Source organism: Antechinus flavipes, chromosome 5 (genome assembly GCF_016432865.1).
Source record: "Antechinus flavipes isolate AdamAnt ecotype Samford, QLD, Australia chromosome 5, AdamAnt_v2, whole genome shotgun sequence".
In the NCBI taxonomy this organism is placed as follows: domain Eukaryota; kingdom Metazoa; phylum Chordata; class Mammalia; order Dasyuromorphia; family Dasyuridae; genus Antechinus; species Antechinus flavipes.
This window is the reverse complement of record NC_067402.1, coordinates 28,496,361-28,568,449: the sequence shown is the minus strand read 5'-3', so window position 1 is coordinate 28,568,449 and position 72,089 is coordinate 28,496,361. Positions and strand designations below refer to the sequence as shown.

Below are 72,089 nucleotides of genomic sequence, written 5' to 3'. Positions count from 1 at the left end.
TGTGACTCATGGACTCCTACGAGATAGAAAAGACCTTGGAGCCCAGATGGGTCAACTCTTCATTTAACAGATAAGAAATCTTATCTGTTAAAACTAAGAAAGTTAAAATCTGAGAAAGTTAACTTACTTACTTAAGTAACATAGGTAGTAAGTGTGGAGAGACAGGAGTTGAACCTGTCCTTCAACTTTAGACCCAATGCTCCTTTTCCTTGATGACATGGCTTTCCCCTTAGCCATGATATACATACTGTAGGCACTTAATCAATGCTTGCTGACCATGATGTATCCAGTGATCTGTAACCAGGGATGAATGAGTGGTTTGCAGTAGAGGGAGTTGGGAAGAGTACTTAACAGACCCATGGAAAGTTTTTTCAAACAGCTCTGTGTATGTTAAATAATATGTAAGTGCTTCAGCCAGACATGGTGGAAACAGACACCTCTTTGTTAAAGTTTGTGAGTCAATTGCTGACTTCTTCCATTCCTCTTCAAAGGAGGCAATTTTTAAAAATAATATTTTTTTTATTCAAAATTTTTTATTTTCAAAAACATAGGCAGAGATAGTTTTCAACATTCACCCTTGCAAAACCTTATGTTTCAATTTTTTTCCCTTCCTTTCCTCAATCCCCTCCCAAAGAGGGCAAGTAATCCAATATAGGTCAAACACGTGCAATTCTTCTATACACATTTCCACAATTATTATGCTGCGCAAGAAAAATCAGATCAAAAAGGGAAAAAATGAGAAAGAAAACAAAATGCAAATAAACAACAGAAAGAGGGAAAATACTATGTTGTGATCCACACTCAGCCCCCACGGTCCTCTCTCTGGGTGTAGATGGCTCTTTTCATGACAAGACCATTGGAACTGGTCTCGATCACCTCATTGTTGAAAAGAGCCGCGTCCATCAGAATCGATCATTGCTGTAGCTGTGTACAATGATCTCCTGGTTCTTATTCATTTCACTCAGCATCAGTCTGTAAGTCTCCCCAGGCCTCTCTGAAATCTTCCTGCTGATTACTTCTCACAGAACAATAATATTCATATCCCATGACTTATTCAGCCATTCTCCAATGATGGGCATCCATCGGTTTCCAGTTTCTGGCCACTACAAAAAGGGCCGCCACAAACATTTCTGCACATGTGGGTCTTTTTCTCTTTTTTATGATCTCAAAGGAGGCAAATATGATAGAGTGAAAGCCTCAGTGGGTCTAAGGTTAGGAAGCCTTATAATCCTGTATAATTACAGGATACTTTCTACCTGTGTGACCTTCCCTTATTGCCTAAATCCCCTCCTGTAGAAAGTGAGAGATTGGACTGGGTAATAGCTAGAGGCTCTTTCAGCTTCCCATCCTGTAGCTACAATTGATTGATGACAATATCTATATTTCCCAAATCTCCTCACTAGTCAATCAGGTAATAAACCTTTCCTAAGCACTTACTCTGTGGCAGGTACTACGCTGTGCACCAAGGGTACAAAGAAAGGCAACAGAACAAGAAATCCACAGTGTAATGGGCAAGAAAACCTGCAAACAAGATGCATAAGCAAGATATATACAGGCTAGATTAAAAGTAATTAACAGAAGAAAGGCAGCAGGTTGGGGGATCCCCCAATTTCCCGTAGAAAGTAGGATTTTAGCTGGGACTTGAAGGAAGCCAGACAAAGCCAGGAGGCAGGGATGAGGAGGAGAGGATTCCGGGGAGGGAGGACAAATGGTGAGAAGGCCGGAGTCAGGAGGAGATGAGGGCTCTTGTGTGAAGAACATGCAGGGAGCACAGAGCACATTGGGAGGAGGAGGAGAAGAACAGCAGAGGAAGACGAGGAAGGTGTAATAAGGCTGAAAAGGTGGGGGAACAATTCTAAAATTCCATGGCTCTCAGAAGGAGACAGAGGAGAGGGAGAGGGAGAGAATGAGGGAGAAGCAGAGAGTCAGTGAGAGAGACAGAGACAGAGAGAAGAAGAGAAGGAGAAGGAGGAGAAGAAGAAGATAGATATGATGTAAATATATGTGATGGATACATGGATAGTTAGATGATAGATGGATGGATAAATGATGGGTAAGTGATAGATAAATAGATAGATGATGGAAATATAGATGGATAGAGAGATGATAGATAAATGATAGAAAGACAATGGATCGACAGATGTTAATTGATGTATAGATGAATGATGAATAGAAGGATGGATAGCTGGTTAAATAGATGGGTAGATGGATGATAGATGGTTGGATAGGTACCACATTTATTGATGCACTTAGAATATACCAGACACTATGCTAAGCAATGAAGATAGACAGCCAAATGATCGTGTCAATCCCAGCTCTCGAGGGGCTTACGTTCTAATGGGGGGAGACAACGCCTAAAAGGGAGCTGGAAGGAGGAACGGGATATTTTCATAGCAGGAGTATGGCAGCAGCCAGGGAGTAGCTTGCTCTGTTTCTTGTCTCATCTCTGAGTCCGGGAACCTTCCCAAAGAGTGAAAGAGGAAAAAGAATACAGCTCAGACCCTGGTTATTCCTGATCTGGAAATCAAAAGTGTGTTTGGGAGTTGACCCAAAAGACTTGGACCCGGTTTAGGGAAATTCAGTCCGGCCTGGGATTACTGTTTAACAGAACAGGTCTTCTGGTCCTTCTGCTAATGGATCTGAGGATGGTGTCATAATCAGCCTTTGGAAATGGAAGACTTAGTTCCAGGCTTTGCTGTTTACAACATGGGTGGTATTAGCAAAGTGTCTTCCCTTCTCTGAACTTTCCTTGTCCTCGTTCGCAGAAGGAGGGTTGGAGGAGAAACGCCAAAGTTCCTCCCAGCTCTGTTTGTGGCCTGTGTCCATGAGATCCGTCATGTTCCGGATAACTCTGGGGAGAGACGAACGCCCCTGGTCTTTATCCACAGACGAGACCCCGAGGCTGAATTAGAGCCGGACGGACTCCCAAGGTCCACGAGAGGGGGCTCCCAATCCCATGTGTTTGCCCTGTGAGGCTCAACACTTGGGTGTCCTGCTTCGAGCCAGATGTTGCCGGATGACACAGATGGTCCATAATAAAAAAAAAAAAAAAAGGGAACTAACATAAAATGATCCCATCTATAAAACAGAGGCACTCTTTTTATAGCCCACACTGTGTCTTGGGAAGCGAAATTGGGAAGCGAAAAGCTTGAAAACGTCCTCATGACTTAGAACAGCAATCTCACCAAAGATCAGCCTCCAGGACGGGGAGAGAGAGGAGTAGGGAAAGGCAAGAAGGGAGGGAGCTGTTTAGTTTGGTTTCCCAATGCCAAAACACGCTGAAAATGTGAGATCTTTAACAGAGAAATAAATCATTGTGATTTCCGGGACTGGCTCCCAGCCTCCTGAGCTCAGCACATCATCCCGGCCCAAGGTCTGATACGCCTTCCCACCGAGGGCAGGCTCTACCACATCGCAGCAGGGGCTCTGGGCTGAAATCAGAGAATAGGGCCTCATGTCCATGTGACAAGCTTGGGTCTCATGCTGCTGTAATGCTCATCTGGAAAGCGAAGGGTTTGGACTCAGCCGGCTTTTCCAGCCCTAATTACACGACTCACACAATGTCTCAGCTACTAGTGGCTTGGGAAAGGAGCAATGATGGGGGGAAGTCTCTGCCCCGAACTGGAGTTCACTGAGAGAGGGATGAGGAAGGATGATCAAATCTGGAGCACCCCAAATGACTATTGATCTGAGAAATGCAAATTAAGACAACTCTGAGATGCCACTACACACCTGCCAGATTGGCTAAGATGACCGGAAAAAATAATGATGAATGTGGGAGGGGATGCGGGAAAACAGGGACACTGATGCATTGTTGGTGAAGTTGTGAATGAACCCAACCATTCTGGAGAGTGATTTGGAATTATGCTCAAAAAGTTATCAAACTGTGCATATCCTTTGATCCAGCAGTGTTACTTCTGGGCTTATATCCCAAAGAAATACTAAAGAAGGGAAAGGGACCTACATGTGCCAAAATGTTTGTGGCAGCCCTGTTTGTAGTGGCTAGAAGCTGGAAAATGAATGGATGCCCATCAATTGGAGAATGGCTGGGTAAATTGTGGTATATGAATGTTATGGAATATTATTGTTCTGTAAGAAATGACCAGCAGGATGAATACAGAGAGGACTGGCGAGACTTACATGAACTGATGCTGAGTGAAATGAGCAGAACCAGGAGATCATTATATACCTCAACAACGATACTGTTTGAGGATGTATTCTGATGGAAATGGATTTCTTCAATAAAGAAAGCCTTAATTGATCAAAGATGGACAGAAGCAGCTACACCCAAAAAAAGAACACTGGGAAACGAATGTGAACTATCTACATTTTTGTTTTTCTTCCAGGGTTATTTCTACCTTCTGAATCTAATTCTCCCTGTGCAACAAGAGAACTGTTTGGTTCTGCACACATATATTGTATCCAGGATATATTGTAACCTATTTAACATGTAAAGGACTGCTTGCCTCTGGGGGAGGGGGTGGAGGGAATGAGGGGAAAAATCAGAACAGAAGCGAGTGCAAGGGATAATGTTGTAAAAAATTACCCTGGCATGGGTTCTGTCAATAAACGTTATTATAAAATAAATAAAAATAAAAATAAAAATCTGGAGCACCCACCAGTCCTGGTGACTCCAGGACCTGAGTTCAAATTTGAACTCTTACTTGCTATGTGATCTCAGGCAAGTCACTCGACCCAAATTACCTTGCCAAAAAAAAAAAAAAAAAAAGGTTGAAAACATCTGGAAGGGTAACTTCAAGTGGGGAAAAAGCCAAAGCAGAGAAAATAAGGAGGCCGTTGCAATATTTAAGTGAGAAGTGATGAGGGCTTGAACAAAGATGGTGGCTGTGAGAGTAGAAAGAAGGGATTAGACAGGAGACATGCTGTGGAGGTAGAAAAGGCAAATTTTGGCAACTGACTATATATGGGAAAGGGAGAGTGAAGAGTTAAGGATAACACTAGGGTTCCAAAACCTTCTCTCTCTATCTATCTATCCATCTTCCTATCATCTATCTGTCTGTCTGTCTATCTATCTACTTATCTACCTATCTACCTGTCTGTCTGTCTGTCTCTGTCTATTCATCTATCTACCTATCTATCTATCTATCTATCTACCTACCTATTTATTTATCTATCTATATCTATATATTTATCTATCCATCTATCCATCCATCCATCTATTTGTCTATCTACCTACCTATCATCCATCCATCTATCTATCCATCCATCCATCCATCCATCCATTTATCTATCTACCTACCTATCTCTCTATTGTCTAATCTGTTTAATTTTGCATCCCTAGCAGCAAGCACAGTGCCTGGTTCATGGTAAGCTCTGAATGACTGTTGAACTGATTGATAGAAAATCCACCCAATGAGTCTATTCTCTCTCCCTCAAGACTAGGAGATGACTGATTGCTCTCAAGCCCTTTCTTCCCCTTTTTCACTCCTTCTGGTATATGTGTTAGTCTTTTATGATACCTGTTCCTTATTTCCCTTTTTAAATCACTCAGCTTTCATCATACTCAGAATTTATCACATAAATAGGTTAGAGGGAGGCTACCTTCTGTGATTTGTGGTCACCCTACTGTGCCCTGTCCAAGAACACATTGTTCCCCACAGTTTTGTGAGTGCGAGACTAACTCCCGTCACGAGAGAAGGACAGCAAGAATCTGTTTTTGTGAAGATGAAACATGGATTAGAAGCAGGATTTCCAAGTAATGTAAGACTAAGCCAGAAGTGGCACAGTGGATTGCATTGCAAGGGCTGCTGAGATTTAATTTATGAATTAACCGATGAGAAAATGTCAAAAACAGCCTTCAAGGGAGAAAGGAAAAGAAAGTTTGTTTTGATTTTGTTTTTTTTCCCTTGCTCTCTACTCATTTGCTACAAGAAGTCCATGGTATAAGATGAGAATGTTCAGCTCCTTGAGAAAAAGTACTATTTCATTTCTGTCTTTTTTAGTCTCCAAATCTAGCACAGTGCAGCCTTGGCACATACTTGGTGATTTAAGAAGTATTTGCTAATTTTATAGTTTTTAATCTTATCTGATCCTCACAACAGTCTTGGAAGGTAGATGCTAGAATTATTCCCATTTTATAGATGAGGAAGGTGAGGCAAACAGGATTTAAGTGGCTTGACCAGGTTTGATGTCTGTAGACTAGATACATTCCTTTCTGCATTTAATCCATGCAAAAATGTGATTTTTTTTTTTAAGCACATGAACTAAATTTATGAAATAATTAAAGATGAAGTAGCAAACGGGGGGGGGGGGGAGCATCTATCTGTTCATTAATCTTTTGAGTAGAAAATTCTCATCTTTCTCCTATACAAAGATTCAGGAATAGAATTAGAGGCAATGTGGTTAGATGGAAGTCTAGAGTCAGGAGACCTGAGTTCAAATTCTGGCTCAGATGCTTAGCACATTTATAACCTTGAAAAACAGTTACTTTAAACTCTGATGAAACTCCCCAATTCCCAGTCTCAAGAGTAGGAATTGATGGTATGAAATTTCTTACTTTATTCATTTGCCCTAAAAAGGAACTAGAATAATACACAGAGAATGGAAGCTGCTTGAAGGCAGGGATTGTTCCATGTTGGTCCTTTTTTTTTTTTTTTTAAATCCCCAGCATCCAGCAGAGTCCCTGGTGCTTGCTGACACTTAGAAATGTGTTCTAATTGACTGAATAGGAATTTCCCACCTCTCTTGTGTAAAAATGAGAGAGAGAAAGAGAGAGAGACAGAGACAGAGAGAAAGACAGAGAGAGAGACGGGGAGAAAAGAAAAGAGAGAGAGAAAAGGAGTGAGAGAGAAAGAATGAGAGAGAAGGAGAGAGAGAGAGAGAGAGAGAGAGAGAGAGAGAGAGAGACAGAGACAGAGACAGAGACAGAGACAGAAACAGAGAGACAAAGACAGAGAGAAACAGTAGGATCAGATGGAAAGAATACTTGAACTTAAAATCGGAACTCCTGGGGTCCAATCCTAACTCAACTGCTGAGTCCCTTAGTGATCCTGAGCAAAATCACCACGTCTCTGGTGCTGATGCCATCTAGGACTGGCCCTGTACTTCTGTCCACATGGACAGGGATCTATTTGAACTTCCGGGCTGGGGCTATATGGCCCTCCAGCCTCCAAAGACCAAAGGCCCCAGCTCTGGGCTGATTCTGGAAATACAGATTTTAAAATCCAGTAGCTGGTGACTCATGTCACCATGTCAGGGACCTCTCTAAAGGAATGATGAGCTAGAGTGGGCAATTTCCAACTTCATTTCTGCGCACTTGGAAGAATCATTGTGCAAATAAATAGGGACATTCCACAGCAGACATTTGATCATATTCTGCGAGATGTTATTTTCCTCAATTGAGCTGTCTATGGGAGATGGGGTGACAAGTGTTTCTATTTTCCCCTAACTTACCTTTTTAGTTTTCGTTGAATTTTACTGAAGAAATTGCCTTGGATATAAAAGCGAGAATTTCAGAAAATTACCAAGATTGGAATCCTGACAAATGTTTCCCAGCTTTAACAAAAGCAATCGCTGCCAGCACTGCTCTGACCCCCAAACAACATGAGGCCGGGATGCCCATTTTATTAAAAATCTTTTTATTCCCCGCAAACACGAGTACATCGGGAAGTCGCCTATGTACTGAAATTCTATAGCTCTGCCATTACGAATGACATCATGGTTGTCATAGTAACTAATGCACTTTCAAAGGAAATGGTAGAAAAGTAACTAAAAGCAAACAAATTAAGTATAATGTGGGGCTTAAGTAGGTAACCGCTGTACTGTCATCTCTGTCTGGTTTGTTTGGGATCATTGACTGATTCACTTACACTTCCAATCACTTATGAGTAATTCAGTCATCCTAGATGATAACAATAAAATGTTTTATCAAGTTAAGAAGATCTATGCGCAGAATATCACCTCCACCCTCACTCCCTTTTCTATTTTATCTTTTGCATCTCACTTTAATACATCAGGGAATCTGGTTGAAATGGCTCTTCCCAACAAAAGTGACGACCTCCACCTGTCCACGCTTCCCATTCCGTGGGCGACTTTCATCCACGGCCTTCCCTACATCCTCCACCGTGGGTACCTCCTAGCATGATGGGAGATCTCTCGGCATTATGTGGGTACCAATGGAGCTGGTGGCTCACAGATCCTTATTGAGATCTTTTTGCCACTTTTCTTGACCAGTTTTTCATTGGTAACGTAATACAGTTAGAAGTAGTGAAGAGAGGTCCAAGAAGAAATCAAAGCTATAAACAACTATATAAAATTTCCCCAAATCACATGTCATAAGAAAAATTTTCCTACCTTTCATATTGCCAAGGATGATTTAATTTTTTTCCTCCACATACATATTTTTCCAAATACATATAAAGATAATTTTCAACATTTATTTTTGCAAGATTTTATGTTCCAATTTTTTCTCCTTTCCTCCTTTACCTCAACCCTCTCCAAGACAGCAAGCAATCTGATATAGGTTAAACATGTACAATCCTTTTAAACATATTCCCATGTTTTTCATATTGTGCAAGAAAAATCAGATCAAAAGGGAAAAAAACCATGATTAAAGAAAAGCAAACAAAAGATGAAAATGTTATGCTTTGATTCACATTCAATCTCCATAGTGGCCTTTTCACCAGATGCCCCCCAAATACTCAGGCTTCCCTTTCTTACATAAGGGGTCAAATGAAAGGCATAGAAATTCAGAAGGGATTTGTTATTTTGCAATTTCTACCAGACCTTAGATGATGACTCCTCCAGTCTGACTGTAAAGGGCATTTTCCATCCCAAGTCTATTGGAATTGCCTTGAATCTCTACATTGCTGAAAAGAACCAAATTCACCACAGTTGATCATCGTACAATATTTGTATTACTATGTACAATATTTTCCAGGTTCTGCTCACTTTATTCAGCATCAATTCATATAAATCTTTCCCTGCTTTTCTGAAGTCAGTCTGCTCATTATTTCTTATAGAACAAAAATTTCCATTACATTCATACACTGTAACTTATTCGGCCATTTCCCAAATGAGGAGCACCCATTCAATTTCCAGTTAGTAAGGGTAATTTAAAAAAAAAAAGAGTGTGGTGCAGTGAATTCTGCAGGGTCTCTGAAATCCTTTCAGAGGGTCTACAAATTCAAAATTAGTTCTTTTTCTATTTATGATAAATATCTATTATGTAACCCATATAAACAAAAACTCTTTGGACATATTCTCAATAAATGTTAATACCATAAAGATACTGAGAAAAAGTTTGAGAACCACTGATTAGGGTAAGAGGGGAGGAAAGGGAGCTGTCCTGGACAAGTCAATGCCTGGAATGGAACTTTCTCCTTTTTATGTCTTCTTTCCTTTTATATGGAGCCTTATGAGAAGTAAAAAAAGGCCTAGGGACCTGCAGTTTTGTCAAAAGTAATGACAATGGTGTCCTGGAGTTGAGAGATGGCAAATATGAACAATGTACGTTTTCACTACTGCCAGGAGAAAAGGTCACGGAAAAGAAAATCAACTTTAGCTGAGTGATAAAACAATGTCCAGTACAGAGTTAAATGTAAAATGGTTAATTAGTATACCTGCCAAATTGTATTAGGCCTTGATGAGGCTGATCTAACAGCTTTCCCACTGATTGCAACAGTAATTATAAATAAGTTACTAAATTCTGTTCTAATCATTCTGCAATACACATCTTTTTGTGCTTAGCAATCTCTTTTCTGTGCAGGAATAAATGACATGTTCCATACCTGATTCATGTTTGTACTATGGGTACCTTTATTACTTCCTCCCTTTCTGGGAAATCCCTTAGACTTTGAGCTTTAATTATGATGATTATTATATAGTTATCAACTCTCCTCAGGATGCTTTGGCAAGGGAATGAGTGTGAGAATTGGTGAGCTTACTTTCCCTATTGAGATTTCAGGTTTCACCTAGCAGTGAACCAAAGAAAATCCCATTGGCTAGGAAAAAACCAGGAACCAGCGTAGTTTGCAAACTCGAGAACTCAGCTGAGACCTCTATGAAAAACGAAATACTCAATTTCCTGTGACTTTTTAGCTTTGTCTCTATTATAAGAACCAACATATCAGCAAAAATCCTACAGAAAAATTTTAAATGCACAATTATGCTTATGAAAAAAGGTTCAAAATCAATATTCCTTTTCTTTCTCCCTTCTATTGAAGTTATCACTCCTAGGTCCACCCAAAAAAAAATCGTTCAATCTATCCCATCTTACTTCCCACTGCCCTCTCCTTCCAAACTACTTTAAAAAGTTGTCAATGGTTGATTTTTCCTCTTTTTCCCAATCCTCACATTATGATTTTGACTCTCATAGCTTGAATTGAAATGATACCTGAGGCAGAAGTCACAGTACAAAGAAATGGATTTGGAGTCAGAGTTCTGGGTTTAAATTTCACTTCAGCTACTTCCTGTGTGACCTTGGGCAAGAATATTAGTCTCACTTTCTTCATCTGTAAAAGGAGGGGGTAGTACTAAATGATTTGGAAAGGGAGGAGGGTACCTCCCAGTTCTAAATCCTACGATAATAATAATTGCTAATGATAAGTAGCATTCACATAGGGCTCTGAGGGTTACATGGTTATACATGTGTTATCTCATCTGATCCTCACAACAACCCTAGGAAGTAAGTACTATTATTAATCCTATTTTACATTTGAGGAAGCTAAGGCAGACAGAGGTTAAGTGTCTTGGCCAAAGTCACACAGCTGGGAGTATCTAGGGCTAGATTGGAAGTCTCCCTGACTCCAGACCTAAAGCTCTATCCACTGCCCCCATTTAGTTTTCTCTAATGATCCAGTAGTTGCTTAAAGAGACTTAGTGAATTGAATTGAATTATCCTTGGAACCCGAGTTTAAGAGAGAGCAGTGAAAACCCAAATTTATTCTTTTTTCTTTAAATAGATTTCAAACATGAAGGTTAATTTCATTCTTTGCATTAAAGTCACAATTTGACAGGTCCAAATGCATTTTCAGTTAAATCACAAGTTTCTGCGTGTTTCCACAAGGATTCTTTTGAACTAAACCTACAATTTTACCTAACCTGGTGATAGACAACTCATTTGTAATTTGTAGTCTTTAGAGACTATGGGACTGTGAGGTCCAAAACAAATATTAAGTGTCAAAGGTAAGACTTGAACCCAGATCTTGCCCACTATAGTAGTTGCTGCTCTAAGAATTGAGCCGAGTGCGGAAAAGAAAAGTGCACAAAGTGTTGTTGTTTCCCTTTCATTCTAGAAGAGAACCCATGGCATCATGGGGTGATGGCTTGACTGTAATGTGACCTGGATTTAAGGGAGGCAGAACTGCACTCCAGGAGCAGGACTTGTGTTTTTAGGGATGCCTCCCATAAGCAACCATTCCAGTTTTTATTGCTTTCGTTCCCCAAAGCTAAAATTGGGGTGACCTTGCTCCTTTGGAAAAGGAGATTTGTGGATCAAAGGTAGGGAAAGAAGCATTTCTTCACCCTTTCCCCATAAGGCCAAAAAGATAATACGTTGTTGACTACTAAGGATGTCTCCTACCTGATTTGTGGGTGGATTAGCATCTCTTGCTCTCTGCATACAGCTTTTTCTGATAGAAATTGTTACCTCCCTAAAGAAAAGAAATAGTTACTGTTGGATTCAAACTCTCAGAAGACTCTGAGAAGCTTCTCTGCATGACACATTTATTTTTAAAAATATCAGCTGTCATTTGTAGAAAGACATTCACTTTATTTGTAGGAAAGGAAAAACTCAACCCCAGGGGAGAAAACTATACATCCAGTAGCTGTAGAATGGCTGAATAAATTATGGTGTATTGATGTAATGGAATATAATGATGCAATAAAATTGATAAATATGAAACACCCCCCCAAGATGTTGGAGTTCCCCGCACTAGAGCAGATTGGGTTTGGTAGAGAAGGACTAGAGAGGTGCCGGAGAGTTTTAAGGGACTTGTCGTGAGTCCTACAACAGTAAAGCGGCAAAGGTGAGATTGGAGCCTGACTCGGAGCTCGCAACCCTGGGATTCGGGAAGTTCTGGGTTGGATAGGCTTGCCTCAGTCACCTAATGTCTCTAAATCTGTTTCCTATCCAGTGAGGAGGGATTGAAGGCTCCTTCCAGCCCTAAGCCAGTGATGTCCCCGAATCATGACACCATAGAGAGAGGCTGCCAGAGGTTCTGAGGGCAGCCCTGGCAAAGAGCCAGGGAAATCCACCCCAACCCACTGGATTCCGAGTGCACCGATGCAGCCTTCCCAGAACTTTCTCCCCAGCTGGGCTTCCTTTCTCTTCCTTCCTCAGCAGAACCCGGCGAGTCCCTGCTCCTTCCTGGCTTTGCTGGCCATCTTGGCCATTTTCCCGAGTAATCGAGAACACAGTCCAGGATGAAATTCCATCCCAGCAGCCAGCAGCAGCCCAGTGTGCTGTAGAGAAAATGACACAACCGTATCCCCTGAGCAAACTTGCAAATTAGCACAATTTCCCCATCTCCGCTCTGCTCACACATCTGGCTCGAGACATGTGAACGATTTACTCCACGGGGACGCTCTGAGTTTTCCTCCTGTAAGATTTCTCATGGCCCCATCAAGCCCTCTGGCTCTGTGTCTTATGTCCTTTTCCTGCCCCTCTCCCAACTTCACTGACGTGAGGGGAGGGAAAAGAGAATTTGTCAAGATCCACACACCTGCCATCTTTCCTTCCTTCGACGCTGGGAAGAGAGGGCATAGGTGGAGGCTGCTGAGGAGCCTTAGGTCTGAAATTAGAGCTGGACCTTAGGGTTCCAGTCCAGTATCATATTTTTGGATCAGTACTCCTCTGACTCAGAGGGATTGAGTCATTGGTCTAAAGGTCTCCGAAGAACTAAATAGGAGAGATCTCTGCTTCCAAACCCACTGCCCTTTCCCTAACAGCAGGTAAGTGAGCCAGCCAGATGGCACCGTGGATAGAGCACTGGGCCTGGAGTCAGGGAGATTTGAGTTTAAATCTATCCTCAGAAACTTACTGGCTATTTGATTTTGATCTTTGCCTGCCTCGGTTTCCCAAACTGTAAACTAGGAGTCCCGTGGTGTACCTTCCTTGAAGGGTTCCTGTGAGAAACAAAGGAGATAATATCTATAAAATGTAAATGACACAATTATTATCCTTTTTTATACATGAAGAAACTGAGACTTGGGGAGATTAAGTGGCCACAAACTTGCATGGACTAAGGTGTAGCCCAGTGGATAGAGCCTTAGAATTTGGAGTTGGGAAGATCCAAGCTCAGATCCAGCCTTAGACATTTACCAGCTGGACAAGTTACTCGAAAGCTCCCTGCCTCAGTTTCCTCAACTGCAAAATGGGGACCTTAACAGGATTATTGTGAGGATTAAAGGAGATATTTGTAAATCAGTCAACTTTAAGAGAATGTGCACTACCATTATGATGATGCTGATGATCCAAACTTAGGTTTCTTCTGACTCCAAGAGCAGCCCTCTTTCCCCTGTACCCCAGAGTGATATGTTCAGCAGACTGTTGCTTTTGGAAGTTTTCATATCTAGAGTCCCTTTGGGGGAGGGGGCTAGAAAAAAGACGGAGCTAAATCCTCCAAGCTCACTTCTGGCTTCAAGTCCTGTGATCTTGTCTGTGGTCCAACTGAAATTGCAGACTTCCTTTGCATTTGGATGGTAACATTTCCCTCAGCCAAATTGCCAATTACTCTTGCTTCTTTAATCTCCCAGAGCTGCTTTTCCCTCTTACAAAGAGCTGGCAATCTTTGTTCCCCACCCCTCAGTTCCACCCTTCCCTCCCCAGCTCCTTTGCCTTGATTGGAAATCAGTCTCCCTAAGCCCCCTAGGTGTCCACCGTTTGCCAAGCCTGTGAATGTTCTGAGCTCCCAAAAAGGACAGTTAATTCTGCGACAAAATGGCTTCGGGCGTTTCGTTCCTGGTTGGTGACAAGTGTAACAGAACATCCTCGGCTTCCCAGACACACCAGCTGTCCCCGCCAGTCCCTGTCTCCAGCCTCACACACTCAGCGACGCCAAAAAGTCACTGCTTTGGACACGTCCACATAGCTGAAGGAAGGTGGCTCTGATTGCTGTGCTGGTTATTGATTTTAAAGACATAAATCGTGCCTTTGAGCAGACACAGACAAGAGGAAGGCTTCTGTAGTGAGAAAGAGCATCGCCAGGATGCTTAGCACTACTTTGCCAGCCCTGTGCCTCTTTGAAAAGTGAAAAATCTGGACCCCTTCCTTCCCGCACCAATTTGGGGGGGGTCCCTACAGATGGAAAGGTGATATTTCAGGACAGATGTTTATCACAGCACTGTACGGGGTAACTACCCCTAGAAAAAGGTAGAAACCCCTGTTGTCCATCTCCTAACTCACTTAGGAGCTGGGAATCAGGCCAGGGGTCATATGTCTATGAAATCCTTTCTCCCAAGATGGAAAGTTAGGGGTGGGAGTGGGGAGTGGACTCACTCTCCCATCCTAATGAAAAGATGCAGCTAAAGACTAGGATAAGAGTCTTGTTATCCTAGAGAGCAGAGCCAGCCTTGGCCAGGGTCTGTGGAAGCAGTTTTTTAAGTGGTGCTCATCTGAAAGACTCCAAAATCAATCAATCAATCTCTCTCTCTCTCTTCTCTCTCTCTCTCTTCTCTCTCTCTTTCTTTTCTCTCTCTCTTTCTTCTCTCTTTCTCCCTCTTTCTTTTCTCTCTCTCTTCTCTCTCTCTTCTCTCTCTCTCTCTCTTTTTCTCTCTGTCTCTCTATCTCTCTCTCCCTCCCCCACCTCTCTCTCTCTCTCTTCTCTCTCTCTCTCTCTCTCTCTCTCTCTCTCTCTCTCTCTCTCTCTCTCTCTCTCTCTCTCTCTCTCTCTCTCTCCTCCCTCCCTAGAAATGTACAATGGGACATCATCTCTTTAAAGATTTTTGTAATGGAATATTATTGTTCTATAAGAAACGACCAGCAGGATGATTTCAGACAGGTCTGGAAAGACTTACATGAACTGATGCTGAGTGAAATGAGCAGGACCAGGAGATCATTGTACACAGCAACAAAATTAAGTGATGATCAACATGATGGCTCTTTTCAACAGTGAGGTAATTCACTCCAGTTCCAATAGACTTGGGATGGAAAGAGCCATCTGCATCCAGAGAGAGAATTATGGCTTCTGCATATGGATCACAACATAGTGTTTTCCACCCACTTTGTTGTTGTGTGCTTGCTTTTTGTTTTGTTTCTCATATTTTTAACCTGATTTTTCTTGTGCAGCATGATAAATGTGGAAATCTGTTTAGAAGAAATGCACATGTTTAATCTATATTGGATTACTTGCTTTCTAGGGGAAGGGGTGAGGGGAAAAGAGGGAGAAAAATTTGGAATACAAGGTTTTGCAGCATTTGAATGCTGAAAATTATTTTTGCATGTATTTTGAAAATAAGTTATTATTACAAAATTTAAAAAAAAGATCTGGGATTTTTCAAGGAATCAAAGTTAATGTTGCTGGTCTCTAATTTGTTGATTATTCTCTCCTCCTCCTCTCCTTTCCCCCCAAAATCAGGACATTTCTTCTTTTCCAGTCTTGTGATTCCTCTCCTTTTTTGAGAATTTGAGCTCCAATCCTTCAAATATCAATCTGATCTGCCCCTCCTTTCAGGGCCTGGGCAATCATTTGGGACTTGAATTCATCAACTTGGTATTATCTTATCATGTATTGCCTCCCTTTATTCATTTTTGACTCTTCTGGCTCCAGAAGGAGGCGATCCCTGGGCAGAGACTATCGGAGTTAATGCATAACCCCACACTGAAATCAAGCCACCCTAAAGTAAACATGTAGAGTTTATAAAGGCATCTTATTGCTGGTTTTGGTTCCATGGTGCCCTAATCCCTCTCTGCCAAGAATACCTGTGAGCATCTGAGGAAAAATTAAGTCTCTTTAACAGTTCCAATGTTGAGATCCCTTTCAATTCCCGATCCTAACCACATCTTTCCTCTACCCAATGATCTTCATTTCTTCATTTCTGTTTAACAGAGACAAAGGAATGGCAGAGTAGAATAGAAGACTGGGTTTGAAATCAAAAAAGACCCGGGTTCAAATACTGCTTCTGATAGTTACTAGCTTTGTAACCTTGTGTGTCTCAGGAAACTCCTTCCATCTATTTAATGAGTTATTAGATAGTTCCCATCTATTTTTGGGGGAGGGAAAACCCAACTAGGATGGCAAATCTCCTACTGGCATTATATTCAACAATTCTGCTGCCAAGTAGCTGGTTAAAAGTACGATCCAGGGGTGGGTCTTACTAAGTAATAAGTATTGAACTGGTTCTCTGGGGGGAAATAAACGTATATGATTTCCAGTTTAAGCTGCATGACCAATTTCTCCATCACGAGACAAAAAATAAGCTGCCACCCATAGCTTTGGTCAATTTCTGAGATGCAAATGCTGATATTGAAAATATCAACGTAACGGAAACCCCGGTCCGTCCTCGGAAGGGCCATTTGGCACAAGTAGTAAGAAAAGGATCTCGAGACTCAAGGGGAATGGGGGGGGGGGAGAGGCTAGAGTTCTCCATGTGAAGAAAACTTAAAAAAGGTAAGAGCTATTTATATTAATAAAACTCAATCAGCAGAAATGCATTAACTGTGCCAGGCGCTGATGATACGAATTAGGAAATGATTCAATTCCAGGTCCCAGAGAGATGTTTTATTAGAAAAAACAATATATAGACATCGATATATGTCTATATATATATGCAACGAATATATGTTTATATATGTATATTTACACACAAGGAGTGGCGATCTGATCTTAAGAACTATATCGCTCCCTAACTAGTCCCCCAAGTTTCTGTATAAGAACTGGACACTTAGTCTCTACTGTGCATGTAGGACTCTGTGTACTATGTAGCTACTATGTAGTCAGGGGACCTCAAACTACGGCCGTGGGCCAGATGCGGCAGCTGAGGACGATTATCCCCCTCACCCAGGGCTAGGAAGTTTCTTTATTTAAAGGCCCACAAAACAAAGGTTTTGTTTTTACCATAGTCTGGGCCCTCCCACAGTCTGAGGGACAGTGAACTGGCCCCCTAGTTAAAAAGTTGGAGGACCCCTGATTGTAGATAGTACATGGGACAGAATGTGGGTGGAGGAAAGGAGCCGGGACAGCAAGAACCAGAGAAGCCTCCCGATTTGGAAACAGGGCAGGGAAGTGACTTGCCCATAGTCACGGCGGGAACGAGAAAAACCCAGATTCACATCCAGCCCCAATGACTCTTTCTAGGAAATCCACCAGGCGACTGAAGGCTGCCGAGCCCCCCCAACCACCTTGTTTTCCAATCAGAGGTCCGCCTTATTCCATCGAGAAATGCCGAGCCTGGATAACAAAACCTGTTCCGGGATAATTCGTGCCATGGCACTTCCAAGCCGAAGCTTCGAATGTTTCATATCCCACTGATGTCGAGCCCTCGGGATCCGGTTTCTACACAAAAGTCTTTAAACATTTCACACAGTGCCATGTTGTGTGTGTGCGTTTGTGTGTGTATTTGTGTTTGTGTTTGTGTGTGAGTATTTGTGTGTGTGTTTGTGTTTGTGTTTGTGTGTATGAGTGTTTGTGTGTGTGTGTTTGTGTGTGTATTTGTGTTTGTGTTTGTGTGTGTGTGTTTGTGTGTGTGAGAGTGTGTGTGTGTGTGAGAGTGTGTGTGTATTTGTGTGTGTGTGTGAGTGTTTGTGTTTGTGTGTGAGTGTTTGTGTTTGTGTGTGTGTGTGTGTGTGTGTGTGTGTGTGTGTGTGTGAGTGTGAACAGTTGCTCTTGGGGAGATTTTTGACCTGCGTTTTCATGGTCTCCGGAGACAGCCGCCTTAGTCACTTTAACTCCTGCCCTCCTACGGGCCCTTTCCCCTCCCCAGGCCTTGCCTGGCTGTTTTCACCGAGGAGAGATGAGCTTTCCTCGCAGTGTGGGGCTGCCTCTGCAGGGAGGGAGCGGGCCCAGGATGCCGCTCTCAGCTCAGTGGGGATGCCCCCGGGGACACACCCCTAACGCCCACCCTGGGGATGGCATTGCTCTCTTTGCCAGCTCCCCTGTGGGGAGAGAAAAGGAGAGATGGATAATCCCCAAAGTGGCTTCGGAGCCAGCGCTCGGGGCTGAGACAGGGACAGATGCAAAGCAGTTTGCAGCTTCCTGTGCACATTTTTTAAATCGACTGACTGACTTCATGACCCTGTGACCTTCCGGAGCCCCAGCTCCCCCCAAAGCTATAGGAGTCCCCCGCAGGCTCAGATGGGGCTTCATTCAGAATCAGAGTCTCCCCCCAAAATCTAGAAAATATGTCAGGGCTCATCCGGCTGCTGATGTCACAAGTAGGACCCAGAAAAGCAAAATGGCAGCTGGTCCAAGTGACCGAGGGCAGTAGTGGTGGGAACGGGGTTAGATCCTCCCAGGGCAAAGCTCCCTCACTATGTTCATGTCTCTGAGAGTGAGAAGCCTTGGGACGCAGGCTCTGGACAGCCGGGCAGATTCGAGAATAGAGACCCCAGCCTGGAGCCCGGAAAACCAGGGTTCAAATCCTGCCTCAGACACATAGTACTTGGGTAAATCACTTAACTTCGCCTAACCTCAGTTTCCTTATCTGTAAAATGGGAACAATAAAAGCACATACCTCCCAAGGCTTTTGTGAGGATTAAACATCTCTAAGCGTCTTAGCCGATCTTAAAGTACTATAGAAATTTTTGTTGTTATTATAATAATGATTATTATAGCGAGCTGGCCTTGGAGTTAAGATTTGGGCTTCTCTGAACATGCAAGTTCCACTTGAGTAGGAATTGTTTCATTTATTGTATTTGTGGCCCTAGAAGCTGGGATAACTCTTTTTTAATTAATTGACTGACTGATTGTGGGACCCTGTCACTCTCTGAGTCCCTGGCCCCTCTCAAAGGCCACAGATCACAGAGGAGACACTAATCAGTCCGGATTCCCCATCTCAATGAAATCCATGCTCCAGACTTTCCCCCCAAAGCTGGGCTCAGTGATGGGGTGTGACAAGTCCTAGCTCCTTCCCAAGTTAGCCACGAGATGCTGGGGAAGCCTCTCGGGTTCTCCTCTGCAAGGTCCAGGGCTGGATGACTCCATCCCTGACATGACTCAGGTGGAGGGATGCTTCCTAGGAATAACATTGGCAAGGGGTGTGTGTGTGTGTGTGTGTGTGTATGTGTGTGTGTGTGTGTGTGTATGAGTGTGTGTGTTTGTGTAAGTGTCTGAGTGTGTGTTTGTGTAAGTGTGTGTGAATGTGTGTTTGTGTGAGTGTATGTGTTTGTGTGTGAGTGTGTGTGTTTGTGTATGTGTGTGAGTGTGTATGTTTGTGTATTTGTATGTGTGTGTGAGTGTGTGAGTGTTTGTGTGTGTGTATGTATATGAGTGTGTATGTATGTGTGTTTGTGTGTGAGTGTGTGTTTGTGAATGTGTATATTTGTGTGTATGAGTGTATGTGTATTTTTGTGTGTGTGTGTGTATGTGTGTGTAGACAGTGAGCTTCTGTCTCCAGGGCTCCAAGGAGCCCTGACCACCCTCTCCAAGCAGGGCAGCAGATTTCTCAGGTACCAGGCAACCAGGCTGAGCCTCCAGGCAAGGCCGGCCATCTGTTGCCTGTTGCCTCCTCTAGAGCAGTCCTTAGGTGCCCCGTGGCACCTGCACCTGGCCAGAGCTCATGAGTCTGTTCTCTTCTATTGGGTCTTGTTTTTACGAGCCCAGCTAACATCAAGCAGCCCCCTTGAGTTCCAACTTATTAACATTTTCAATTTCTCCAAGACTTTTCTCCCAACCAAGGTGGGTGCATAAAACCAGGCCCCCTGCTGCAGTAAAAATAGTGATAATCAGCAACATTATGTGCCGGGCTTTATGCTAAACACTTTGCAAATATTACTTCGTTAGGTCCTCCCAGCAACCTAAGGTGATCTTATTATTCCCATTTTACAGATGAAGGAACTGAGACAGGCAGAAGCGAAAAGAGGCCCAGGGCCGAAGAGCTAGTAAGTGTCTGAAGCTAGATTTAAACTCAGGTCCTCCTGAGTCCAGGACTGGTGCTCTATTCACTGAGCGACCTAGCTGCCCCGGCTCCATACAATTTATTTATTTTTATTTTTTTCTCCATACAATTTTAAAGGTTTTTATGTTTCAGATTGGATTACTTGCTGTCTAGGGGAGGGGGTGGGAAAGAGAGAGAAAAATTTGGAACTCAAGGTTCTGCAAGGGTAAATGTTGAAAATTATATTTGCATATGTTTTGAAAATAAAAATAAAAATCTATTGAAAATAAAATATAAATATAAAATAAAAATAAAAAATATTTATAAAAATAAAATAAAACAAAAATAATAGAAATAAAAATAGAATAAAACTTTTCAAACTAAAAAAAAAAAAAAAAATAGCCACCAGTCCTGAAGTCAGGAGGACCTGAGTTCAAATCTGGTCTCAGACGCTTAACACCGCCTGGCTGTGTGACCCTGGGCAAGTCATTTAACTCCAATTACCTCGGGGGAAAAAAAAAAAGATTTTTATGTTTTTTGAAGTCAGGAAGACCCGAATTCAATTCCAACTTCAAACTCATTTCTATGTTTCTTCACTATGTAGACTATACCAAAATGGTCCTAAGAATCATACTCCTAGTACCTCCCCCCCTCCAGCTTATACAACCAGCCCAGAGAAAAACAATCCTATAATTTTATCTGTGTCTATAAAATAAGTGACGATCCCCAAGTAATTACTAGCCGGAGAGGGGGAAGTGGGAGGGAAGAGACAGGGGAGGCTCTGACAGTGAGGGGAAATCCTAGAACCAAACTTTTCTCTTCCCGCAGGTTTTTATTTTCTTACTTTTAAAGAAACCGTGCTCCGAGGAGCACATGGTGAGACAGCAGGCAGGAAGTGTCTGAATTTAATGGCCAGGAGGCTGAAGTTGGAATTGATTAACCTTGGGTCCAAATCCTGCTCCTCCAGCACTCACTAGCTGTGCATACGTCCGCTCCCATGCGCCAAACCTTGTGCCGGTTCATGCAAAATGGAAGGGGTTACGGAAGAAGGAGGTGGGAGAAGGTCCTCAGATGTATAGAAGATGTAGCTTCTCTAGAAGGTGGTTAGAGCCTAAATCTCTCATCGAGAGATCTGTCAAATTCTGTCCCAATATGTTTCTTTTACGAAATGGGAATAAGAACGGCCTCCGAGGAGCCAATGAGATGACACAGATATGAAGGGTTGTGCCAGTATCATTTAGATACAAAAGGGCATCAGTGAGCACTTACGCGCCTTCTCTACGACAAACATGGCGCTAGGGTAAGGATGTAATTGCTCTTTAGGCTCTTCAGTCATGTCTGCCTCTTGGTGGCCCTTTCACACTGGAATATTTACCGTTTCCTTATCCAGCTCATTTATAGATGAACAAATGGACCCCATCGGGGTTGAGGGACTTGCCCAGGATCACCCAGCTAGTAAGTGTCTGGGGCTGAATTTGGAATCAGGATAATGACTGGCTGATTGTGGGACCTTGTCACTCTCTGAGTCCTGGGCCCCTCTCAAAGGCTACAGGTCACAGAGTAGATGCTGATCATTCTGGGTAGTCCGGATTCCTTTTCTCAATGAAATCCATGCGCCAGACTTTCCCCCAAAGCTGGACTCAGTGATGGGGTGTGACAAGTCCTAGTTTCTTCCCAAATTAGTTTGGGAAGCCCCAGTGCTCTGTGCCCTACGGCTGCCCCAAAGGGGGATACACCGTCCCAGCTCCTCCCATCCTGGAATTCTGAGATCATAACCAGCGCCAGAAGGGTCAGAAACTACGGGTCAAATCACCCCGGCGGGCATTTATTAAGCCCCACTGTGTGCAGGCCATTGTGCCATACATACTGCCCAGAAGCTGTTTGGTGCAGATAGAGATTTCCGACTGGAGGTGAGGGACAATGGAGTCAACAAGATTGGAGTCCAAATCTGGCCTAAACATTTACTAATTATGTGATTGGACAATGCCTCTTTCTGCCTCAGTTTCCACATCTGTAAAATATCGACATTGCCTGGGTGATGTGATGTGATAAAGTGCCGCGTATTAAGTGCTTTGCCAACCTTGAAGTCCTGTATCATTGTTATTCAGTCATCTCCGTCATTTCTGAGGCTTCCAAAACCCCATTTGGGGTTTTCTTGGCAAAGACACAGAGAGGTTTGCCATTTCCTTCTCCGGGTCATTTTACATGAAGAACTGAGGTAAATGGGGGAAATGACTTGCCCACAGCGAGCCACACACTAGCTGAGCTCAGTTGAACTCAGTCTACAGACCCAGTGCTCTCTGCACGGTCCCAAAGCCCCACATAAATGATTATTATACCGGCTGCGTGAATTAAGAAGTCGCTTAACTTCTCTCTCACTTAGTGCCGGACCCCGAGTCAGGAAGATGAGGACAAATCCAGGCTTAGAACCAGTAGCTGCGTGATCCCTGCCAAGTCTCAGTTTGCCTCAGTCTCCTCATCTGTAAAAAGGGGATAATAACAGAGCCTAGCTCCCAACATTTTTGCGAGGATCAAACGAGATCATAGCTGGAAAGTCCTTGGCCCGGTGTCTAGTGCGCGGTGAGCGCTGCCTAACTGGCAGGGACTATTATAAATGGGAGAAGGTGGCAAGCTGTGTGGGTAACGGGAATCTCCTTCGCTGGGAATTCCCAATACCAGTGAAATCACAAATCCAGCATCTCTTCCTAAAGGTAATCCAATGGGAGGAAGAGGGGAAGAAATGTCTAAATATAAATGTCATCTCATCGCCAATTGTAAAAGAATACATCTAGCAATTAAGTTAGTAAATGGAGGAGGCGGTAAATGTTTCTGGGAACCCAACTGAACTGTCACCAGCCCGGCCCCAGCCTTCATTAACTCTTGCCTGGAGGAATGTAATCATCCCCTCACTGATCCTGCTGCCTCCATCTTGGTTCTTCCCCATCCAGCATTCACCCCCCCTGCCTAAGCCAGCTTCCTACGATTCAAAAAAAGCCTTCACCCTCATAGACCTCTGGGGACACTCCTTATACTTTATGTGTCTTTTAGGGTGCAGAAAACTTCCTTCTTGTTATCGATTTAGAGCTAGCACCTAACAAAGCGGACAGTACCCGGGACCGAATGAGCCTTTAATAAATGATTGTTGGTGGGTCGATTGATCGATTGGAGAGTAAGGTGAGTAGTTAGGGCTCAGCCCCCTAATTTAGATCGCACCAATAGCAATGGTTTCGCCTCATTATGTTAACAGTAGCATCCTCTGTCTCACCCACTCATTGGGCTCATAACAGCGCCCTTCACCCACAGAGGAAGACGATGCTATGACATTCTCCTACTAGGTCAGCTGCTTGGAGCCATTCTTTCAGCACAGGTAAGCTGTCCATATTCTTCTTGCCTTTGACCTTCCTTTGGTGAGAGAATGGGCAGCTACGAGAAGGCAAATGTGGGTGAAAGGTTCCCGGGCTTCTCTCTGTGTGAAGCCCTCTGGTCTCAAGGGGAACCTCACTGAGAACTAGAATAATTGTTCCTTGGGAAAAACTATTTTGTGATTAGGTTTAATTATCAATTTGATATTTGTTAATCAAGTGGCATATTTCCCTTGATATCAGGAAAAACTACCTAAATATTAATGACCCCAAGTCCAGGGGTCTGCATTGAGAAGAACAAACTTTGCCCTCAATGGCGATCTTCAGACAAAGGCTGAATGATCCCTTGATATCAGGAAAAACTACCTAAATATTAATGACCCCAAGTCCAAGGGTCTGCATTGAGAAGAACAGACTTTGCCCTCAATGGCGATCTTCAGACAAAGACTGACTGATTCCTTGATATCAGGAAAAACTACCTAAATATTAATGACCCCAAGTCCAAGGGTCTGCATTAAGAAAAACAGACTTTGCCCTCAATGGTGGTCTTCAAAGACTGAATGATTCCTTGATATCAGGAAAAACTACCTAAATATTAATGACCCTAAATCCAAGGGTCTGCATTGAGAAGAATGGGCTTTGCCCTCAATGATCGTCTTCAGACAAAGGCTGAATGATCCCTTGCCTGTGATGTTGTAAAAGGAGGTTGTCTTTTTCAGATCTGGATTTGACCAGATGATCATTGGAGTCCTATTTCTAGAATTATGTAATTCGTGGAACTAAAAGGACTATAGATTTAAAGTTGGGAGGGGTAGTGCTCTAGAGTTATTTTTATAGGTGAGAAACCAGACCCAGAGAGGAGAATGGACTTAGCCATTGTCACGGGGAAGAACCGGGATTTCCCCACGTCTCCTGGCTCTTTCCACTCTGCATAAACCACTGCAGACTGGAGTCTAGCAGAGCTTTTTAAAGTTTTAGAAAGCTAAAGAAAAAGACCCTGAGACCGCACAAAATCTTAGACTTCTGGGCGGGACATCCCAATACTTGTCACTTTGATTTGCAACCGCATCTGCTCTTATTTTCCAAGAGACCCAGGGATGTGCCAGTCATGCATAAATCATTCCAACCACTGCTGCTCCAGTGGAGCATCCAGTGGCTTTTGGGAACAGCACAGTAGTATGGATTGCTTGGGGGGCAGGGAAAGAAAGGTTCCATCAGTCTGTTGGTTTGTCTCTTCAAAGACCTTAGAAGGCATTGGCTAATGGAGAACAGCCTTGGAATAAATTATCCTAGGAACCACCAAACGTTCTCATGTACTCTTGGCAAGACTTGGCAAGTCCAGCCTGAAATAAAAGCTTTTCAGTGGGCATCCCTTCAGTGATTTTTAATGGGTGTTAATGAAATGTAGTATAGGAATAGAATCTACATATAACAAACCGGGTTCCATGAACTACTACCACTAGTATACAGTCATGCTTTAAACCAGGGGCCCTCAAACTACGGCCGGAGGGCCAGATGCGGCAGCTGAGGACGGTTATCCCCCTCCCCCAGGGCTATGAAGTTTCTTTATTTAAAAGCCCACAAAACAAAAGTTTTTGTTTTTACTATCGTCGGGCCCTCCAACAGTCTGAGAGACAGTGAACTGGCCCCCTATTTAAAAAGTTTGAGGACCCCTCAAATGGGGTCCAATGAGGACCAAATAATTACCTTTCTATTTGGAAAAAAGGTAATTATTTGCTGAGGTCTGAGCTGGACCATGAACCCATTCTACGATGTTCAGATCCCATGTCCCTCTTACTTTATTTGTGAAGGACAATCCTGAATAAATGGGAATGCTTTCTGCTAAGAATAAATAATAAAAGAATATATTCTTTTCTCCACAGGCCTATTTTCTACATGCTTAGGTCTAATAGAGATGAATTTGTAGTAGCAACCAATTTTATTTATCATCTTCAGATTGAAAAAATACTTTACATATATTATCTCATTTGACCATTATGACAACTCTGTGGGAAAGGCTCTTATTATCCTACTAATATCCTATTACTATCCCCATTTCAAGAATAAGGAAACTGAGGTTCCAAAGTACTAGTGAGAAATATCAGAGCTGGGTCTATAACCCTCTCTCACTCTGGGTAAGACATGGAATTATTTTTTCTAGGCTCCCTGATTTTTAACATCCCTATTGGAAGTTAAAAAATATTTCATATTCCCAATTGATTTAGACCTTTTCAACTTAAATGACTTTAGCCACGGTGAAATGAACAAGAACATCTTATTTTCCACCACCCAGTCTCCACAGAGCCCCGTCAAGTCAGACAATCTTTGTTCTCTTGCTTTCAGGAACTCTGGTGATATCACTTTTCCTTAGGGAATGAAGATTGTTAATTACTTTTAGTAAGGGAAGGAGCCAAATGAATTATAACTTGGCAGGTTCTCCGAGAACAGCGACTATAGGTTATGTTGGAAAAAAAAAAAATTCTCAGCAAGTGATAATGACCAGGAGTCTCATTTATCTAGGGAATTTGCAGAGTGGAAGGGAGGAAGGATGTCTTCCTTCTCCGGCTTCACCAGTCAACCTCACAATGATGTTATCTCTAAGTAACAGGAAAGGAACATCTTCCTGATGGTGAAAAATGGAGTAGGAGTCTGCTTTATGGAAGTTTCATTCCAGGCCTAGAGATCTCTGGTCCAAATCTCCTACCTCCATGTACTTTTGCAATCTCTATGAACCTTGTCTTAGTCCCTCTCTTAGGATCACTACCTTCTTCCAATCCTCCAACATGCCCTTCCTCAGGAAACCTTTCCCGAAATCTTGGATGTTGGTACTCTCTCCCTTCATATCAAATCACCAGGTCTATTCTGATTGATGTCCATATTTTAAGTCAATAAGAACTTATTGCGTGCTTTCGATGATCCAGGCACTGTGCCATATATGGTAGATACCCTTGGGGGAATATAAGCTCTCTGAACCATTTTTTTTTTCTTTTGGTTTTAGTAATGGTTTTGTTTCCCCTGTACCTTCAAATATAATAATCACTTGATAAACTTTTGTTATATTGAACTGGATAGGCACTGTGATGTAATGGGGAAGGGAGAGAAATCCCATATTAAATATGCACATATTAATTACACATTAAATATTAATTAATTGAATATTAATTAAGCATTAAATGAATTATTCTATATTAATATTTAATATTTTCTCCATAGGCCTAATTTCTACATGCTTAGCTCTAATAGAGATGAATTTGTAATAATAATCGATTTTATTTGTCATCATTATTAAATATTAAATATTATTAAATAGCCCTTTGGGAAATTAAAAAAATATTTTATTTTTCCAATTGATTATGGATTTGGACTTAGAACCCTGGTGTTTGAAGCCCAGCTCTTATAATTACTGGTTCTGTGACCTTAAATAAGTCCCTTCCTTTTTGTAAGATTCAATTTCCTCCTTTGTAAAATGAGAAGCTTTTACTTAACCTTTCAGGTCCCCAGGCTCTAGACCCTATAATAAAACTGGACTATAAGACTTTCAACTTATTCCTTATATATTTTTGCTTTTTTTTCCTCTCACACTTAATAATGGAATGGAAAAGAACATTCATCGATGTTGGAAATTCATGACCTGGGAGATCTGTTGTCTTCAAGGCATCAATTTTACTTGTTTACAGAACATAAAGAGAAACTTTAAATGAGAAAAGCATTAATAGGAAGCTACTTATGATGAGGCTGTTCTCGCAAAAATGAATTAGATAATTCCTGCCATCTTTTAGACTCCCAAGACACTTTAAAATAATGAAAACACCTAAAATACATTCCAGTAATAGCAAATAAAAACATAATATTGTTTGAATATCCCAGAAGAGAGAAATCTCTTTCTCTGCTTTTTTGTGATATTGTTATTAATTTAAAATAACAAAGCTGGGATATTAACTAGCACGTGTGTATCACCTGCTCTGAGATATCTATTCTGACTACTTTCCTTTTTCTTATTTTATATAATCTAGTTTATAATCTAGATTTTATATAATCTAGTTTCTTATTCTGACTAGTTTCCTTTTGCTTATTTTATATAATCTAGTTTCTTATTCTGACTAGTTTCCTTGGTCCCCTCCAACCCACCCCATAAACAGCTGAAATTGAAGTCTTCCTAAAGCTCATGTATGTTCAGGTCTGCCCAGGTCACTCTGCTGTTTAAAAACCTTCAATGGTTTTACAGTAAAATGGAATATGCTTCTACAATAAAACCCAAACTTCTTGGCTGGCTTTTAAGGCCTTCTACCCTACAGGCTGACTAATCTACCTTTCTAACCTTATTTCACCTTATCCTCCTTTCTGTGCTTTATGCTCTGATCAAACTAGCTGAGGTTGCCCAGGTAGCCCAATGGATAGAATATTGAGTGGAGAACCAAGAGGGCCTGAGTTCAAATCTTCCCTCGGACATTTACTAGCTATGTCACTTCAGAAAGTCTTTGATTTATCCTCTGTGTACCTCAGTTTCCTCATCTGTAAAAATAGATATAATAACAGGTATTAACCTCCCAAAGTTGGTATGATAAACATTCTATCTATATACCTTTATCCAAATTGTTGATTTTTTTTTTTAAGTTGAATAGCATGGAAAAAAAATAGATTCCCTGGAGCACCACCTTAGAGACCGTAATGCTGACATTGAACCATTAATGACATTATTTGAGTCCAGTCATAGAGTCAAATTTGAATCTATCTAGTTGTGTTATCTAGGACAAGGTGGCAAAGTGGATAGAGTGCTGGGCCTGGAGTTCCTCTTCCCGAGTTCAAATCCAACCTCAGATCCTTAGCTGTGTGATCCTGTTCAAGTCACTTAGCCTGTGTGCCTCAGTTTACTTCTCTGTAAAATGAGCTAAAGAAGGAAATGTCAAACTCCTCCAATATTTTTGCCAAGAAAACCTCAAAGAGTTGGACATGACTGAAAAAACAACTTAACAATAATTGCATTATCATCTAGTCTGTATTTTTCCACCTCCTCTACAAGAACAGAATGAGAGCCTTTATCAAATGCTTTGCCAAAATCGAGACAAATTATAATCACAGCGTTCCCCTCCTCTCCCGGACCAGCAACCCTATCCAAAAGGAAATGAGGGCAGTCTGGTGCGACTTGTTCTTAACAAAGTCAGGCCGGGCCTTTCCAGTCCCCGCTTCCCTCCCAGATGTCACCGGCCTTCTCTCCCTAATGATCTGTCCTGGCGCATTCCCAGGTTCTGAAGTCAAGCTCGTGGCCCTGATTTTGACAATTCTTCTTTTAGTCAAAGGACTTGAGTTTGAATCCCAGCCCCACCATGTACAACTACATGATCTTAGTCAAGATGCTTCATCTCTTTGGACCTCAACTTCCTCATTAGCAGAGTGGCTAGATTGGAATCAATGACCTTTCTAAGGCTCTTCCAGCCTACAGTCATTCACCCCGCGGTTACCCAGACACAGATAATAGAAACAAAGGAATATCCCCCAAGTATGCTCTATCTTGGCCTTTTGTAATCCTTGTTTTTCTTTTTTCTTTTTACCCTTATTTTTCAAGGCTCAATTCAGACTCCATCTTTCCACAATAAGTGGGGGGATTTTATTTAACCAGCTAAGTAACACAGCAAATTGAGTTCCAAATCTGACTAGCTGCGTGACTCTGGGTAAATCACTTAACCCATCTCATTCAAAGCTTCCTTATCTATAAAATAATGATAATCATAACCCCTCTTCACTCAGTTGTTATGACTAAACAGTACGTGTAGCATTTTGAAGGCCTTAAAAGACAAAATAAATGTTAGATACTCTTGTTCTTTCTCATTAATAATTTTTCTTCCTCTTCAAATATCCCTAATGTAATTTTTCTTTATCGTCTTTCCTCCCTATCTTTGATTTATACTTAATCGTGTAAATGCTATTTCCCTATTAATGAAATACAAACGCATCAATAACAGGGATCTTTTCTCTCTCTCTCTTTTTTTTTTTTAAATCATTTTTTATTGACAGAACCCATGCCTGGGTAATTTTTTACAGCATTATCCCTTGCATTCACTTCTGTTCTGCTTTTTCCCTTCCCTCCTTCCACCCCCTCCCCCAGATGGCAAGCAGTCCTTTACATGGTAAATAGGTTACAGTAGATCCTAGATACAATATATGTATGCAGAACCGAACAGTTTTCTTGTTGCACAGGGAGAATTGGATTCAGAAGGTAGAAGTAACCTGGGAAGAAAAACAAAAATGCAAATAGTTTATATTCATTTCCCAGTGTTCTTTCTTTGGGTGTTCTTTTCTCTTTTTTATGGCTTTGTATCTCTTGTGTCTAGCACAGTACCTGCCGCATAGTAGGTGCTTAATAAATACTTGCTTATTGATCCTGTCCAAGAATCACGTGAGATGTTTTTTCCAAATCCTTTGTTAAAAGCTAAATCCTCCTTCCCTTTCATGATACACAGCTATTCTTCAATTTTGCACTAAGCATAAGTCCTCCAGAAAGGATGAGGTTCCAACTTTTTAAGCCAGCTGATATCTTATAACTGACTTTCTGTCCTTAGTCCAAGGAATTTCCTGCTGTTCTACATCCCCAGAGACCAATCCCATCCTCCAGAAGGGCTGAAGGTTCTGATTCTTATCTATTTTAGCTGGAGGCTGCATAAGGACCACCCCTACAACCCCAAGCATCAACATATTCTCTCTCACACTCACTCACTTACTCACTCAGTCACTCACTCTTCCAGTTCCCAACTCCTGGATGGTTTTAATTAAAAATGGAATTCCCATTTTTGGCCTTCTCCACTCTTTCAGAATCCTGGCTGGATCAAGGAATGCCATTCCCTTCTCCTTGTTGCCCTCTGTCCCTTTTTTCCTTCTCCCTCTAAGCCCCCTGGGAGAAGTAGATCCAGTGGAATCTACTCTTGCCCCCACAAAGGATCCCTGTCCCTGATGAATGCTTTGATTCAAAATTAGGATGAGTCCTTCAGGGTGAGCCTGTCCTGATTATTACTATCAGGCAAGACCTCCATAGTTTCCAACTACTTGCTCAGCACAGAGCTAATAGTTAACATAGTTAATAAAACACTCATTGATTAATCTATTTAGTTCTTGATACATAGATCATCATAGGATCATAAATGGGAGCTGTAAGAGACCCTCTGGGTCATATATATAATTTTACAGGTGAAGGAACTGAGGCAGAAAGAAGTTGAGGGAATGATCCCCACAAAGTGAGTCATACAAGTGAGTCACATAGATAATAATGGGCATTGTGAGGACTGATCTCCAGGGCCTTTCACTTCAAACTCAATGATTTTACTATTGCACCAAAATATCTGAATAAGAGAGAACTACGGAGATTGAATATGGATCAAAGTATAGTATTTTCATCTTTGTTGTTGTTGTTGTTATTGTTTGTTTGCTTTTTTTACTCATTTTTTTCCTTTTTAATCTGATTTTTCTTGCACAACTTGACACATATGGAAATATGTTTAAAAGAAGTGCACATATTTAGTCTGTATCACATTGCTTGCTGCCTTGAGGAAAGGGGAAGTAAGGGAGGAAGGGAGATCAGAACACAAATTTTTATAAAAATGGAGGTTGAAAACTACCTTTACATGTATTTGGAAAAATAAAATACTATTGAAAAAAATCTGGATAGAGGTTTCAGGAGTATGGGGGAAAGGACTCTCACAAATCCTGTTCCCTTGAAATCCAGGGTCATAGGTGACTCTCCTGTTGAGCATTTTATTCCCCTCCTTCCTCACCCCAACTTCTACCCTCTATAACAGGAAGTACATGGCAGAGCTGGGAGTGAAACCCTGTTCTGCTGCCTCCCAATTAACCCCTTTCAGCCACCCCACCGCCCTTAACAGCGAGCCTTTCAGGCTCAGCCAGGAATAACCAGCATTGTTTGCTGAGGACTCATCAGCATTGGGAAGGTGGGTAACCACTGTGATGGATGTTTTCATTTCTGTACCAGCCAGGAGGTGACTAGAGTGGGCGTAGCCAAACCCATGAAAAGGAATTAAAACGCAGTTCTACTTCAGCTCCAAAGAGGGATTTCCTGAGAGAAATGTGCTGGCTCTCTAGGATACCTCCTAATAGTCTTTCTCCCATAGTTCACACACCCTTTAAAACTGGCTTACTCTACCTTTCCAACAGCCCCGACTTGAGATTTGTTCTAACAACTCCACTGGGCACCTTGGATGCCTGGTGACGCCATCTTACTGACCACAGGTCTTGAAGAGACTTCCCCCCCCACTAAACCCCAGATCACAAGCCGACATCCCTCAAATCCCCAAGTGCCCCAGACTACAGGTCATGATCACATCCGTAAATACTGAGTGCCATCCAAAAGTGGTTCTACCTGTGAGAGGAGCCACGGATGGCCAGTGAACTTTGCCCAGAACTGGATTGGAAGAAAGAGTTGATCTGTCTTTGGCTCTCGTGGTGACTCCAAAACTGTCCCTGAGGAGAAAACAAGAAAAAGGAATTCATTTTAACTGGGATAGGTACAAATGATGGGCGGTATTAATTTAAAAAGACAAACCAGTAGATCTTTAGGAGGTTTACAAATCTGAGTTCTTAGGTGTCTTACTAGAGAATCTGAGGCACAAAAGGAACTGAAAATATATAGACTAACAAAGAGACAGTTGTCTCTATCCATGATAATTTCCTCCCACTGAACCCTGGATCACAGGCTGACATAAGGAGGGAAGCTCCCTCAAATCCCCAAGTGCCCCAGACTAAAGGAACTGAAAACATATAGATTTACAGAGAGACAGTTGGACCTGTCCAGCATAAGGGCTGCAACACTTTTCTGAGAAAAGGGAAGCTGATGGCCATAAAAGAGACAAATGATGCTGGGTAAGTGAAACCATTCCTGGACTCAGGCGTGCCCTCAAGAGATCAGAGAAAGAGGAAAAGGACCTGGGTGTACAGAATTACTCACAGAGGCTCTGTTTAGAGCAGCAAAGAGCCGGACACGAAGAGGGGTCTTTCAATTGGGAAATGGCTGGGCCAGTGATGCTGTATGAATGTAATAGAATCCTATTGTGCTGTGGATGTTTCAGAGAAACCTGCATGAATTGATTCAGAGCCTTGTACAAAGCGATCCAGAGGGAAGTGAGCAGAGTCAGGGGAAGTGGTGACCCAATAACAACATGAGAAGACCAGTGAGGGATCGTGGTACCCATCTCCTGACAGAGAGGCGGGGGACTCAATGCAAAGTGGGACCTATATCCGTGGCCATGGCCAATGAGAGAATTTGTTGTTCTTGGCTCTGAATATATCTTAGGAGAATTTGATTTAGTTTTTTTTTCAGTGGGGACCTGGTGAGGGTCCAGTTCGTGTGCAGACCCCATGGGCTTATTCAGCCAATGCAAATCTCTGCATGGAGTCTGCTTGTAGGGAGTTATCTTGGAGCATGGTGTCTGGCAGGAAACCAGGCTGTAAAAGGACCAGTTATGACCTTGATGGGACTAATGAGCCAAGTTTTGAGCTTTTTCTTCCCAGAAATTCAGGTGGTGTAGAGAATATGCTGGATGAATCCTCATCCACTTCCACTGGCCTGGGTCTAGAAGGTTACTCCTTGCTCCATGGATCATAGATGCTGGGCTGGCTATAAAACCTGGCTCATCATACTAAAGCTCCTTCCATATCTGAAGCATCCTCTGGACCTTTCAAAACTCATTAGGTTGCAAAAGTCCCTTCACTCCCTTCACTTTGAGCAGAAAAGAGACCAAGGAAGGACTGAAGCCCCTTTCTCAATAACCACATGGTTTCTCACCAGATGTCATCATGAGCAAAGGAGTGACGTTACTATCTAAAAGAACTGAGGCAAAGAAAATGGAGGGAGCCCAAATCCTTTCTGTAAGTGGAAGAGTGACATCTAGAATGACTGCACCGATCCCTTGCGGAAAGGGGGATTGCCATAAGAGAAGATGGCTAGTACCCCAAGTTGTTTGGCAGAAAGAGGGGAATCCCACTCAAGCTCAGTAACAAATTTAGACGATTATTTGTGTCCTTGGGAAAAACAGGGTCCACCAGAAGGGAGAATTGCTTGCTTCTGTAGAAAACCCAATTTCTTTCCCTTTTAGAACGCCCACCCAGGGTGGTTTTATAAACCCAGAGGACCATCAAGGTCTCTAGGGAAATCAGAAGCCCACGGGAGAGCAAAAGGGGGTTTTCTTGACTGTCTGTGAGCTCAGGTATGAATCCTTTTTGTTTTTCCTATCACAGGCAACAAACATGTTTTATGCTTTGTTAGCTTTAATGCTTTCAAGAAAACCGAGGACTTTTAAATAGCTGTAATAAATGAACCAATTGGTTCTTGGGGGAAACCTGAGTAAGAGCATGATTAACCAAAAGAAACCCATCAATTGGAAACTTGTTCATGTGAATCCAGAGTTTCCAATCACTTGTAGCATCAACATAAAGTCTCTTGATCCACCTCAGCCTCAATTTTCTGGTATATGAAATGGAGGGATTAGACTAGATGGTCTCCAAGGTTCCTCCTAGCTCTATTGTACATTCTATGTCTCTCACTAAGCTTGCCATTCAGGTCCTCCCCTTATCCAAGGCTCTTAATAAAATGTCTTGGGACAGCTGGGAGGCTCCACAGTGCATCCAGTACAGGATGTGGAGTCAGGAAGATACTTCTTGAGTTCAAATATGGCCTCAGCATCTGCTAGCTGTTTAACCCTAGGCAAGTCACTTAACCCTGTTTGCCTCAGTTCTTTCATCTATAAAATGAGCCGGAGAAGAAAATGGCCAACCAGCCCAGTATATTTGCCAAGAAAATCCCAAATGGGATCAAAAAGAGTCGGATGTGACTGATAAGACTGAACAACAAAAAATAATATGTCTTGGGCACTACACGTAGGGGAGGGGTCGCTATGTTGTGTCTAAACCCAAGACCGTCCTCATCCATTCAGCACATTTCACTTTTGAGCACAATGAATCACTCTGAGCTGAATTATCTGAGGGCCATTTTTGCATTTGTCTTTATAATTCAGACCCTAGCTCAGTTTTCACTTTCTTTCCCTCACCTCCCCATCCGCCCCACCCCATACATCCTGCAAGTTTTATAATTACCAAGGAATACAGAGACGACTTAGTTGAGGCATATATAATTAGTGCATCTGACTATGTAATAACCTGGCTGGAAGAGGCCCCTGACAGAAGAACCATGTTTTTCCTTTCACTGGAAACTGGAATTTCGACCAATAACCCACGCCCAACATTCTTCCCTCTGACACCAGCATAAATAATGTTCAGAAAATTTTGTAGAATGAGAAAACTCCAAGTTGACTCATCTCCTAGTAATTAGGAAGGACACGATACTTCCTATAAATAGCACTTAGCACAGAGTGCATCCAATTTCCAGTAATCCGTTTATTGTTAAGGCCGCGGGTCTCGGGGAAATTGGTGGTGTTCAGACAGAGTCCAGGCCATTAGCACCGGTTGTCTCACACCCCCAAAGTCACTTATTAGTTGCCCAGATCATTTGTCGGGTCTTGTCTCATGCATAGTCAATGAAAGTGGTTCATTTCTTAGTGGGAAATATATTCTTCCAACTCACCTGATTGAGCAAAATCATTTGACAGCAAAATTAGCTGGACACAGGTCTTAACCATCATGTCCTAGAAGTCATCAGGGGGAGGAGGAATCTCATTCTGAACAGATCCCTTGTCAGCCTCAAAAGGCCTCCACAAACTAACTCCTCTCTACCTTTCGATCTGGATTTCATATTATTCCAGGTAATCCGAACTGTGAGTTATTATCTGAAATTTCCATCTCTTTGCCTTTGTATGGCTTACCCCAAGGTCAGAGTCATATTCCCTCCTCCATCTCCATCTCTTAGGATTCCCAACTTCTTTTAAGGCTGAGTTCAAGTGCCACATTTTATAGACAGCTTTTCTTGGGCTTTCTCCCAATTATTAAAGTTCTCTCCCTCCTCAAAGTTTGGTATATTTGTTAATCTTCAGGGTCTGACACCTAGTAGGTGCTAATCAATGCTGGTTGGCTGATCGTACCTGATGCCATCAGCTTCCCCTTCCTCTGAAAAATGTTACAATATTTACTCGGGGTCGATCTGGTTCATGAATTTTATGTTTTTTTTTTTTTTTTGCTCTTCAGTCAGTTAATAATTTATTAGACCCTTACAATGAACCAGGCACCGTGCTAAGTTTTGGGGAAACAAAGAAAGGCAACAGTTCCTAACTCAAGGAGCTCACAGTCTAATGGCAGAGATGATGTGTGAACTCTTATTGGGGTATGACAAAGATCTTTTTTTTTTTTTTTTTTTTTGCTGAGGCAATTGGGGTTAAGTGACTTGCCCAGGGTCACACAGCTAGAAAGTGTTAAGAGTCTGAGGCCAGATTTGAACTCGGGTCCTTCTGACTTCAGGGCTGGTGTTCTATTCTCTGCACCACCTACCTGCCCCAACAAAGATCTATTTTTAAAGCATAAATAAAAAAATGATGGATTAGAAAATAGGAGATGTAGCTTCTATAGTTCTGAGTCTCTTTCCCACTTGGGGTTTCAAATTTCTTGGTTTCTGAATTTCCTTATAATCACTGAGTAAGACAAAGTAAGTATGTGTTGGGCAAGAAATAGACACACAAAGACAGCGGAAGAAGAAGAAGAAGAAGAAGAAGAAGAAGAAGAAGAAGAAGAAGAAGAAGAAGAAGAAGAAGAAGAAGAAGAAGAAGAAGAAGAAGAAGAAGAAGAAGAAGAAGAAGAAGAAAGATTAGAGACATTTTGATCGATTTCAGCTCCAAAATTCCATTTTATGATTCTGTTGGCCTTTTTACTAATGATCCCAGATATGTACTCACTTTTTCTGCATCAAGTTAAACGTTTTTCTTTGATTTGACTTAAGGAGGTATTTTTTCAAAGCTCCACTCTCTTTATTGTCCTTTATGTTGAGTGATTTCAAGCTTCTGTATTCAATTGTAAAGTCTTGAGGGCAGAAAGTGTATCATTTTAATTCCTTTTTAATTCAGTGGAAGAATGACAATATATAATTAAGTGCTAAGTGATGTGGAAGAAACTACAGGGATGGTTTAAGTTCACAGAAGATATGGAACCCAATGGATAGAGTTCTGGAACTGAAAACAAAAAGATCTGACTTCAAATCCTGCCTCAAATGTCTTCTTTACGACTCTGGTCTGTGCTTCAATGACTTAACTTCTCTGTGCCTCAGTTTCTTCATCTCTAAAAAATGAGATTGGATTCTTTGACCTCTCAAGCTATGATCCTCTGATTGGAGGTCAGGGAATTTGGAAAAAAGCTTCAAGGAGGAGATGGTATAGAGAGGATTTGGAGAGGTGGGCAGAGAGGCATGCTGCAACAAAACTCCATAAAGACTTAGCCTGGTACATTCGGGAGATGGTGAAGAGATGATCTCTTCTGGAGCAGAAGAATTGTGAGAAATAGGGTGGAATAAGGAGGGAAGGAAAGACCAGGTTATGGAAGTTCTTAAAAACCAAGTAGGTTTTATTCGTGATGTAGGAGGCAATGGGGAGTCATTGTAGATTCTTGAGCAGGGAGAGCTGCATCAGAGTGCATCAGATGCAGGATGAGTTACTGGTCGGGGAGACTCTTCTCACTTGGGAGGTCAAGCTAATGATGGCAGCCTTGATGGAGATGATGAAAATGAAAAGAGGGAAAGGAAGGAGGGACATGGAAGAAGTTGAGATGGATATTGAGATAGAGCATAAGATGGTGAATGAATGAATGTATCAAACTTACTAAGGAAAGGACACAGACAGGGACCCTAGAAATCAATTCATTCAACTCACTCACTTCACACACAAGGAAACTGAGGTTTAGGATCCCATGGCCAGTAAGTGGCAGATCTGAACCCAGATCCCCAGACACTGAATGTGATTAAGAATGGCGACATGTTCAGCGGGTGGAGATGCCTTATAAAGGGCTGGAAATGGAAAATGTTAGAGGTAGAGATTGAGATGGAATAAGATGCTTTGGGCTTCAACAGAGCATCACAATTGAAGCCACAGCAGGACAAGGAACCAAAAGAAGAAAGCAGAGCGCCAAGGACAGAGCCCTAAAGAATTCCCACAGTGAGAGCTCAGTATAGAAATCAGACTTCCTAATTGCATGACCTCAGTTTTTCCTTCTGTCCAGTGGGTATGATCATCCTTGACCTACCAAAGCCACAGGCTTCTTGTGAGCACTCAAGCAATGTGAAGTGATGTGATTATTGATTTATGCAGCTCTACTTTCTTCATGTAAACCTTCCCATATTGCCTTTTCTTCTCCAGAGCTGACATCTCTAATGGTGCGATGGTATCCTAACATACTACATGTCAGGATTTGCTCAGTCACTCCCCCAAAGTTAGGCTCGTATAATGGTTAGATTTCAGAGAGGAACTTGGTAGCCATCTAACCCCTTGTTATACTCATGAGGCAGAATGTAGAGCTTGAGAATACATCCTCCAATTCTAAATTCAGCATTGTTTCCAATGTGCCATATTGCCCCTCCTAAGGGTAATTTCTCATTTTTTGAAATGACAAATTAAGCAACTGAAATTTACGTTCAGATAAATCTTTTTTTCCTTTCCATTTATTTGATATATTCCCTGTAACAGAAATCACTAGGCTAAAAATCATGATGGATTTTATATCATTTATTGATATTTTCTGATAGCCCTTCTTTCTACTCAAGATCTTACTTCTAAGGCTAGTGCCAGGATGCTTATGATATTTTGATGGCTATGGATATCTCCTCCAGGGTGCTCCCTTATTTAATGGAGATAACATTTTCTCCTCTTGTGGTTATTCTTGCCCAGGCCAAGATGGAAGGCTTGGTCAAGTTTTCTTGACATTATCCAATAGGTTTTTCCTCATTCTCACTACATGACAAATTATTTTATTGGTTTAGTTACTAAAAATAAGGATGAGGACTCCAGAAGTCATCTTGTTTAACTGTGGTTAAAGAACTTTAACTGTGGTAACACCCCAGCTTTTCAAATGTGGTTCATGACCAAATATGGGGTCTTGTAACTGAATATGGGGCTCACAAAATTATGATTTATTATCAACAAATGGTTCGTTTGTATACTTATTTTATATACCTACAAAATTTATATAATCTATAAAAATACATAATATGATATTATTTATAACATATAAAATATATATGAAAATGTCTCTTGCTAAAAGGGGTCACAAGTGGAAAAAGTTTAAGAAGTCCTGATTTAGTCCAAACTTTACACTGAAAGTCTGGAAAATGAAGTGATTTTTCCAGACACACAGTTGCAGAATTAAGATCTGAAGCCAGTTCACATGACTTCAAATCCAGCATTCCTTCCATGACCCAGGGTCTTACCCAAGCAATCCGTGAATCAATCATTGATCATTTATTCATCACCTACTATGTGCCAGCTTCTGTGCTAAGAGCTGGAGAGCTAAAGACAAAAATCAGGAAATCATCCCTACTTTCCAATCCTATCATCTTGTCCTATCCTCGAGTTTGAATGTTATGATGACTAATTTCTAATTTAAACTCTGCTGAAATACAACTTTAGTTAAATAATTATAAGACCAAATGTTTATCTCTTGTGTGGAAGCAACTCAAACCAAATAATCTGATAAAAATCAAATGATAGGGGGAAGGTTTTTTGTTTTGTTTTGTTTTTTCATGGATTGGGCCCAGCCTGGTCTTCCAGGCTACTGTACAGAAAAGAAATAATTCAAAATCTGTATTTGGGGTCCATCTCAGCTTCGAGGCATACAAGATCACCCTGAATTCGGTAGGTTCCAGGGAAGACAAATCTACTACCTTTATTGACCCCTCACCTCCTCACAGGGGGGAAGCCAGACAGTGAAACTTGTTCCCTCTGATCACCCCTGCAGCCAGTTTCTCCAAGTGTGTTTGGTGACAGCTTCTCCTCTTCATAACCATTCTTCATATTCTAGGAAGCTCAATTGCTCCCCAGGCAGCATATCTCCGTGTAGAACTGCCAAGGACCAAAGAAAAAAAAAGTGTAAAGAAATATAGAACCTATACACATATTGGGATTTAACATATTTTTTTTAACATGTTTAACATATATTGGATGACTTGCCATCTAGGGGAGGGGGTGGAGGGAAGCGGAGGGAAAATTTGGAAGACAAGGTTTTTCAAGGATAAATGTTGAAAAATTATCCATGCACATGCTTTGAAAATAGAGAGCTGTTAAAAAGAAAGAAAGAAAGAAATATAGAACCCTTATATCATAAAGTACAATCAAACAAGACAAATTTTCAGATTGGTCTCATTCAAAAAGGGGACTTCCCGGGGTGCAGCTAAGATGATGGAGTAAAGCTGTTCTAGCTCTCCCAGTTTCGCTCAAAACCCACATTAAACCAGGCCTCTGAACAGAGTCTGACAGAAAGAAAAAACTCTCCAGCTCAAGATAGACTGGAAAAATTTCAAGAAAAGTCAGTCTCACTGGGGTGAAAGGGGTGTTTAGCCCAGCTCAGATAAACCCTGGGAAAGCCAGTGAGAGGGTCTTAATCACAGCATATTAGCAACTAGGACTCAGTCCTGGCTCACTCAGTAGAGAAGCAAATCAGTGGGGCAGCTTCCAGCTTCCAGAAGGCAAACTCTGGGAAATCACACTGCTTCCTGAAAAGAGCAGGCAAAGCTACCCCCTGCAAACAAAAGGGGCCCCCCTCAAAGCCAAGGCTCAGAGCTGCCAAAGAAGCTTGGGAAAGTGCCCCCTTTATCTCAGGAGCAGAGCTCAACCATAAAAGTTTAAAAAAAGGAAAAGAAAGAAAACGAGCAAGAAACAAACAAACAAAAACCTTGACATAGAAAGCTACTATGATGACAGAGAAGACCAAAACACCAATTCAGAAGATGACAAAATGTCCACAGAAGAAATCTCGAAGAGTGATACAAATTGGTCTCAGGCCCAAAGAGGCTTTTTGGAAACTTTAAAAGGTAAATAAGAAAGGTTGAAGAAAAAATGGCAAAGGAAATGAGAGGGATGCATGAGAGAGTCAACTTGGAGAAGGATTGTCTGAGGGGAGGATTGTCTGAAAAAAACAACTCCTTAAAAAGTAGAATTAACCAAATGGGGAAAGAGATGCAAAAGCTAATTGAAAAAAACCACACATTAAAAACTAGGACAGGGCAAATGGAAGCTAATGACCTTGTCAGACAGCAAGAATACATCAGTGTTATGGGCCAGAAGTCTGAACTTGAAACAAGGATTCTTACAAGGTGCTAATTCAGTGGAATTGGTGAGACAATGGTTGTCTAGTTTAGCATGGTGATTAATAGTTCTCTAAGTTCAGTATGATTGATTTACTCTTACAACAAATAATAGTTCCCTAGTGATATAATGATTGGTTTATACTCAGTGTAGAACATATAAGGTGGGAACTCAAGCTCTAGGCGGGGAAGGGGAAGGCAAAGAGAGAGATTCATTTCCATCTTCATCAGCCTTGTGGTGGCTGGTTCTCCTCCTGCATTTTCTCCACTGAAACCAAGTCCCTCTGAAGGCCAAGAGAAAGCTAGAGCTTCACCTGAGCACCAGGTGAAGGAGACAATAAAGACTTTTAACACCTGGCTATTCTTGTGGTGATTACTCTGACTGAAAAGAAGGCTACTACAGGACCTCCAGGAAAACCCACCAAGAACACTCCAAAACAGACTAAAAAGAATGAAAAAAAAATGGAAGAAAATATGAAATACTTCATTGGAAAAACAGCCAACCTGAAAAATAGATCCAGAAGAGTCAATTTAAAAATGTAAAAAGAAAAAAGGGGCAGGATAGAATGGAAGGCAGAAATACTAGGGGAAAAGGGGGGGGAAAAAAGAGGAAAGGGATGCTAGAAGATAAGGTAGTGAGTGGGATGGATTTAAAAAAAAAACACAACTAAGGACAGGGTGAAAAGAGAAAACAAAATTAAGTACAGGCAGAGAAAATAGGATGGAGGGAAATACAGAGCTTATAATCATAACTGTGAATGTGAATGGGATGAACTCTCCCATAAAATGGAAGCAAATTGAAGAGTGGATTTAAAAACAGAATCCTACAATAAGTTGTTTACAAGAAACATATTTGACACAGAGAGAGACACATACAGAGGAAAGGTAAAAGGCTGGAACAGAATCTATTATGCTTCAGCTGAAATTTAAAAAAAATGCAGATCTTAGATAAATCAAAAGTGAAAATAGGTCTTATTAAAAGACATAAGGAAGGAAAGTACAAATGTGTATGTACCAAGTTGTAGAGTAGCCAAATTCCTAGAGAAGATTTTAACAGTTACAGGGAGGAAACAGACAACAAAATTATACTAGTGGGAGACTTCAACTTTTCCCTCTCAGAATCAGATAAATCTAAACACAAAATAAACAAGAAAGAAGCTAGGGAGGTTAATAAAATCCTAAAAAACCTAGATGTGATAGACCTCTGGAGAAAATTGAATAGGGACAGAAAGGAATACATCTTTTTCTTGGCACTACTTGGCACCTATACAAAAAGTGACCATATAACCTCATAATCAAATTAAGAAAGGCAGAAATTGTAAATGCTATAATCTAATTCTAAAAAATGAGGAAGTCATTAACAAGTCACAGAAACAATCCATAATTTCATCCAAGAGGATGACAATGATGAGACAACATACCAAAACCTATGGGATGCAGTCAAAGCAGTTCTTAGGGGAAATTTTAAATCTCTAAATAGCTACATGAATAAAATAGAGAAAGAGGAATCAATGAATTGGGCATACAACTAAAAAGGTTAGAAAAAGAACAAATTAAAAATCCTAGAAAATCATCCAAAAACCTGCAGGAAACAATTCACAGCTTTAGAAACATTGCAGGATATAAAATAAACCCACACAAATCATCAGTATTTCTATATGTTACTGACAAAGCCCATGAGTAAGAGATAGAGAAATTCCGTTTTTACAAAAATATAGATTGCCCAGATTAACAGAAGAGGAAATAAATTACTTAAATAGTCCCATTTTAGAAAAAGAAATTGAACAAGCTATTAATGAACTCCCTAAGAAAAAATCTCCAGGGCCAGATGGATTCACAAGTGAATTCTATCAAATATTTAAAGAACAATTAAGCCCAATACTATATAAACTTGGGGGTTTATCTGCCAAGACAAACCCAAGAACTAGATGAGCACAATTACAAATCACTTCTCACACAAATAGTCAGATCTAAATAATTTTTAAAATATCAGTTGCTCATGGGTAGACTAAGCTAATATAATAAAAATAACAATCTTCCTAAATTGGTTTTTGTTTGGTGTCATACAAATCAAACTGCCAAAAAAGTATTTCATAGAACTAGAAAAAATAATAATAAAATTCATCTGGAGGAACAAAAGATCAAGAATATCAAGGGAATTAATTTTTAAAAAATTAAAAAGGATGGTGGATTAGCAATACTAAACTTAAAACTATAATATAAAGCAGCAGCCATCAAAATCATTTGGTACTGTCTACGATAGTATAGTGGATCAATGAAATATGACACATGACACAATAATCAAAGCCGATAGTAATCTAATATTTGATAAACTCCCAAACTCCAGCTTCTGGAATAAAAATTCACAATTTAACAAAAATTGCTGGAAAAGTAGAAAATAATATGTCGGAAACTCGGCATAGACCTACATCTCAAACCCTATACCAAAATAAGGTTAAAATGGGCACATGGTTTGGACACAAAGGATGATACCATAAAGAAATTAAGAGAACAAGGAATAATTTACTTATCAGATCTTTGGAGAAGGAAAAAATTTATGACCAAAGAGGAAGTAAAGAACATTATAAAAGGCAAGATGGACAACTTTGACTACATTAAATTTAAAAGCTTTTATACAAACAAAGCCAACAGAAGCAAGGTTAAAAGGGAAGCACAAAGCTAGGGAAAAAAAAAAAACTTTATAGCCAATGTTCCTGATAAATATTTCATTTCTAAAATATATAAAGAACTGTGTCAAACTTATAAGAATACAAATCACTACACAATTGATAAATGGCCAAAGGATATGAACGGACAATTATCAGATGATAAAATTAAAGCCATCTATAGTTACATGAAAAAATGCTTTAAATTACTATTGGTAAGAGAAATGCAAATTAAAATTATTCTAAGGCACCTCACAACTCTCAGATTGGCTAGGATGACAGGAAAAGATAATAATGAATGTTGGAGGGGATATGGGAAAACTAGGACACTAATGCATTATTGGTGGAATTGTGAAATGATCCAACCATTTTGAGAGCAATTTGGAACTATGCCCAAAGGGCTATAAAAGTACCATAAGCAAACAAATAAATAAAAATAAAACAAAAATTATGTTTAATTAAATAAATAAATGATTTTTTAAAAGTGCATACCCTTTGACCCAGCAGTGCTATTACTGGTTCTGTAACCCCAAGGAAATCATAAAGGAGGGGAACGGGACCCACATGTGCAAAAAAAGTTTATAGCAGTTCTTTTTGGGGTAGCAAAGAAGTGAAAAATGAGTAGACACCCATCAAGTGGGGAATGGCTGAACAAGTTATGGTATATGAAGATAATTATTGTTTTATAAAAAATGATAAACAAGCTGATTTTAGAAAGGCCTGGAAAGATTTACAAGAACTGATGCTGAACCAAACAAGCAAATAAGCCAAGAATACACTGTACACAATAAGCAAGAATGTGAGATGATCAACTATGAAAGACTCAGTTCTTCTCAGTGGTTCAGTGATCCAAGACAATTCCAAAAGAGTTTGGATAGAAAACACCATCTGCAGCCAGAAAAAGAACTAAGGAGACTGAATGTAAATCAACACATGCTATGTCACTTCTTTTTTTTTTCTCTTTTTTATCTCTCCCATGGTTTTTCTCCTTTGCTCTGATTTTTTTCTTCCAATTTGATTCATAAAGCAATGTGTATTACGAATAAATAAATCTACTAGAAAAAAAAAGAAACAAATCCATTTCTGAGGTAGAGCCAACAATTTCTACTTAGGTGGGAATAATTTAAGTATCAAAAATATCCCAGAGAAAGGGACCCACGTGTGCAAAAATGTTTGCAGCAGCCCTTTTTTGTGGTGGCAAGAGACTGGAAACTGAGTGGATGCCCATCAATTGGAGAAGGGCTGAATAAATTATGGGATATGAGTGCTATGAAATATTATTGTTCTGTAAGAATCTATCAGCAGGATGATTTTAGAGAGGCCTGGAGAAACTTACATGAACTGGTGCTGAGTGAAGTGAGCAGAACCAGAACATTGTGCACAGCAACAGCAAGATTATATTATATATTATATAATAGCAAGATCAATTCTGATCCTTTCAACAGTGAGATGATTCAGATCAGTTCCAATGATCTCATGATGAAGAGAGCCATCTGCACCCAGAGAGAGGATTGTGGGAACTGAGGGTGGATTACAACACAGCATTTTCACTCTTTTTGTTGTGGTTTGCTTGAATATTATTTTCTTTCCTTTTTTTTTTTTAACTTTTTGATCTGATTTTTCTTGTGCAGCAAGATTATTGTATAAATATGTATGCATATATTGGGTTTAAGATATATGTTTGCCATGTTTCACATATATTGGATTATATGCTATCTAGGGGAGGGAGTGTGGGGAAGGAGAAGGAAAAATTGGAACACAAGGTTTTTCAAGGGTCAGTCAGTGTTGAAAAAATTATCTTTGCATATGTTTTGAGAATAAATAACTTAAATAAATAAAGTTAATTTAAGACTAGCAAGGTGAAGACAGAATTTGTAGTGACTATATAATAAAAGTTTTCTTCCTTTCATTAAAAAGATATATATGTTCCAGAAAGCCCAGAACGAGATGTCCTGGAGATACTGTGCTTGGCAGCCAGGGGCGCCCATGGTGCATAGTGTGACTGAACTGGAGTTCAAATCCAGCCTCAGACATTTACTGGGATTCAGGGCAAATCATTTAACCTTCATTTCCCCATCTTTCAAATGAGTTTGAGAAGGAAATAGCAAACCACTCTAGTATTTTTGCCAAGAAAACCCCAAACGGGGTCATGAAGAATTGGTTACAACTGAGAGATGACTGAACAACAATAATGTCACTGTATTTGGAGAGTGAGGTCAGAAAGATCCATTGAAGAACAAGTCCAACGAGTCCCGATGGCCAGCAAAGGTTCCCTTCCCAGTGACACACTCTTCCCTTTTCTCTCCTCCACTGAGAAAGAGCCCCTTTCCCCAAAAGCAGCAGCAGCAGCAGCAGCCGACATTCAGGAGCTCTCCTGAGCCTTCTTTTCCCAGAGAATGACACTTTTTTTTTTTTTTTTTTTTGCATTTTTTTCTGTTCCTTGAGACCTGATTGGATTTACAAGACTGTTCCCCTTTGTGGACTCTGCTTAAGAAAAAAGGCCATGGACACAGCCACTGCAGTACATTGAGCTCCACAAGGACAGCGCCAGGGCAAGGAAGAGCCGACCAGACACTGGGCTACTCCCGGTGGTTTACAGGAAAAGTGATCAAAATGGGCAAAGGTAGTTCTAAAAAGCCAAGAGGGAACATATCTTCGTATCCCTTCTTTGTGCAAACCTGCAGAGAGGAACGCCTGAAGAAAGTGCTCAGGAAGGTGGAAGACGATGTCTGTTGAAAGGAAGGATGTGGCAAAAGCTGATAAGGTTCATTATGGAAGAGAAATGTTTCTCCTCTCTGAAGGCGAAACAAAAAAAGAAGTTTAAGGATCCCAATGCACCAAAGAAGCCTCCTTTGGTATTTTTCTAAGTCTGCTCTGAGTATGGTCCAAAAATCAAAGGGGAACATTCTGGTCTTTCTTTTGAAGATGGAGCCAAAATAAAGGAGGGGGGGAAATGTGGAATGATACTGCTGCAGATGACAAGCAAGCTTATGAAAAGAAAGCAGCTAAACTAAAGGAAAAATATGAAAAGGATATTGCTGTGTATCGAGTTAAAGGAAAACCTGATGAAAGTGAAAAGGGAGGAGTTATTAAAGCTGAGAAAAGCAAAAGAGGAGGAAGAAAATGAAGATGAGAAAGATAAAGATGATATGATGATGAATAAGATGGCTCTAGAACATTTTTTCTTTTGTATAAAGCATTTAACCTCCCCTGTACACAACTCACTCCTTTTAAAGGAAAAAAATTGAAACGTAAGGCTGTTCTTGATCCGATTTTTCTCGTGCAGCAAGATAACTGTATAAATATGTATACATATATTGGAGTTAACATATATTTTACCATATTTGACATGTTTTGGATTACCTGCCATCTAGAGGAGGGAGTGGGGGGAAGAAGGGGAAAATTGGAAACACAAGGTTTTGCAAGGATCAGTGTTGAAAAATTACCCATGCATATATCTTGTAAATAAAAAGCTTAAAAAAAGAAAAAAAATGTAAGGCTGTAGATTTGTTTTTAAACTACAAAATTTCTTTCTTTCTTTCTTCTTCTTCTTCTTCTTTTTCTTCTTCTTCTTCTTCTTCCTTCTTCTTCTTCTTCTTCTTCCTCCTTCTTCTTCTTCTTCCTTCTTCTTTTCCTTCTTCTTCTTCTTTTTCTTCTTCTTCCTTCTTCTTCCTCCTCTTCTTCTTCCTCCTCTTCTTCTTCCTCCTCTTCTTCTTCCTCTTCTTCTTCTTCCTCTTCTTCTTCCTCTTCTTCTTCCTTCCTCCTCCTCCTCCTCCTCCTCCTCCTCCTCCTCCTCCTTCTCCTCCTTCTTCTTCTTCTTCCAGAATTAACATATCACAGAAGCTCCATCCTTCAATGGTTTTTCAATAACCACTAACTTTGACTGGCGTAGTATGTTGGCTATAAATTGGCATGGAAATTTCAAGCAGGTCCTTCTTGAGCATAGCACAAATTAGTTCTATATGGGGACGTAGGTCATTTTCATTTTCAGTTGACTGATGTAGTATGAAATAACAGTTGTTCTGCTAACTGAATACCATTCTGTAGTTGCGACAACAACAACAAAAAAGTTACAGCTATTTGTTGACATTCTGAATGCTTCTGAGTAAATAAAATTTTTTCTAAATTTAAAAAGAGAGAGAAAGACAGAAATGAAAACAGGCCATGAGTCCTGCTAAATTTACTGATGCTGCTGACTCAAGGAATAGAATCAACTATATGTTCCTTTCTTTATAAGGTATCTGCATCCAAAGATCTTCTGAGTTTATCAACCTGATCTCCCTCCTAATCAATAAAATGGGACTCATAACACTTATAAGGAGATAATGTGTTTATTGGATTTCTACCACCTGTACCATGATCATAGAACCATAGAGTTGAAGACTGGAAGAATGGCAATGTAGGGTAGTGTCTGATCTGGAGTTATGGTAGGTTCCAATTCAACAGTGACACTTACCACTTATAAGACCTTGATTTACCCTTCTTGCCTCCATCTCTTATTCTAAGAAATGATCTGATTGGACTCTGGGCTGTGCTAACGCTATCTTAGACTAGCAAGTCAATTATTAAATTTTCAGTGTGAGTGTTTACAACTCAAAAATCGGCAAAGGCTACAACTGGCACTTGGCTGGCTGTCTTGACTGTCTAAATTTTAAAAGTGATGGAGAAAATGATTCATCTTGAAAGCATTTCCAGCAGTAGCTTGTTTATTTTTCCTAAGAAGTCAGTTGTTAAATATTTTACCACATCACCCCGATTGATAATTATTAATTTTAAATCTGTAACCCAACCTAACCCCCTTTTTCCAAAGGAGGCCCAGGAAGGTTCAACAAAACAATTTGTCCAAATTACACACTCTGTCATTTAGTAGGCATTTGGTAAATAACTGGAAAATGGGTGGATGAATATAAATATAATATTTGAACAAGATCTCCTATGTCTGGTGCTACTAGAAGAAGGGAATAAGACAAATAATGAGTATTTATAATTCATATATGTCTCCTTATAGGAGTTATTAGCCCCATTTTGGTTATTAGGAGGGTGATCAAGGTACGGATGTACCCCAGAAAGGCCTCCAAGAGAGGCCTGAGGATTCAGCCTCTTCTTGTTCTTTGTCATCCTGATGAAGATGTCAGTTTAAGTCTCCAGAATTAGGGTCATTTGATTGGCTCAGGCTCTTACTAAGCTAAACCCTGCCCTCTTTATACAGGGAGTCTTCAGGCAGATTGTGGGTGGGGAGTTGGGTGGGGGACAGTGTTTGGTGAAACCCACCCAAGAGCCAACATGAATCCCCGGGGAACTGCCAACTCTTAGCCCCAGATCTCTCCACACTCCACCCCCACAAGTCTCCAGCCAGAAGATATATTCACAAATTATTATAAAGCTGGAGAGTATAAAATCAGTCCTGAAAAGGGTGTGCCATATGCTACCTGGGGGAGGGGATCCTATTCAGAGAAGACTTATCACTCAAATCAGAATAAAGACTTTGAGGACAAAAGGGTTTTGAAAATATAAAGTTTCATATTTTTTACCATGTTTTACATATATTGGATTACTTACCACTAGAGAAGGGGGTGGAGGGAAGAGGGAAAATTGGAACACAAGGTTTTGCAAGGGTTAATGTTGAAAAATCATCTTTGTGTGTGTGTGATGAAAATAAAAAACTTCTATTAAAACAACAACAACAACAACATAAATAGTTTCCCTTCTAAAGAGATTAAGGGACTTCCCGCTGGGCCACAGAGAAAGTATGAGTCAGAGGCAGAAGCTGAACTCAAGCCTTCTACACAGGGCTGAAACCCTAAAACAATTACTCTACTTTGCTGCTCTACATATTTATAATTATTTCTATTTACATAAGGTTTAAATCCTTTATTTACATTATCCTATTTAATGGTCATGACCCTTGAGGCAGGGAAGGGAAAGTTTTATGGCGCTCATTCTACTGATGAGTGACCTGAGGTCTGGAATTGTTGGGATATCCAAGGTCACTGAGCTAGGGAATCCCTCGGAGAGGTGGGCCTGGACACTGAAAAGCTGAATCTAGGTGGGAGGTGGGGGAGGGCAAGGAGGTGTCAAAAGCTAAGGGGTCTTTAGAAAGGAAAATGGCAGAAGAGCCCAAGATTCTGGATTTGATCCAGCGTTTCTGGAGGAAGAAGACTTAGGAGTTTTTAAAATGAGGAGGGGTGAGGAAGAAGGCCCTCAGAGCAGAGCCCAGGCTCACCAACCAGACTCTTGGAGAAGTACTCACCAAGACAGCAGCTTTCACCAGAAGCCAAAGGCAATGGAAGGGGCCCGGAGGAGAAAAGCTCTTGTTGCCATAGGGACAGAGGGGATGAGGATGCTAAAAACAACCTGGAGCAAGAGGATAACACTGAGCAGATGCACACTCGGAGCTGTCAACCTAAGAGCAAGGCCCTGTGGGACTTACAGAGGGTGACAGCAGAGAGGGCAGAAGGGGTCCCCACCTCTTTTTTTTAATAAACTTGGGATCTCCAAGTGGCTGAGCCATTCAAAGCTCAAAGACCCGGCTTCAAATTCCACCTGTGACACACCCTGCCCACCCACCCTAGACCGATTATCTAACGTCTATCTCAGTGCTTCAGGCAAGGATTCAAGACCAAATTAGGAGGTGTTAACCTGACTTATGGAAGGGGATTTCCCAGCTGGGAAGTCTCTCAGGGATATGTGGGTCGCCCTCCTGAAAGGTTAAACCAGTGGGGTAAGAAGCCCCGGCCTATGAAACTTCATCCAGGGGACAGTGGTAGAGAAATGCAGCGAGCAATCAGGTGAGCAAATAGAGTGGGTGTTAAGTGCTGGTTGACCTGCAAGGGTAAAGTTGGTTTCTTAATGAGGTCACTATGCTAATGAATCAAGTCTCTGTATAGCCTTAGAGGAGGCTCTTAATAAAAGGGAACTGAATTAAACCAGGAAGGGGGGGAGGGAGGCGAGCAGTTAGGTAGGAAAGTGGCTAGAGCGCTGGAACTAGGAAGCCTCCTCTTCCTGAGTTCAAATCTGGTCTCAGACACTTTTTTTCAATTAAAGTGTTTTTTTTTTTTTTTAATTTTCAAAACATATGCATGGTGTTACTACTGGGCTTATATCCCAAAGAGATCTTAAAGGAGGAAAAGGGACCTGTATGTGCAAAAATGTTTGTGGCAGCCCTGTTTGTAGTGGCCAGAAACTGGAAACTGAGTGGATGCCCATCAGTTGGGGAATGGCCAAATTAGTTAGGTGTGTGACTGTTATGGAATATTATTGTTCTGTAAGAAATGACCAGCAGGATGATTTCAGAAAGGCCTGGAGAGACTTACACGAACTGAAGCTGAGTGAAGTGAGCAGGACCAGGAGATCATTATACATTATAACAAGAAGACTATACTAGGATCAATTCTCTCTTCAACAATGAGAGGATCCAAATCAGTTCCAAGTGATCAGTGATGAACAGAACCAACTACACCCAGCGAAAGAATACATGGAAATGAGTGTGGACTACAACATAGCATTTTCACTCTTTCTGTTGTCCACTTGCATTTTTGTTTTCCTTCTCAGGTTTTTTCCTTTCTTTCTAAATCCAGTTTTTCTTATGCAGCAAAATAACTGTATAAATATGTATACATATATTGGATTTAACATATACTTTAACATATTTAACATGTATTGGACTACCTGCCATCTAGGGAACGGGGGAAGGGAAAGAGGGGAAAAGCTGGAACAGAAGGGTCAGTGTTGAAAAATTATCCATACATATATTTGTAAATAAAAAGCTATAATAATAAAATTAAATTAAATTTTTAAAAAAGAAAAACATGCATGGGTAATTTTCAAAATTCACCCTTGCAAAACCTTGTGTTCCAAAATTTTTCCCTCCCTTCCCTTCACTCTATCTCCTAGATGGCAAGTAATCCAATATATGTTTTATATATAAATGCAATTCTTCTATCTCAGACACTTCTTAGCTGTGTGACTCTGGGCAAGTCACTTAACTGTCTACCTCAGTTTCCTCATCTGTAAAATGTAAAATGAGAAGAAAATGGCAAACCCTTCCAGTATCTTTGCCAAGAAAACGCCAAAAGGAGTCATGAAAAGTCAGAACTGAACAATGACAAGTCAATTATACTTCCCCAAGGGATCCATATCTACAGCATACATATCCTTTCTCTATTTGAGTTTGACACCATTGGTCTGGTCCCCAGCTTGTTAAACTGTGCATCTCATAACAACGTGAAGATCACAAAATTATGATTTATTATCAGTAACTGTTGGTTTTTGTACTTAGTTTGGATACCCAGGGACACGTAAAAATTTCTGGGGAGAAAAAGGGTGGCAAGTGGAAAAAGTTTAAGAAATCCTGGTCTCATCCACCCCTTAGTTATATGAGGAAACTAAGGTTCACAGATGTTAGGTGACTTAGCATCTCGGTTTCAGATCAGAAGGGAGCTCAGCATCTGCCTAATAAAATCCCTTCACTGTACAAATGATGAACCCAAAGATTGTGAGTGGGTGATTAAGTGTTGGAAGCAGGATTTGAACTCAAATCTCTTGCACAGAAGGGTCTCTTTTTTTCTTGGCCCATGATCCCTCCTCGGTTCCAGATCCAGCTGTGGCTGAGTCCTCCTTTCCTCCCTTTATTAACACCTGCTCTCAATTTCCCCCCAAGCTAATGGGGCACACGTGTACTAAAAACCTCCAATAATCCGGGGAACTCACGTTAACCACTAATTTCAACCTTCTCCCTCACCGTGTCTCTGCAAGAGCTGCTGACATGGTTTAAAAAAACGGCTTGAATTAAACTTCCCTTACTTTGGTTTTCCATCTGGGAGAAGGGCTAATGAGCAATGACATGTCCGAGGGGGGGGAGAGAAGGAAGACAAGTAGGATCGGGGTTGTAATGGCCCCACCTGGATAAGCAGACTCTGGAGGAGTGAGGGATGGCTGCCTGGAAGCCGGGAGCCCCACGGGAATCCCCGTGGCTTAGAGCTGGGGTCTCTGGGCTGAGCTCCCACCCAGAGGGAAAAGGGAAACTCTGAACAGAAACATTTCAACTTCCCCAAGTTTCATCAGCTCTAAATGCCAGGGCAGCCCCAGAAGCAGTTGTTTTTCAAGGGCCTTGTCTTTTGGTTTTAGTGTGGAGGGCAGGGAGGACTACCTATGAGCTCCCAGAATTCCCAGTATAAAATGTCCTTCCTCGATGCAAATCACTTCCCTTGAACTCAAGCAGAGTCCTTCATCTTTTGTGTAGAATGGACCCCTTTGGGCAGTCTTAGGAAGCCACTGCACAACTCAGAATAACGTTTTTAAGTACATAAAATAAAATGCAGAAGATTAAAAAAAACCCACAAACCAATTAATTGGTCAATGAATGAATGAAATTCAGTTACCAAAATATTTTTAAAATGCGAGTCTGTGAATACAGGGTTAAGAATTCCAATTTTAGTGTATCTTCCTGGGTACAGGAGAAATTATGGGACCTGTCCAGGGTCACAGAGTTTATCTGTGTCATAGACAGGATGTTAGTCCAGCTTCTCCTGACCCCCAAGCCAGTCCTTTGCCACCTTTCACCTTGCAAAGAGCAGAAGCTTAAACAATGTTCCTCAAATTCAGTATATTTCCTTTCCTTTTTTAAGAAAGTGGGGAGCTGTGGGCATAGAATAGTGCCCACAGCTGAATTCAACTGATATATTGATCTGTTTTGCTTCTTCCTCTTTTATTCCTTATTGCGAGGGAGAAAACGTTTTCTGGGAAGAAGAGAGGAGAGGGATATATATATAGAAACTAAAGTGGTGTAAAAAATATATATCTATATATATCTATATATCTATATCTATATCTATATATATAAATGCTTTTTCTTAAATGTTCCTTGAATTCAAGGAATCTTTGATGTTTCCTCCCTATGGTTGGGAAGTGATCTTGGATTCTTATAAATTATATCAGTAGAGCAAACAATAGGGAAGAAGTGAAAAAAGGGAATAAACATTTATTCCATCCTTACTATGTGCAAACATTATCTCATTTGATCATCACAACAACATGTGAGATAATCCCTAGTCTGATTCCCATTTTATAGAAGAGAAAATAGACAAACCAAAGTAAAGTGACTTATATTGCCCAGGATCGAAAATCTATATAGAGTATCTGAGGACAGATTTGACTCAGGTTTTCTTGATTCCAGGCCTAGTACTCTATCTCTTTGCCATCTAGATGCCTAGGAAGATAGAAAGGAAAGAAAAGAAAACATTTGAGGCCTAAAAAAAAAAAAAGAAATACAGCACTTCCTTCCTCCAAACTACCACCAGTTGATTTATATCCAATAATAACAGCTAAAATTTACCCGGCACTTTAAAGTTTGCAAAGAATTTCGCATCTGTTATTTCCTTTGAGCATCATCACAAATCTGAGATAGGTTTTATATTCATTTTATTTTTTTCTGAATTTCTAAATTCCAAGTATTCAGAAACACTTTTTAATTTTTAAAAATGCATTAGATTCCTTTTCTTAATAATAACTTTTTATTTTCAAAACACACACAAAGATAGTTTTCAACATTCACCCTTGCAAAATCTTGTTTCAAATTTTTTCCCTCCCTTTCCTCCACCCTCTCCTCTAGACAGCTAGTAATCCAATATATGTTAAACATGTATAATTCTTCTATATATATTTCTGCATTTTTATACCCATTTTAAAGTTAAGGAAATTGAAGTAAAGATAAGTTAAGTGACTGAGTGCATGATCACCTAGTAGCTCTGTGAAGTAATTATTATTATTATCATTTTATACATAAGGGAACTGAGGCAGAGAGATTGAATGATTTAGGCCATTAGGCTATCTATAGAACTCAGGGCTTTCCTCCTTCTTTCCTTCCTTCCTTCCTTCCTTCCTTCCTTCCTTCCTTCCTTCCTTCCTTCCTTCCTTTCTTTCCTCCTTCCTTCCTTCTTTCCCTCCTTCTTTCCTCCTTCCTTCCTTCCTTCTTTCTCTCCTTTTCTTCTTTCCTCCTTCCTTCCTTTCTTTCTTCTTTTCCTTCCTTCCTTCCTTCCTTCCTTCCTTCCTTTCCTCCTTCCTTCCTTCCTTCCTTCCCTCCTTCTTTTCCTTCCTTCCTTCCTTCCTTCCTTCCTTCTTTCCTCCTTCCTTCCTTCTTTCCCTCCTTCCCTCCTTCCGTCCTTTCTTCCTTCCTTCCTTCCTCCTTCCCTCCTTCCTTCCTTCTTTCCCTCCTTCCTGCTTTCCTTCTTTCCCTCCTTCCATCCTTTCTTCCTTCCTTCCTTCCTTCCTTCTTCCTTCCTTCCTTCTTCCTTCTTCCTCCTTCCTTCTTCCCTCCTTCCCTCCTTCTTTCCTTCTTCCTTCCTTTCTTCCTTCCCTCCTTCCTTCCTTTCCTCCCTTCTTTCCTCCCTCCCTCCCTCTCTCTCCCTATCTATAGAACTCAGGAAGACCTGAATCCAGCCTTAGGTATTTATTAGCTGTGTGAACTTGGGTCACTTAAACTTTATCTTAATGTCCTGAAAAATGAAAATAATAAAAGCATCTGTCTCCCAGGATTGATGTGATAATCAAATTAGATAAAATGCTTAGTATAGTATCTGGTACATAGTAGGTGCTTTCTAAATGTTAGTTTTATTTTGTGTTTAGTAAGTGTTGAGAGTTGAAGGGAGTGGGCAGGGGAAAGAGGAAGGGACTGATTCCAGGAGCAGGACTCATCCCCATTCCCCCACTGTAAGTTCAACCATTCATTATTATAGATACTGAAAACTGGAAAGGAAGAGTCACTTGCTTTTCCTTGCGGTTATTATTAACATTGTGGTTTTATTAAAAATAATTGTATAATGGTCCCTGTTGTATTGTTTTTGAACATTCAGCCCAAACTAGTCCTCGGAGGAAAGCAATCATTTTCCTAACTGGGCTGAGACAATGAATGCTATAGCTAATTTCTTTTTAATGTGAATATTTTCTTAAAAACAAATCTCCAGGAGATAGAAAATTAAAAGCAGATTTCCTCAGGTGATTCAACAGCCAGAATCCTTAAACTCACATAATTCAGAAAGCGTCAAAGCACAGGATGTGGGAGAACATATGTGGCCCCCAAGGCGACTTGGATAATGGGAGCCCATCAGCCTTCATAGGAGGGGCTCTCTTCCCCTATCAACTTTAATTTCCAGCTCCACATTTTATTACCAACCCTTGGAAGGCTGAAAACCAGTGCCGGGAGTCCATTCTGCTGCATGGGGAAGGAGGGGCAAGCCCTGCTGTGAGCAATAAAACCAGAGGCCCTGTTCCATGCCATGGGCTGGAGCTGTCCCAGCCGGCTTGCTGATCCTGCACCTCCCGGCAGCCCTCAGTGTCCCTGGTGCCGGTCAGTGTCTGCTCACGGGGAGGCGAGTCTTTGGTTTGGTTTGTTTATCATCACTGTGGTTTGGGGAGTGGGGTGGGGGATGTGAGTGTGTGTTTTATTCTCTGAACTGCAGCCAGTTTACTCATTATATTGATTCTATTTCATTTTAATCAAACACTTGAAGGGTCTTGATTTTAGTTAGTGCAGAAACCGTCTCCCCATGTAAATCACACCCACTCACATTTCTGTAACCCTTTAAAGTTTGCAGAATACCAGGGTATCTCCTTCCATACCCACAGCCACTTTGTCAGGTAGGGACGATTATTATCCCCATTTTTCAGATGAGGAAGCCGAGGCTAGGGAAGATTAAGGGATGGTTGGCCCAGGGGGCACAGAGCTAATTAACTGTCACAGACTGAGCTGGAACTCAGCTCTTCCTGATCCCCCAACTCAACACTCTCCCCGTTAAGCCACCAAGGCTTCCCAAGGAGCTCAGGCTTGTATCAGTTAAGAGACTTGCCGGGAGTCACACGACTAGTAAAAGCTCTTCGTGGATTTTGGACCCAAACTATCCTGAAGCCTTGTCCGGTCCTCCATCTACCGCACCCACTTGCCTTTTATTCTCAGCATTATGCTTTATCCAGAAACAGGCTGTATTTTATACAACTCTTTATGGCGAGACGTTATGGGCCAGAACTGGAAACAAGGATTCTCACCGGGTGCTAAGTCAGTGGAATCGATAGAGACAGTGGTTATTTAGCAGGGGGCTTGACAGTTCTCTAGTTCAGGACATGGACTTAGTCCTTAATATAGTTCCACAAGATTCACACCTTTGATAAGAGACCATATAAGCGCTGGACAAATTCAACCAGAATCAGCACTAGGGAAGACAGAGAAGTGATGACAGGCGACGTCCTCCTTCGCTTCTCCGCTGAAACCGAGACTCTTGAAGGCCTTCAAGAAAGCTAGCTGAAGCCCCAGGAAAAGAGACAAGACTTTGGAGGAGACAATAAAGGATTGGGACTTTAACCCCTGGCTACTCGTGTGGGGATTACTGAACTGAAACGAAGGCTGCTCCCAGAGACCCCAAGGAAACTGAACTGGAGAACATTACATTTTAGAGAGACTATTACAACAAAACAATAGCATTTGTTTCTAGAGCTCTTTAAATATGTTTTTCAATTTTTTTCTCCCTTCTTCCCTCCTTCTTTCCCTCTCTCCCTCCTTTCCTTCCTTCCTTCCTTTTCCCTCCCTCCCTTCCTTCCTTCCTTCCTTCCTTCCCCAAGGAGAACATCGGCTCCCTGGCAAGCGTGATTTCTTTTCTCTCCTGTAACCCTGCACGAAGGTCCACGGCCTTGACACACTTGTGTTTGTCGGACTGAATGGATTTGAAGGACTTCCGGGCAGCAGCCAGACGGTTCACATAAGGATTAGGCCATAGGAACTCGTGCTGTCTCTACAAAAGGGAAGTTATAAAGCCTTTTTATAAGGAAATCTAGACTTGAGATTAGACCATTATAATTCCTCTCATGAAGAACCTTGGGAAAACTGACGAGGGCAATTAGTGGGACATCCCAGCAGCCAAATTCTGGCCAAAGTGTGATCTGGCACAGTGAAGTCCATCTTGGACTCCAGTAATTACTGAGTAGCTTTGGGCCGCCACCTGCCCGGGGCCGTGACCTTTGCCATGGAAGATAGGAGAAAAATGCTTGGAATGACTTCTCTGCGGCCCATTCAGGGGGCTGGCCCAAGTGCTTTCTGCCCCTGGAAGCCTCTTAGGCAAGCTTGGCTGCCCTGAAACATTTGCTGGGAGCCTAGGGTTATTTATTCCTTAATAGTGTCTCTTCTTGGTACAAGAGAATGGCATCTTCCCCAGTTTGTTCCCTGCCTCCCATGAAGTGAAATCCTCTGGCCTACTAGGCCCCCCACACTGTCATTCAGGACGCTGGGGGTGTAATGAGGGAAGGGGTGACTAAAGCTCTTGGAGGTCTGATGGTTAAGAAAGTCCTCCGTGTTCTTATTACCAGCCGGGAAGTCACACTTGGGCCTTTCCAACCTTCGGCTCTTAAATCTTAATGGTCAGTTTCCAAGGACTCATGACCCCCAAACTCACGTGCCAAGGGAGGGAAGGGATGGACCCCCAGAAGCTAATTTTGTATTTAATAATGGAGATTTATAACTACCAATGGTTGATGGTAAGACTATAGAGACATTGAATATAAACAACTTTTTCTATGAATTTCTATTTTGGAGGAAAGTTTGGGGAGTGGGGAAAGGGAAGAAATATGGAGGAGAAGGATCTGAGGAAGGCGTTTGTAAGTTTGGAAAGAAGTAGATGGTAAATAGGCAACAGAGAGGGAGGAATTAAGAAAGAAGGGATGGTTTCTTAAGGAAGATCCTAGAGGAGGCAAAAGGGAAGGCAAAAAGGTAAAATTTGGGTAATTAAGTCCTTTTATGACAGGACTACATTCATTCTGATAGGGAGTCTAGAGAAGCTTTTGGAGATCGGATCTCTCCATCTAAAATGGGAGGGAAGGTGGGGAGAATTGGGGATGATACAGACAAGTCTAAGGAGTAGTTGAGAGAAATTTAGGCAGCTCCTGTTAAATGGACTTTTTCTTCTCAGTGATCTCCGTAAGATGTGGGGGTGTGGACTAGCTAACTTGTTAAATTCTAAATTTATGGATTAAGTATTTGGCGGTCATCGCCAAGTGTTCGTCATTCAGATATTTAATTATGGGATCCCAATATATAACACTACTGGCACCCAGTGGCATCCACAGGCATTGCCCAACCCACTGGTGGAGGCTGGGAGTTGCTGACCCTTGATGGAGAGGGTTGAGAGATCAGGTCTAGAGAAGACTCGGGGTCATCCGGATTGTCCAAAGGAAAGGGAAGCGGGTTATCCCAGTCGGGTCTCCAGCAGAGTTTGCAGTGTTCCTCAGGATGCTGAACAGCCCAGATGGGGTTCAGGGACAAGAGTAGCTGAGCCCCCCCAGCACCCAAGGGTCTCACTTATTCAGGTGCCATCTCCACATGGCTGAAAGTTTTCCTTAGGCTTGGCTTAGGAATGGCAGGAAGCAAAACCGCTGTTCCCTTGTCCTTTGCTGGTGGTGAATAGAAGCTACTGGGGCCGGTGTATGTTCCCTTCTCAAAGAGCACACTCGATGGTGGGCACATCCCTTGGCACTTGTCAGAGAACTCTAAGGACTGGAGCAAGCATGGAACTTGAGCTAGCCGGGATCCCAGAGCTGGCACAAACCTACTGGGGAAAATGAGTCCTACGGCGCGCAAGTGATGGGTCCCTTTTCCTGATCTTACTTTTCTCATTTGTAAAATATGATAGACTAGACACTGAACATCAATTCTTAACCCAGAATTGGTGAGTGTTTTTGAAAAAAATCATATAACAACTAATTCTTTTGGAAAAATAAATATTCTTTTCTTTGCAACCTGTTCTCATTTCCAGTGCACCATTAGAATGACATTCAAGGACCTCTAACATGGGATGATTGATGCTTGGGTTCCCCCAGTATATTAGGCCCAATGGTGTGCCGATAAATGTTAAACAATCAGCTCTCTGGAAAAAAAATACACTGGACATACTTTTAAAGTGGAATAGCACTCTAACTGGGACAAGTCACTTAACCCCAATTGCCTCAGCAAAAAAAAAGTTTAATAGCATAAATATACACTAGATATAGAATTAAAATTATGAACATCCATCATTTTGTTAATCTAGATAATGAAAAGACTAGTATTTGTAGCAGATAGTCACTCTGAAATTTCACAATTGGCTCTCATAAGCTGACTCTGGGACATCCCAGGCTAAGCATTTAACATGATTTTGTGAAGGGGTCTCCACGAGCCAAGAACCCTTGGGCAGAAGATCATTGTGGTCTCTTCCAGCTCAGAGGTGCGATGATCCCATGTAAGGTTCCATGGGTAATAAGGAGAAAACATGGATTTGAACTAGGGTGATCTGAACCACTGATACTGTCTCCCGTACCGTGGCTGATCTTTTCATGGCTTATAGGCACTGAAGGACTTTATCCTTCACAAGCTTATGTGAAGCCCAGCAGCTGATGATGCTCCCGGCCAAGGCGTCCTCTGGCCTTATGGGCACATTTGCAAAGTGCCTGGTGGGAAGCCGAGTGTCCTCCGGAAAAGAACAAGGATGGAAAGGGAGCTGGACCAAGAGTCAGGAAAGAAGGTCAGGCAGAAATGAAAGGACAGGAAATGGCGATGGCTCCCTCTCCTCCTCTCTGGGCCCACAGCCCATTAAGCTCTGCCTCTATTCCCTGGTCATGTAAAAAGGAGACTTTCAAGGACTGGTGGTTAACCTTAAAGAAAACTCCCCAGAGCGATGGATACAAATCCTGAGGACTCACTGGTCCAGTGCTGGAACACGACATCCCTGGTATGGACAAATAATGGCTTCGGTGTTCGGCCAATAAACAAACAGCTAATTCCCCTCCTATTGTTCCCCTAGATTAAATAAGCTGATTTAACAGCACAGGCCAGGTACAGCCTGAACTCAGAAATCTTTCTTTCCAATGGGTTAGCAGGAGGCTTGGAAAAACAGGCTGTTCATAATCATTTTCTCATCACTTCTCTTGTATTTCTATTTTAAAGAATGTTCTATGAAGTTGTGTACATATATGTGTGTGCATCTGTATGTGTTTATAACTGGCTGCTGGATTCAGCGGGAAAATAGACTCGTGAATAATTATCTTCTGAACCAAATAGATTTCCAGATGCCTGCAGCTTTCAGAGTTCAACATATGTAATGTTATTTTAACATACTGATATAGAATATTAATTATATATTTATTTTATAGCATAATATATTAATGGTCATTATATTAATTATATTAATGTCATATTATATACTATACAACCATATTATGAACCATAATACATGTGTATATATGTATATATTTGTGATATATTGCACTCTGTATAGCAATTACATATTTTATTTTTGTGTCTATATCACATACATATGTACATACAAGGCACTATATGCTATACATACTATATTATAATTTATATATTATATATTTACATTATATTATATATAATGAATTATAATCATGGTATACTCTGCATAGAAATACATATTCTTTTTTTGTGTATAATACATACATTTATATACACATGCATCATATGCTATATATACCATATTATGAATTATAAGGCATGCATATATATGCATATATTAATGACATATTCTGTAGAGTAATTACATATTCTATTTATATGTGTATAGCAATATACACACATATGCATATACTATATACATCATATTATGAATAATACATATGCATGCATTATACATTGATAACCTTATACTCTGTATAGTGGGTACACATTCTATTTATGTGTACATATCACACGCATACATGCACACGTGCATGCACATACATGTACATGTGCATACACATGCATGCACACATCATGCACACAGTGGAAAGAATCCTGGCTCTGGAACCAAAAGCCCTGGGTTTTAATCCTACCTCTGGCATTCTCCAACTATGTGACTTTGGACAAATCCCCTCCCTTTTCCAGCTTTCCCGGGACCAAATTCCCTGGTCTGCCAAATAAAAGGATGGGTCGCTTTTCCACATCCAAGGACAGGGTGAGTTGAGTGTTCCTGAAGCGAAAGTGTCTCGCGGGAGGAAGTGCACGGGCGGGTCAGGATCACGGGTGGAAGTGGGGAAACCCCCGCTGTCCCCTTCCTCGGGATGAGGAAGTAGAAATACTCAGACGGGACTGAGCGATGAGAAGCGGACACATGTCACTCTCCCAGAACGAAACCATCCTTTGGCAATTGCAGGGAGAAAGCCTTCCACGCCTCTTTCCCCCTGTTTCTCACCCATCAGAACTCTGAACAGCGACCTCCACAAAGACCGTTCGTTGCCTGCGGTGTCTTGGTCCCAGCCAAGAAACCCGACGGAAGGACGGATGGGGAGGAAGCTGGAGCCCCTCAGAAATGGAAAGTCTCCCTCTGCTCTCCAGCTCTGCCTTCCCCAACCCCCCCGAACGGAGGTGTCCCTTCCCATCCCCCAGTGCCCGGTCTACAAAGACTGGTTAATGAGTACGGGAGAAGTTCTTTGCAGCTCCCAGAAAGTATTATTAGCCTCTGCGCCCACATCTGGGCCGGCCCTCAGTTTTCTGGGGAGTTTCCCCGGGCTGGGGCAAGCCCCCCAGAGACCTCCTCGCGGCCACTCCCAGGGTGGTCGGGCCAAAGCTTGCCTTTGGCCGAGGAGAAAGGAGGCATCCTGTTTCACAGGACTGTGTGACCCGCGGAGGCAGCCGGGAAAATATATGACTTTCATTATGATGGCATGGAAAACATTGCTGTCTAATTGCTTTTGTCCATTGGTGGATAAAGATTGAGGCCAGATGTGCTCCTTTTTTCAAGTTCGTGTTGCTTGTTGCTTTGAACAAAGCAATCTGATTTCCTCCATCTCTCCGAGGGAAGGAGAACACGAGACGGCCCTTCGGCTGCCTGTAATCTTGGGCATTCGCTTCAGTTTTGCTTTTCACAGAAGATGAAATTGGGAAAGTGACCTTGGACATTTTACTTTCGCTTTCCCCAAGTCAAAGGGGGCGTTTGTTTAGTCAAAAAATCAAGAAAGCTATCAGGTTGCTAAAGGAAGCTGGAAGATAAACCTGGGTCATTTTGTCCCCAGCGCCCAAGGGATTCCAGCTGGAAGGGAGAAAACCAAGCAACACCCTTCTCCACGTGCCCCTTGTGCAGCACACACAAATAATAAAGTGAGCTTGTGAAAATCCAGGTATGGTCATTCATTTTGTTTGGTTTTTTTTAATAGAAATATATGTTTTTAGTAGTTTTTTAAGGTTCACATGTGGTTTTCTTTTTTTTTTTTCTCAATAGTATTTTATTTTTCCAAATACATGTAAAGATAGTTTTCAACATTCATTTTTGTGAAACTCTGTGTTCCAAATTTTTCTCCTTCCCTTCCTCACCTCCTCCCTCCCCAAGACATAGTGGAAAGAATCCTGGCTCTGGAACTAAAAGCTCTAGGTTTTAATCCTACCTCTGACATTCTCTACCTATGTGACTTTAGACAAGTCCCTTCCCTTTTTCAGCTTTCCCACGACTAACTTCTCTCTTCTGTAAAATAAAAGAATAGGTTAAATATTGCCATCCCTTTAAAAAAAAAACATTTTATTAAAGCTTTTTATTTTCAAAACATATGCATAGCTTATTTTCAACATTCATCCTTGCAAAACCTTGTGTTTCAATTTTTTTCCCTCCCTTCCCTCCCCTCCTCCTCTAGATGGCAAATAATCCAAAATATGCTAAACATGTGTATTGTCATCCTTTTAAATGTATTTCCATATTTGTCATGTTGTGCAAGAAAAAAATCAGACCCAAAGGGAGAAAAAAACCACAAGAAAGAAAACAAACAAACATAAAGGTGAAAATACTACGATTCAATCCACATTCAGTCTCCATCGTTCTTCCTCTCTGGATGTGATTTGCATTTTCCATCCCAAGTCTGTTGGAATTGCCTGGACTCACCACATTGCTGAGAAGGTCCAAGTCCATCTCAACTGATCATCACACAGTCCTGCTGTTGCTGTATACAGTGATCTCCCGGTTCTGCTCACTTCATTCAGCATCAGCTCATGTAAGTCTCTCTGAAATCAGAGTTCATCATTTCTTACAGAACAATAATATTCCATTCTTGGGATCAAGCCACAGACACAGTGTTCAACAACCCGTTTTGTCTTGACGAATTTTTGAATGAATGAATAAAAAAACACTCATTGTTACACTGGATCCAAATCCAGTTGAATTTGGCCTAAAATCCAAAAATACCTGCAAGGAAAAACAAACTTGTGACCCCGTTTAAACCGTTTCTAACTTCCCAATGCCCTGAATAATCTCTGAGATTATAAAGTGAAACTCTCAGTGTGCAACTGACTCCTCTGCCAGCTGCGTACCACGTGTCATTTGGTAAGCATAATTATTGCTTCTAATCTAATTGTGTACCATTGGTAGAGAGAACTTCCAGCTGAGGAAAGTCTCCTCACCAGCACAGGTTGGCAACCCCTCTGTAACTTAGAGCCTTAGGAGAGTTTACTGGGGCACCGGGAAATTAAAAGATTGATTTAGATCACATAGACAGTTTGTGTCTGAGGCAGCTCTTGAACCCAGGTCTGAAGTGAATCAGCCTTCTAGCCACTAACGTGTTGACAGCCATTGCTTAAATTCTCAATAAAACTCTTAAGCATGTCATTCAACCAAAAAGTGTCATTATACATGCGGTGAGCTAGCTTTTAAACTTCAGAGATGAAAGTTTAATCCTCCAATTAAGCAAATAAACTGATAAATAGTAGTGTGTAGAGAATAATTTTACACACACACAAACACACACACACCTATTTGTGCCTGATGCTATACATCTTTAGAGCAAGGAAAAGGGTGAGAGAAGAGAAAAAAAAGAAACTTACAAAACTTTGAATTATATGTTTCAAAGGAATAGCAAACATAAAACAAATAAATAAATGTAATTATCTCCTTTGTTATATTATGATGAAAATACCTATTTTGTTCTATAAATTAAAAAGTAAATGAACTTGATTTCCATAATAATAATAGCTAGTATTTATTTAAGGTATGCAAAGTGCTCTAAAAATATCATCTCATTTTATATTCACAACCACCCTGGGAGGCAAGGTGCTTTTAATATCCCCATTTTATAGATGAGGAAACTGAAGTAGACACAGGTGAAATAATTTGGTCAGAGTCATACAGCTAGTACATGTCTGAGGCAGGATTTGAATTCTGGTGTTTCTGAGTCCTGGTCCAGTGCCCTATCTTCTAACTGTTATGCTTGTAAAAATAGGTGACCGGGATAAGGCTGGGGACTCTCACAAAATGTTAAACTGCTAACTGGCTAGATCCATATATTTTACCTAATACCATTTGCCATAATTCTTGTGACTTGGAAAGAACAAAAATTCCATCCAACGATTGCTGTTTTTGCTTAACAAAGGCATTATCTGCAAATTATAACAATTCTAAAATACTACCACATATCTATTAGGTTGACTAATAGGACAGAAAAGAAAAATGACAAATGATAGAAGGGATGTGGGGAAAATGAGACATTAATGCTTTGTTGATGGAGTTGTGCAGTGATTCGAACATTCTGGAGAGCAATTTGAATCTATGCCCAAAGGGCTATAAAACCGTACATACCCTTTGATCTAGTAATTCCACTACTAGGTCTGTATCCCAAAAGAGATAAAAAACGAAAGGGAAAAGAGCCTATCTGTACAAAAATATTCGTAACTGGCTCTTTTCTGGGGCCAAAGAACTGGAAATTGAAAGGATATCCATGAATTGGGGAATAGGAGAACAAATTATGGTATATAGTTATGATGGAATACTCTTGGGCTATAAGAAAGGATGAGTAGGAGGCTCTCAGAAAATCCTGGAAAGACTTCCATGAGTCGATGCAAAGTGAAACACACTGTGTACAAAGTAGCAGCAATACTGTAAGATGATCAGTTAATCACATAACTATTCTCAGTAATACAATGATCAAGACAACACTAAAAGATTCGTGAAAAATGCCATCCATCCCCAGAGAACGAATTGATGGTATCTGAATACAGATTGAAGCATATTTTAAAATTTCATTATTTTTCTTGAGAGGTTTTTTGGGTCTATTTTTTCTTTCACAACATGACTATTATAGAAATGTTTTGCATGGCTACACGTGTACAACCTACGTTAAATTGCTTGCATTGTCGATGAGGGGGTAGGAGGGAGGAAGGGAGAGAATCTAGAATTCAAAGTTTTAAAAAGAAATGTTAAAAATTGTTATTACATGTGACTAAAAGAAAATAAAATATAAAAATTTAAAAAAAAAAAACAGTTATCTCTAAGTCAAAGGATGCTGAACATTATCCATTATTGAAATCTCCCACCAGTTACAAGACCTGTAATAACACAATGAAGAGCCACCTGTCCAGAAGCTTAGAATTTCAATGATGACATTGAACCTGATGATTTATATTGTAACAAAGAGCAAGCTTGAGACCAGCAAGGTGATCCCCCATTTGAAATATTGAATTGAAATATTGAAAAAAAAAATCCTCATTTGATAGCTCAAGTAGACCTAGATGGCTAAATTCATAAGCAATTAATAAATATTTTTTCATTCATTTATCCATTCAGTCATTCATAATCTTAACTTGGAACTTTATCTTATAGATTAAAAGAAAGGAATCTCTTGCAGGAAGACACCGAAATACTTCAAAATATGAAACTTCTCTTGAGAAGCCTTAAGGAAGAAAGGATTTCTTAGCATTATACCTAGGGATCTGAAAGTGACTGCTTTGATTCAAATTACTATTTGAGTATAACAAATACAGCTGATTTATTTCTGAATGGAACAGCAGAGACCATAGGGAGCAAGATCCTAAAATTAAAAAAAAAAAAAAATTGGGGCCCTTTAAAGGACTAGCAAAGAAAGATGTGGTAAATCAACCACAAGTTAGTCCTGCAAAAATTTCCTTCGCACTCTTGCACATTTAACTAGATTTAATGAATAATGTTGTCAAGGCAGTGGTTCAAAATGGTGCCAGTTTCCTTTATCTGGAGAATTTCCAAGAAAAGAGGAGTCTAAATTCAGAGAGGAGATATTTTTTGGTTCTCAAAATAAGGGAAGTGATGACAGATAAGCATTTTGAAGAACAGTTGAATGAAATAGAAGGCGTTATAAGAAATCATTTTAGAAAGTAACTAGAAACTTTTTGGGAAGCTACAAGGCAGAAAGTTACCAAGAAGTTGCTAATGAGACTCTCAAAATCTCTCACGTGGGATAGAATATATCTCTTTTTAAAAAAAAAAAAAGCCCATATTTGGACTTCTTCCAGAAAATTTTAAGTTTTATCTATTGTTGAACAAAGGGACCTCTCCCATCAAGAAATCTCCACAAGGAAAACCAGTACCAGAGGAAAATGGCAAATAAATATGTTGGCTGTTTTTAGTTGATAAGGAAGGATGATGAGATGAACAGAATTTTGTTTAGTCTTTTAAAGCATTTTTCAAAAATATAAAATCAACCAATCATCAAGAATTTTAAAATACTATGCATAAGGCAGTTGTTTTTGTATGATCTAACTGAAATTGACCCTGCTCTCAAGAGGTTTACATTCTATTGGTTCATTCTTCAAAGCATTTATTAGGCACCTACTATATGCCAAGCACTTTGTTAGGCATTGGGGATATGGGAAAAAAAATTTAAAAGTCTCTGCACTCAAAAGACTTATAATCTATTTAGGTTAAGGTAAGGGTGAGAAAATATATATATATATGAAAAATAAAAACAAGAAAATTTGAGAGAAAGGGCTCTTATGGATGCTGGGATTGAGGCCACATGCAGAAAGTGGCTTTGGTCTGAATTTTTAAGTAAACGAGATTCTAAGACAGATGGAGAAGAAGGAGCATTTCAGGCATGAGGGATTGCTAGTTCAGAGTCTCAAAGTTGAGACGTGGAAGGATTCCTGAGGAAACAGAGAGTGGGAGACAAAAATCTGAACCTCAGCACCATAAATATGTATTGCCTATTTGGATGGCTATGGTGTGGGGTGGAGGCTGGCGATGGGGAGGGAATGTATTTTTTTCGTTGTCGTCCAATGTGCATTTTGAGAGGAATGGCCCAACATCCTTATTAAATTCAGTAGATAATTATTATACATTTATTTCGTACTAGGTAATTTTCTGTATTCCAAGGACACGGAGACAAAAGCAAACCTTACCTAGGAAGAGCTGAAGTCCCATTAGGAGGGATTTCCTGTTGCCTGCCATGTGGACAAAGGAGCCTAATAAAAGGGAGGGGCGGAATGGAGCAGAGACACGGGAGTGCTCCGGGGATATCTGAGGAGGAGGGAAGCTCCGAGTGCGGCAGGGACAATGGAGAGTGGCCTGGAGGAGCTGGCATCTGAGCTAGCAGCAGCCAGAGCTGGGAACTCCACTGAGTGCAGGAATTGGGCTCGGAAAGAGAACTGACTCGTGTGAATGAGCAGCAGGGGTACATGAGTGAGAATACAGGCAGCACGGGGAGGCCATCGGGAGACTAGATTGAGGGTCTTATAAATCCAGCATTTTGAAATTCCTTATCTGGCAGGAGCTGTGAGACTGAGGCTCACTTACTCAGTTTATATTCCAATCTCAAAATTCCTGCCTCGTTATTTACAAATTATTTTTTCCTGAAAAGGGGAATGAAACAGAGAGAAGAGAGAGAGACAGAGACAGAGAGAGAGAGACAGACAGACAGACAGAGAGAGAGAGAGAGAGAGATTTTAACCTAGCCATACCATTGCTGTCTGTAACCCAAAAGAGATTTAAAAAAAGAAAAGGAAAAAAGACCTATATGTACAAAAATATTTATAGCAGTGCTTTCTGGGGACAAAGAACTGGAAATTGAGGGGAAATCCATCAATTGTGATATATGATTATAATGGAATACTCTTGTGCTATAAGAAATGATGTGCAAGAAAAACCTGGGAAGACTTCCACGAGCTGATGCAAAATGAAACACACAAAGGAACAACGATATTGTAAGACGATCAGCTGTGAATGACATAATTATTCTCAGCAATACAAGTATCCAAGACAACTCTGAAGGACTATGATGAGTAATGCTATCCAGCCCCAGAGAAAGAATTGGTATTTGAATACAGATTAAAGCAGACGTTTTTTACTTGAGGATTTTTCTTGAGGTTTTTTTTTTTTTAAGTCTATGTTTTCTTTTACAATATAACTATAATGGAAATGTTTCACATGATTACATATGTATAACCTGTAAGGGGGGGAGTGTGTGTGGAAATTTGGAACTCAAAATTTTAGAAATGAATGTTAAAAATTGTATATGTAACTGGGGGGATAATACTAAATAAAGAGAGAGAGAAGAGAGATGAAACGAGACAGACAGAGGCAGAGAGACAAAAACAGACAGACAGGAAGGAGGTAGGGAGGGAAAGAGAAAGGGAGAGATAGAGACAAAGGGAGTGGGGGAAGGGGAGAGAAGGAAGAAAGGAGAGACGAAGAGATAGATAGATAGAGAGAGACAGAGACAGAGACAGAGACAGAGACAGAGACAGAGACAGAGACAGAAAGAGGTTTTGGAGGAGAAAAACCCCAGCAGTTTCCTGGAGGAAGCAGTAGCCTCGAGGTGATTCATGAGCAGATTTAGCCAAGCCCAGGAAATAGAGGGATGGGCTGAATGAAGGTAGAGCCAAAAGAGGAGAGTAGTTCTAAACTTCAGATGGAAATCTCGGGCCCCTCCTTACCTACAAAGGAACCAGTTTCACATTCACACTTACTGGAAAAGGGGAAAGGAGAAGAGCTGGATTTGATTATCTAATCACCAACCACTTCATCAGGCCTGGAGTTCCCCTCCCTCTTCTGAATCTGATGATCTGTGGGGGTGTATTGCCAGGTATTTATGGTAACTGCTGGCTGCTAGCCACGATTCCACTGGGTTCCTTTTTTTTTCTTCCTCCTCTCTTTGTAAGCCCCATAGTTCATTGCAGATTTATGGGGTGGGGTTTGTTGTTGTTTTTGGTTGTTTTTTTGTTTTTTGTTTTTCTTAACTAAATCCAATAGGCCCTTGGAATTGTGCGAGCCCAGACCAAAAAGAAAAAAGACAAAATAATTATCTGGAAGAATTTAAGGTTGCTGCTAATAAACATATATCTTGAGAAGGTCAAGGACAGAATAATGAAAAGTCCCAAACATTCCAAAATATTCATAGCAGCGCTTTTTGTAATAGCTCTGGCCTGGAGATGCAGTGGCTGTCCCTCCATCTCAGAACAGTCAAACAGATTTCTTTGTGTGGAATGAAATCTCCCCCCTTAGACTTTAGAGGAAGGGTCGGAATCTCCCCAAGAGCTCTGGGACAGGACTGACTCTTGTCTCGCTCTTGTACCCTCAGAGTGAGTCTGGCCAGTGCCTGGCACTGAACAGTCTCCTAGTGCCCGTTCACTGAGTGACCTTCTGGCAAGGAAACGCTACTGAAATGATGAGTGTGAGGGGTTCAAAGAAGCAGCAGAATGAGGAGAACAGACACAGAATCTACAATAATGGCAATGAAAAGGATGCGAAGCATCAGCAGAACTCCTAAGTAATCCACAGGCCCACTTGTTGGGTCCTGAAAAGAATGATGAAACCCAGTTCCTTCCCCTTGGCAGAGGGATGGGTACAGAGATACTATGTCGCAGGGCTTGCTAGATGTGGATTCTGTCACCGGTTGTTTTTGCTAAACTGTCGTTCTTTGTTAGAAGAATCAAGTCCATGGGAGTAGGGCCTAATGGGGGAGAGAGGGGAAGGCATTTATTTGGCACCTTTTATATGCCTGGCTCTGGGCTTATCAGCTTTACAAAGATTGTCTCATTTGATTCTCACAGCAATGCTTCTAGGTGGGCACTGTTATGGTCCCTGTTTTAGAGTTGAGGAAACCGAGGTAAACAAGGTTAAGAGACAGCTGGGAAGTGTCCTGTGTGACCCTGGGCAAGTCTCTTAACCTTATTTGCCTTGGTTTCCTCATCTGTAAAATGAACCGGAGAAGGAATTGTCCAGATACTCCAGTATCTTTGCCAAGAAAACCCCCAAATGTGCTCATGAAAAATTGGATGTGACTGAAAATCACTGAGCAAGAATAACGAAAACTTCCTGGTCCAGACTTCTATGTACTATGATACCCATTTGCCTTTGATGGGAGATACATTGGGGATAGGGTATTATATTCATAAGTGATTATGACATAAAAACTAAAGCTATCAGAAAAACTTATTTTTAAAGGCATCTAAAAATAATGAATTGAAGAATCAAAGGACAGTCAGTACCTTCAATTGAATTGTACCTTTCTTAGCAATGAATATAGAAGAAATCAACTGTTATGGTTAGAAAGGCCTTAGAGATCATATAATCAATAAATTCAACAGGGATTTAATAAACATCTATCATGGGATCCAGGAATACAAACAAAAAAGTGAATTAGTGTCTGCCCTCGAGGAGTTTATACTCTAGAGGGAAAGTACAACATGTACACAGATTAATAAATATGAAACCAATAGGAGGTGGCACTTGAGTCTGCTGGGGATCAAGAATTCTAAGAGGCAAAGTAAGAGCATGCAAAGGTCCAGCAGTAGGACATGGGATGATCGAGCTTGTTTGCCTTGAACAGAGAGATTGACATGTGCCTGAGAAAATAGGGGAGCTAGACCCTGAAGATTCCTGCCCCAAACAAGAGATTGGAGTTTGTCCTGGAAGCAACAGGAAGCTATTGAAGCTTCTTGAACAGGAGAGTAACAGAGTTGGCTCCAGGCTTTAGTCCAAACCTCCCATTTTTTAGCAGGGAGAAATTCAGCCCTGAAATCATCCAGAAAATTTGTGATGGAGTCAAGGCTCAAACACATGTTCAAGCACTAGACGGGCTCTGCAATGTGAACTTTCCAAGTAGGGTCTTTATAAAATGACTCCTCAGCTTTTCTACCTGGGGCCCCTTTGCAGGGTATTCATTGCCAGACAGCTCTCTAAGGGAATTGATAGTAAGCACTTACACTGATATAATCCTTTAAGGCTGTGGAAACACTTAACACATCTCATCTCATTAAGGCCTCATAACAAACCTACGAAGTAAATGCTGTTATTATTCTCATTTTACAAGTGAGGAAACTGAGTTTCAGAGAGATAAATATGACTTGCTCAAACCAGTGGGATATGCTCTTCCGTCTTCCTATTTCTGAGATAATCATTCTTTACATTCTACCACAATGTCTCTTTAATTTAAAATTTTTTATGGAAATTGCTTGGTTTTATGATCCATTTATTTCTGAATATATCTCCCATGTTTGTATCCAAGAATAAAAAGAAAAGAGGGGGAAAAGCAATTCAGTACAACTAACTAACAGAGTAACCAAGTATGACAGCCCCCTTCCCCCCTGCAAAGAAGCAAAGGAGATGGATTTTCTCTTCTCTTGCTTATTATAATTATATGACATTCAGTCTCAGTTTTTTTCCAGACATTGTTGCTGTTCTGGATATCATTTTCCTGATTCCGCTCACTGTTTACCTTTGCATCAGTTCATCCATGTCTTCGGAGACTTCTCTGAACTCTTTAGAGTTGCCCTTTCTGAAGAGGTGGTGATATTCTAATCTATGATTATGCCATAATTTATTCAATCTTTCCCCAAAATGACAGGTATCTACTTTATTTCCTCTTCTTTGCAACCACAGAAAGTATTATTAGGAAGAGTTGAGTGAGTATTAGAAGCATACAATCTCCATAACAATCCTTAATGATTGGGATTTGGGCAGATACAACCTATCTACAGTATATTGTAAGCCCCACCTGGTCTTTGTTTGGGTCCAGATTGGCTTAGAGTGAATGTAAATAACTATTTCTATTTCAGCAGAGACTCTGAGAGTCCCATCATTCTTTGCCTCATTTTTTACCTAGCCTCAA

General features: G+C 40.9%; 1 long non-coding RNA gene and 1 pseudogene across 1 annotated transcript; one reads left to right on the top strand and one right to left on the bottom strand.

Moving 5' to 3' along the window:
- Window positions 1-27,936: 27,936 nt before the first annotated feature.
- LOC127564965 (uncharacterized) lies at window positions 27,937-63,625 on the bottom strand. The gene is made up of 4 exons (XR_007954401.1): window positions 63,125-63,625; window positions 39,180-39,340; window positions 31,720-31,820; window positions 27,937-29,579 (listed from the first exon to the last, which is right to left on the bottom strand). It is a non-coding gene; the product is annotated as an uncharacterized LOC127564965 (long non-coding RNA).
- LOC127564961 (high mobility group protein B1-like) lies at window positions 44,370-46,792 on the top strand (annotated as a pseudogene).
- Window positions 63,626-72,089: the final 8,464 nt, after the last annotated feature.